Genomic DNA, 72,089 nt, shown 5'->3' with positions numbered 1-72,089 from the left:
AATAATAATAATAATAATAATAATAATAATAATAATAATAATAAGACTACAAGTGTGTGTATGTGCAGCGCAATAGCTGGCCACTTAATAATCATCATCATCACAAGTATAAAGCTACAGGTGTGTTCACATGGTGTGCAATAGCATCATAGTTGGCTGCTATAATAATAGTGAGCCTATATGTGTCCACATGTGGGGTGCAATAGCATCATAGACGGTTGCTTAATAATAATAATAATAATAATAATAATAATAATAATAATAATAATAATAATAATAATAAGACTACAAGTGTGTGTATGTGCAGCGCAATAGCTGGCCACTTAATAATCATCATCATCACAAGTATAAACCTACAGGTGTGTTCACATGGTGTGCAATAGCATCATAGTTGGCTGCTATAATAATAGTGACCTACATGTGTGTGCATAAGGTGCACAATATCACTGTAGTTGGCGGCTTAGTAATAATAATATAGTAAGCCTACAAGTATGTGTATGTGCCGCACAATAGCTGGCTGCTTAAAAATAATAATAAGCATAAAAATAAGCCTACCGGTGTGTACATGTGGAGCGCAATGATGTCATACCCGACAGCTTTAAAATAATAATAATAATAATAATAATAATAATAATAATAATAATAATAAGGATAATAATAAGGACCTGAAAAGTGGGTGAATGTGGTGTGAAATAGTGTCACACCCGGCAGCTTTAACATAATAATAAGTGAGCCTAGAGGTGTGTGCATGAGGTGTGCAATATTGTTGTAGTTAGCGGATTAATAATAATAATAATAATAATAATGAGCCTACAAGTGTGTGCATGTGCCTGCACAATAGCCGGATGTTTAAAAAATAATAGTAGTAGTAATAATAATAATAATAATAATAATAATAATAATAGCAAAAGAATAAGCCTACAGGTGCATGCATGCGGTGCGCAATAGTATCACACCGGGCAGCTTTAACATAATAATAATGATAATAATAATAAGCAAAAGAATAAGCCTACAGGTGTGTGCATGAGGTGTGCAATACCGATGTAGTTAGTGGCTTAATAATAATAATAATAATAATAATAATGAGTCTACAAGTCTGTGCATGTGCTGCGCAATAGTCAGCCACTTAAAAATAATAATAATCATACGAATAAGCCTACTGGTGTGTTCAATAGTGTCGTACCCGTCAGCTTGAACCTACTCGTAAGTGAGCCTAGAGGTGCGTGCATGAGATGTGCAATACTGTTGTAGTTAGTGGCTTAATAATAATAATAATAATAATAATAATGAGCCTACAAGTCTGTGCATCTGCTGCGCAATAGTCAGCCACTTAAAAATAATAAGAAGAAGAATAAGCCTACAGGTGTGTTCAATAGTGTCGTACCCGTCAGCTTGAACCTACTCGTAAGTGAGGCTACAGGTGCGTGCATGAGATGTGCAATACTGTTGTAGTTAGTGGCTTAATAATAATAATAATAATAATAATGAGCCTACAAGTCTGTGCATGTGCTGCGCAATAGTCAGCCACTTAAAAATAAGAAGAAGAAGAATAAGCCTACAGGTGTGTTCAATAGTGTCGTACCCGTCAGCTTGAACCTACTCGTAAGTGAGCCTAGAGGTGCGTGCATGAGATGTGCAATACTGTTGTAGTTAGTGGCTTAATAATAATAATAATAATAATAATGAGCCTACAAGTCTGTGCATCTGCTGCGCAATAGTCAGCCACTTAAAAATAATAAGAAGAAGAATAAGCCTACAGGTGTGTTCAATAGTGTCGTACCTGTCAGCTTGAACCTACTCGTAAGTGAGGCTACAGGTGCGTGCATGAGATGTGCAATACTGTTGTAGTTAGTGGCTTAATAATAATAATAATAATAATAATGAGCCTACAAGTCTGTGCATGTGCTGCGCAATAGTCAGCCACTTAAAAATAAGAAGAAGAAGAATAAGCCTACAGGTGTGTTCAATAGTGTCGTACCCGTCAGCTTGAACCTACTCGTAAGTGAGCCTAGAGGTGCGTGCATGAGATGTGCAATACTGTTGTAGTTAGTGGCTTAATAATAATAATAATAATAATAATAATAATAATAATGAGCCTACAAGTCTGTGCATGTGCTGCGCAATAGTCAGCCACTTAAAAATAAGAAGAAGAAGAATAAGCCTACAGGTGTGTTCAATAGTGTCGTATCCGTCAGCTTGAACCTACTCGTAAGTGAGGCTACAGGTGCGTGCATGAGATGTGCAATACTGTTGTAGTTAGTGGCTTAATAATAATAATAATAATAATAATAATAATAATAATGAGCCTACAAGTCTGTGCATGTGCTGCGCAATAGTCAGCCACTTAAAAATAATAATAAGAAGAATAAGCCTACTGGTGTGTTCAATAGTGTCGTACCCGTCAGCTTGAACCTACTCGTAAGTGAGGCTACAGGTGCGTGCATGAGATGTGCAATACTGTTGTAGTTAGTGGCTTAATAATAATAATAATAATAATAATAATAATAATAATAATAATAATAATGAGCCTACAAGTCTGTGCATCTGCTGCGCAATAGTCAGCCACTTAAAAATAATAATCATACGAATAAGCCTACTGGTGTGTTCAATAGTGTCGTACCCGTCAGCTTGAACCTACTCGTAAGTGAGCCTACAGGTGCGTGCATGAGATGTGCAATACTGTTGTAGTTAGTGGCTTAATAATAATAATAATAATAATAATGAGCCTACAAGTCTGTGCATCTGCTGCGCAATAGTCAGCCACTTAAAAATAATAAGAAGAAGAAGAAGCCTACAGGTGTGTTCAATAGTGTCGTACCCGTCAGCTTGAACCTACTCGTAAGTGAGGCTACAGGTGCGTGCATGAGATGTGCAATACTGTTGTAGTTAGTGGCTTAATAATAATAATAATAATAATAATAATAATAATAATAATGAGCCTACAAGTCTGTGCATCTGCTGCGCAATAGTCAGCCACTTAAAAATAATAATAAGAAGAATAAGCCTACTGGTGTGTTCAATAGTGTCGTACCCGTCAGCTTGAACCTACTCGTAAGTGAGCCTACAGGTGCGTGCATGAGATGTGCAATACTGTTGTAGTTAGTGGCTTAATAATAATAATAATAATAATAATGAGCCTACAAGTCTGTGCATCTGCTGCGCAATAGTCAGCCACTTAAAAATAATAAGAAGAAGAAGAAGCCTACAGGTGTGTTCAATAGTGTCGTACCCGTCAGCTTGAACCTACTCGTAAGTGAGGCTACAGGTGCGTGCATGAGATGTGCAATACTGTTGTAGTTAGTGGCTTAATAATAATAATAATAATAATAATGAGCCTACAAGTCTGTGCATCTGCTGCGCAATAGTCAGCCACTTAAAAATAATAATAATCATACGAATAAGCCTACTGGTGTGTTCAATAGTGTCGTACCCGTCAGCTTGAACCTACTCGTAAGTGAGCCTACAGGTGCGTGCATGAGATGTGCAATACTGTTGTAGTTAGTGGCTTAATAATAATAATAATAATGAGCCTACAAGTCTGTGCATCTGCTGCGCAATAGTCAGCCACTTAAAAATAATAATAAGAAGAATAAGCCTACAGGTGTGTTCAATAGTGTCGTACCCGTCAGCTTGAACCTACTCGTAAGTGAGCCTACAGGTGTGCGCATGGGGTGCGCAACAGCGTGGTAGCCGGCGGCTCCTGGCGCCTCACTTTCCAGCCGCGAGGAGGGCACCGGGGTCTCCTTCCGCAGCGCAGAGCGAGGCAGGTGAAGCGCAGGGCTCTGCTAATCCCGGCTGGCTCCAGGGACGGCTCTCAGGTTACGCGCCCGTGAATGGGAGCTATGTTCCCATGCGCCACCACCACGGCATTCCGGTCGGACTTAAGTCGCTCCTGGGAGGAGGAGGAGGAGGAAAGGAGAAAGAAGAAGGGCCCAAGGCGGCCTAAGCATGGCCTAGTCGTGGTCAGATCCCGGGCGGGGAAGGCTCAGGACACACCTGCACCAGGTGGTCCCAGGTCAAAGAGGTTCCTGGTCAAAGTAGTCCATGTTCAAGAGGTCCCTGGTCAAAGAGGTCCATGTTCAAGTGGTTCCTAGTCAAATAGTGCCTGGTCAAGTGGTCCATGTTCAAGTCATTCCTGGTGAAGTGGTCCCTAGTCAAGTGGTCCCTGGTCAAAGTGGTCCATGGTCAAATGGTCCCTGGAAGTGGTTCCTGGTCAAACTGGTCCATGATCAAGTAGTCCCTCGTCAAAGTGGTCCATGTTCAAGTGGTCTCTGGTCAAAGTGGTCCATGGTGAAGTGGTCCATGTTCAAGTGGTCTCTAGATAGATAGATAGATGGATGGATAGATAGATAGATATACAGATAGATGAGGTAGATCGAAACAGAGATAGATAGGTGGCAAAAAATTGTTGTATTTGGGGTAGGGGTACTCTGAGGAGTTCCATGCCATGGATGATGGGATCTGTTGATCGAAAAAGGCAACTTTACTACCAGTTGCATTTGGATGCCCTTCCTTGACTTGGATGGGTCCCTCCAAAGGTATGGGAACATGGAGGTGGATCCATGGAGATGGAGATGGAGATGGGTCCATGGAGATGGAGGTGGATCCATGGAGATGGAGATGGAGATGGGTCCATGGAGATGGAGGTGGATCCATGGAGATGGAGATGGAGATGGAGATAGAGATGGGTCCATGGAGATGGAGATGGAGATGGAAGTGGATCCATGGAGATGGAGATGGAGATGGAGATAGGTCCATGGAGATGGAGGTGGAGATGGGTCCATGGAGATGGAGGTGGATCCATGGAGATGGAGATGGAGATGGAGATAGAGATGGGTCCATGGAGATGGAGATGGAGATGGAAGTGGATCCATGGAGATGGAGATGGAGATGGAGATAGGTCCATGGAGATGGAGGTGGAGATGGGTCCATGGAGATGGAGGTGGATCCATGGAGATGGAGATGGAGATGGAGATAGAGATGGGTCCATGGAGATGGAGATGGAGATGGAAGTAGATCCATGGAGATGGAGATGGAGATGGAGATGGAGATGGAGATGGAGATAGGTCCATGGAGATGGAGATGGAGGTGGATCCATGGAGGTGGAGATGGAGATGGAGATGGATCCATGGAGATGGAGATGGATCCATGGAGATGGATCCATGGAGATGGAGATGGAGAAGGATCCATGGAGATGGAGATGGAGGTGGGTCCATGGAGATGGAGATGGTGGTGGATCCATGGAGATGGAGATGGGCCCATGGAGATGGAGATGGGTCCATGGAGATGGAGATGGAGGTGGATCCATGGAGATGGAGATGGAGAAGGATCCATGGAGATGGAGATGGAGGTGGGTCCATGGAGATGGAGATGGTGGTGGATCCATGGAGATGGAGATGGGCCCATGGAGATGGAGATGGGTCCATGGAGATGGAGATGGAGGTGGATCCATGGAGATGGAGATGGAGAAGGATCCATGGAGATGGAGGTGGGTCCATGGAGATGGAGATGGTGGTGGATCCATGGAGATGGAGATGGAGATGGGCCCATGGAGATGGAGATGGGTCCATGGAGATGGAGATGGATCCATGGAGATAGGCCTCTACGTCCATACGCATACACCGACCCTACAATGTTGTTTCCCGAGGTGCATGAGAGGGCAACATGGATCTGGTGATGACCTCTGGGTCCTTCAGCGCTTACTCGTATTTCTTTCTTTCCTCACAATGGCATTCCTTCTTCTCCTCCCTCGGCACGATTCGGAGGCCCGTCTTCCCTCCCCCATAGCGACGGCGGTGGTGGTGGTGGTGGTGGTGGCGTTGCACAAATATTTGAGGCCAGGAATGTTCCTCACCTGCAGCAATGCGCGCCCGCCTTCACCTGAACAAGTCGGAGCAAAGGAACGGAGGAACGAAGAAAGGAAGGATGGAAGGATGGAAGTCTCCAAAGACTCATAGGCTGCGTCTGCATCAGGCATAATCATATAGTAATACATAATAATAATAATAATAATAATAATAATAATAATAATATAGTAAAATAATACTAATATGATAATTATATAATAATATTATCATATAATAATGATATTATAATATATATACAATAATAATATAATACTAATATAATAATAATGATGTAATAATACCAGTAATATATAGTATAATAATATATTAATATATGATAATATAATACAAATAAATATTTAGTATAATAATAATAATCATATAGTAATATATAATAATAATAATATAGTAATATAATACTAATATGATAATGATATAATATTATCATATAATAATATAATGCAATAATGATATAATAATATATAGAATAATAATATAATATTAATATAATAATAATGATGTAATAATACCAGTAATATATAGTATAATAATATATTAATATATGATAATATAATACAAATAAATATTTAGTATAATAATAATAATCATATAGTAATATATAATAATACTAATATAGTAATATAATACTAATATGATAATGATATAATAATATTATCATATAATAATATAATGCAATAATGATATAATAATATATAGAATAATAATATAATATTAATATAATAATAATGATGTAATAATACCAGTAATATATAGTATAATAATATATTAATATATGATAATATAATACAAATAAATATTTAGTATAATAATAATAATCATATAGTAATATATAATAATAATAATATAGTAATATAATACTAATATGATAATGATATAATATTATCATATAATAATATAATGCAATAATGATATAATAATATATAGAATAATAATATAATATTAATATAATAATAATGATGTAATAATACCAGTAATATATAGTATAATAATATATTAATATATGATAATATAATACAAATAAATATATACAATAATAATAATAATAATAATAATAATAATAATAATAATAATAGTAATAATTTGACACTGATAACCCAGGGACAGAAATTGTGTCCGGCTCCGGGCTTCCGAAGTATTTGAGGCGAGGGGCGGGTCACGAAACACAAGATGATGTCCGAGGCAGAAGGGAGGCCACCACCACACCCACATACCGTGAACCAGATACCGGCCGGGTTGGAGGCAGCATCACCTTTTGAACCGAGCCGAGGAAAGAGAAGACATGGCCTGACACGGATCCTCTCGCCCAGCAAGGAACAGATGGGCCTGCCCCACGGCCCAGGGGGAGACCGGCAGGGACCGGCCCGTCAGGAATCAGCACGGAATCACGGAAACATCGAGTTGGAAGGGACCCCAAGGGCCATCCAGTCCAACCCTTGAGAGAGAGATAGATGGATAGATTCCAAGAGTTGGAAGAGACCTGTAGGACCATCAAGCCCAACCCTTGAGAGATAGATAGATATAGATAGATAGATAGATAGATAGATAGATAGATAGATAGATAGATGGATGGATAGATAGATAGATAGGTTCCAAGAGTTGGAAGAAACCCTAAGGACCATCAAGTCCAATCTTTGAGAGATAGATAGATGATAGATAGATAGATAGATAGATAGATAGATAGATAGATAGATAGATAGATAGATAGATTCCTAGAGTTGGGAGAGACCCTAAGGACCATCCAGTCCAACCATTAAGAGATAGATGGATGGATGGATGGATGGATGGATGGATGGATGGATGGATAGATAGATAGATAGATAGGTTCCAAGAGTTGGAAGAGACCCTAAGGACCATCAAGTCCAATCTTTGAGAGATAGATAGATGATAGATAGATAGATAGATAGATAGATAGATAGATAGATAGATTCCTAGAGTTGGGAGAGACCCTAAGGACCATCCAGTCCAACCATTAAGAGATAGATGGATGGATGGATGGATGGATGGATGGATGGATGGATGGATAGATAGATAGATAGATAGGTTCCAAGAGTTGGAAGAGACCCTAAGGACCATCAAGTCCAATCTTTGAGAGATAGATAGATGATAGATAGATAGATAGATAGATAGATAGATAGATAGATAGATAGATAGATAGATTCCTAGAGTTGGGAGAGACCCTAAGGACCATCCAGTCCAACCATTAAGAGATGGATGGATGGATGGATGGATGGATGGATAGATAGGTTCCAAGAGTTGGAAGAGACCCTAAGGACCATCAAAACAACCCTTGAGAGATAGATAGATGGATGGATGGATGGATAGATAGATAGATAGATAGATAGATAGATAGATAGATAGATAGATAGATAGATAGATAGATAGGTTCCAAGAGTTGGAAGAGACCCTAAGGACCATCCAGTCCAACCCTAGATAGATAGATGGATGGATGGATGGATGGATGGATGGATGGATGGATGGATGGATAGATAGATAGATTCCAAGAGTTGGAAGAGACCTTAAGGGCCATCCAGTCCATCCTATAAGCAATAGGTAGGTATGTAGGTAGATACCTAGTTGGAAGAGACCTCAAGAGCCATCCAGTCCAACCTTTGAGAGATAGGTAGGTAGGAATGTAGATTGGAAGAGGTCCCAAGGGCCATCCAGTCCATCCTATAAGAGATAGATAGATAGATAGATAGATAGATAGATAGATAGATAGATAGATAGATAGAGATTGATTGGTTTCAAGTTGGAAGAGAACCCAAGGAATTGGGAGGAATTGGGAGGTCCTCTCCTTGAAGTCCAACCCAACGGCCAACATCTTCTGGAAGGCGACCACACAATTCTGCTTCAGGATATCTACGAATGCCTAGAGAAGTGGAATTGGTAGGTCCTCGCTCAAAACGTTGACCGTGGAATAATGTTAGAGAACCTAGTGGTCCGACGTGGATGGATATAAATGCAACCACCAGAGTCGAGCCCGCCGGCTGCAAGTTGTTCCACAGGTGTCTCTGGCTCTGCAAACTTTGCGGAGGATGTTTGACAAGAAAGGAGTCGGCGGAGAGAGATAACAGGCGGGCGGGCAGGATTGGAGGAGAACACGCAGGGCTTTGATCCGCGTTTCCTGTGACAACAGAGCGGGACGGAATCCGTGCCAGACTCCACAGGCCGGTTTCAGAGCCGGGGAGGGGGGCAAGGCGGGGTTCTGTGTGGGAGGGAGCCGTTCCTCTCTTCTTGCTCCTCTCGTCTCCTCTTCTCTCTGGCAGCCACAACCATAACAGGATGCGCTTGGCTCCCCCATAAATCCAGAGGCGAAAGGGTCTGGTTCAGGGTCTCGCAGAGACGAGATCGGCATGTTCCAGATCCGGCAACGAACGAGGAGAAGAAGAAGACACCTAGAGCTTCCTAGGCCTTTGTAGGTCCTCCTGGGTGATTCTACGGCCAGAAGCAAAGGAAATCCGATCAGTAATTCGTTTCGGAGATTCGGGTGATTCGGAAGGGGTTCCGTTCCGTCTCGTAATCCGAATCGCTTCGTAATGGTTTCGTTAAGATTCGTTCCATTCGTGGCGGCGGGGAAAATTTCGAGGCTCGTTTCTCCGTCGTTTTTATGTCTACCAGGATGAAACTTGGCACACTTGTAGGCTACACTTATGACCTTAAAGCTGCCATGTTTCAGAACATTTTGGTCATCTACTGACTTTTAGGAATTTTTAAAAGTTTTTATAAATATATTTTTTAAATGTTGGACAGCGTTAGATACCACCAACCATGGTCTCCTTCTCATTGAGTTGGGCAGCTTTAGATACCACCAACCATGGTCTCCTTCTCACTTGGTTGGACACAATGCATCTCACCAACCATGGTCTTCTTCCCATTGAGTTGGACAGCATTAAAAGCCACTAACCATGGTTTCCTTCTAGCTAGGTTGGACAGCGTTAGATACCACCAACCATCGTCTCCTTCTCGTTGAATTGGACACTGTAAGATCTCACCAACTACCAGTATGATCTCCTTCTCATTAATTTGGATAGTATTGGATACCACCAACCATGGTCTTCTTCTCACTGGGTTGGACTCATTAGATACCACCAGCCATGGTTGAGTCTACTTGTGGAATATAAATAAACATAATAATAAGAATAGTGGTCTCCTCATTGGGTTGGACAGTGTTAGATGACACCAACCATAGTTGAATCTCCTTGTGGGAGGAAAAAGTGGGATAATAATAATAATAATAATAATAATAATAATAATAATAGTCCTCTTCTCCTTGGTTTGGACACATTAGATACCGCCAACCATGGTCTCCTTCTCATTGGGTTGGGCAGATTTAGATACCACTAACCATGATCTCCTTCTCATTGGGTTGGACACATGAGACCAACCATGGTCTTCTTCTCACTTGTACACATTAGATACCACCAACCATGGTCTCCTTCTCATTGGGTTGGGCAGATTTAGATACCACTAACCATGATCTCCTTCTCATTGGGTTGGACACATGAGACCAACCATGGTCTTCTTCTCACTTGTACACATTAGATACCACCAACCATGGTCTCCTTCTCATTGGGTTGGGCAGATTTAGATACCACTAACCATGATCTCCTTCTCATTGGGTTGGACACATGAGACCAACCATGGTCTTCTTCTCACTTGTACACATTAGATACCACCAACCATGGTCTCCTTTCATTGGGTTGGACAAATTAGATACTACTAACCATGGTCTCCTTCTCATTAAGTTGGGCAGCTTTAGATACAACCAACCATGGTCTGCTTCTCACTTGGATGGACAGCGTTAGATCTCACCAACCATGGTCTTCTTCTCATTGAGTTGGAGACATTAGATACCACCACAGGATTAGACAGCATACATGTAATAATAGTAATAATAATAGCGTTCTCCTTCTCCTTGGAGGCCCTATTTCGCAACGCTCCCTTAGGAACTCCCGCCAGAGATCTCATCCCGAGGTAGACCTTCATCTGACTCATCCCTTTTTCTTGGCCAGGAGATGCTTGTAAACATCTGATGGTAGATTTCGTGCCTTTGAAGTCTGCACGACATGGGGGTGGATGGCCGATGGGGCTCTCGGCGTTCAGTCAAATAGGGCAGACGCTTAATTAAAGGCCTTGTTTTATATTTATTACTCAGCAGACAATTAAATCTGCATGCAGACGATCTTCATCTAGGTGGCTTCCAGAATGACGAGGATGATGAGATGATGAAAATAAGGAGTCGGAGGCGCATGTTTTTGGCACTCAAAACGCTACTCGAACAGGTTATTATTACTATTTTACGACAGCTTGGAAGCGGCGTTTCTGTGGATCGAAATTCCCAGAATCCGCTCGTGTTTTTTAATGTCTTTCCAATCTCCAAACATAAATAGATGTTGGCAGAATTGATACAAAATCTCCGAAATAATCTGCGATGAACTTTTTTTCGCTCTCTCGCAATAGCTTATATTTGCTTCCTCTTTATCTTGCTTCTTCTCTCTCATTCCTGGACATCTGCTTTGCTTTCCCCCCTTTTCAGCCTTGATTCTCCCACTTCTCGGCTTCTCCAAATAATTGTTTTCTTCCTCCCACGGACCGCCTTGATCTCCTTGCCAAGAGAAGCAAAGGGAGCAGCTGCCGGACCCATGAAAAGAGCCAAACGCTCTTCTCCTGAGTCTTGCTTGCAAGGGCATCCGCACTGCCGAGTTAATGCAGTTCAACGCCAATATTATCCTGTGAATATTTTTGTGAATATTTCTGCACACATTTTTCATGAATATTTTTGACAAATATATTTTGAGAATATTTTTGTTCATATTTTTCCTGAATATTGCCCTCTTAATATTTTTGCATTTTTCTGCACACATTTTTGTGAATATTTTTACAAATATATTTTGTGAATATTTTTGTGAATATCTTTTCTGAATATTTTCCTCTTAAGATTTTTGCAAATATTTCTGCACACATTTTTCTGACCATTTCCCTGTGAATATTTCTGCACACCTTTTTCTGATTATTTTCCCGAAAAATGTGTGCAGAAATATTTGTGAAAATATTAAGAGGACAATATTCAGGAAAAATATTAACAAAGATTTTCGCAAAATATATTTGTCAAAAATATTCAGAAAAAATGTGTGCAGAAATATTTACAGGAAAATGTTTAGAAAAAATGTGTGCAGATATTTGTGAAAATATTGATGAAAAAAATTCACGTAAAAATACTCACAAAAATGTGTGCAGAAATATTCACAGGAAAATGTACAGAAAAATGTGTGCAGAAATATTTGCAAAAATATTGAGGAAAATATTGAGGAAAAATATTCATGTAAAAATACTCACAAAAATGTGTGCAGAAATATTCACAGGAAAATGTTCAGAAAAATGTGTGCAGAAATATTTGCAAAAATATTGAGGAAAAATATTCACGTAAAAATACTCACAAAAATGTGTGCAGAAATATTCACAGGAAAATGTTCAGGAAAATGTGTCCAGAAATATTTGCGAAAATATTGAGGAAAATATTGAGGAAAAATATTCACATAAAAATACTCACAAAAATGTGTGCAGAAATATTCACAGGAAAAATGTTCAGAAAAATGTGTGCAGAAATATTCACAGGAAAATATTCAGAAAATGTGTGCAGAAATATTCACAGGAAAATGTTCAGAAAAATGTGTGCAGAAATATTTGCGAAAATATTGAGGAAAAATATTCACGTGAAAATACTCACAAAAATGTGTGCAGAAATATTTGCGAAAATATTGAAGGAAAATATTCACGTAAAAATACTCACAAAAATGTGTGCAGAAATATTTGTGAAAATATTGAGGAAAAATATTCATGTAAAAATACTCACAAAAATGTGTGCAGAAATTTTCGCAAAAATATTCATAATCACACAGCCCGAAAAACTGACAGCAACGCAGTGATTCTGGCCGTGAAAGCCTTCGACAACACGACCACACGTATGTGTTAGTTGGGGTGCGTGTGGGTCCCCCCAAAGTCCGGCATCAAAGGCCGGGCACAGCTGGGGGCCCTGGGAGGCGGTGCCCGGTCCGGGTCCCCCCGTGGATTAGTCGGTGGGCAAAGCGTGAGCTCATGCCGGACTCAGACGGGCCACCTGTTTCCCATAAGCCGCCTAATCCCGCTCCATAATGACTCTTTATTAGCGGACGGACCCCGGTCTTCATTACATGCCTTAATTAGTGTTTGGCGAGGGGACACAAAAGGGAGACGCGCCTGTGTCACATTTTCCAAAGAGACCCCAAAATAGCCTTTCGGGTCGGCCGGGGAAGTCCGAGTTCCTGTGTCGCAGTTGACATTTGTTCGCGGAGATCCTTCGCAAAATCCCGCTGTTGTCATAGAGTCAGATAGAGAGCATGACGACCGCCCGATAGATCGCTTTTGTGACTGTAACATATATTCACGAAATGTCGAAACATCGCCATGAGAGCAGACACATAACGCTACAAAATGTCTTGTTTCGAGATAGGCATAACCGAATCGGGCGCTAAGCATTTAATCATTAACGGAGTGCGTTGCGTTAATTATTTTTTACGGCCTTTACTTCCTCGTACCGAGAAAGAACAGAACAACTCTCCGCCAACCCTTTCAATAACGGTTGTTTTCCATCGCTTTCTCTTCAGGAATCTCTCCTGAGTTTTGAACGATCTGGCCGAGTTTTGAATGCGTTACGTTATGTAATGATTGTTATGATTCGGTGATGTTGCAATTCTGCGATGTCGCAATTCTGTGATGTTGAAATTCAGTGATGTCGAGATTCTACGATATTCCGACTCTGCGATATCGAGATTCTACAATGTCACGATTCTGCAATATTGCAATTCTGTGATGTTGAGATTCTACGATATTCCGACTCTGCGATATCGAGATTCTACAATGTCACGATTCTACGATATTGCAATTCTGTGATGTTGAGATTCTACGATATTTCGACTCTGCAATATCGAGATTCTACAATGTCACGATTCTGCGATATTGCAATTCTGTGATGTTGAGATTCTACGATATTTCGACTCTGCGATATCGAGATTCTACAATGTCACGATTCTGTGACATTGTGATTCTACAATGTTGCGATTCTGCAACATTGTGATTCTACGATGTCATGATTCTACTATGCTCTGACTCTACAACATCTCGATTCAACAATGTCACAATTCTGTGATTCTACGGTGTCGCCATTCTACGATATTTCGATTCTGCGGTGTTTGGATTGTACGATGTCGCGATTATACAATTTCATAATTCTACGAAGTCACCATTCTACAATTTTGTAATTCTACAAAGTCGCCATTCTACGATGTTGAGACTCTACAATGTCGCCATTCTACAATCTCACTATTGTACGATGCCGCCATTCTCCAATTTTTCGATTCTACGATGTCACAAACTTACGATGTCGTGATTGTACGTCGTGATTGTACAATGTTGTGCTTCTATGATGTTTTGATTCTACAATGTTGCCATTCTATGATATTTTTATTCTATGATGACGCGATTCTACGATTTTACAATTCAACAATGTCGTGATTCTACAATGTCGCCATTATATGATGTCGTGATTCTACAATGTCACCATTCTACGATCTCACTATTCTACGATGCCGCCATTTTACAATATTTTGATTCCACGATGTTGCAATCCTGCAGCGCCGCAATTCTGCGAAGTCGTGATTATATGCTGTGATGTTTTGATTCTGCAATGTCACCATTCTACGATGTCGCCATTCTACAATGTTGTGATCCCACAACATCGCGATTCCACGATATTATCATTCTATGATGCTCTGATTCTAAGACCTTAGTATATCAGGATTTTATGCCTGTACGAGTCGTTCGTAAGTCAAATGTTTGCAACTCAGGGACAGCCTGTGATCGGAAGATCCGTCACCGATTCCTTCACCGCCTCCCGGTTAATCATCTCCGGCGGTTCCAGGCCACTGCCTGGTCAGCAAAGTCCGTTAATTCGAGATTTCGGATTCCGAAACTTGGGGGAGAAGTGGATTAAATATAAACTGGGGGGCAGGAATTCCTAAAAAATTCTGAGATGCGCCGTATCTGCAAAACTCTTTTCCCGCCTAACCGACCGACATTAGCTGCTATATCGGGATAAATCCGAATCCGCACCGAGTTCCGGTCTGAACTTGAGAAGTGGATTAAATATAAACTGGGGGGTGGGAACTCTCATTCCTAGAAATTTCTGAGATGCGCCGTATCCACAAAACTCTTTTTCCGCCCGCCCGACCAACATTAGCTGCTATATCGGGATAAATCCGAATCCGCACCGAGTTCCGGTCTGAACTTGAGAAGTGGATTAAATATAAACTGGGGGGTGGGAACTCTCATTCCTAGAAATTTCTGAGATGCGCAGTATCCGTAGAACTCTTTTCCCGCCCACCCGACCGACATTAGCTGCTATATCGGAATAAATCCGAATCCGCACCGAATTCCGGTCTGAACTTGAGAAGTGGATTAAATATAAACTGGGGGGTGGGAACTCTCATTCCTAGAAATTTCTGAGATGCACAGTATCCGTAGAACTCTTTTCCCGGCCACCCGACCGACATTAGCTGCTATATCGGAATAAATCCGAATCCGCACCGAGTTCCGGTCTGAACTTGAGAAGTGGATTAAATATAAACTGGGGGGTGGGAACTCTCATTCCTAGAAATTTCTGAGATGCGCAGTATCCGTAGAACTCTTTTCCCGCCCACCCGCCCAACATTAGCTGCTATATCGGAATAAATCCGAATCCGCACCGAGTTCCGGTCTGAACTTGAGAAGTGGATTAAATATAAACTGGGGGGTGGGAACTCTCATTCCTAGAAATTTCTGAGATGCGCAGTATCCGTAGAACTCTTTTCCCGGCCACCCGACCGACATTAGCTGCTATATCGGAATAAATCCGAATCCGCACCGAATTCCGGTCTGAACTTGAGACGTATTTCTGGGTGTTGAGCACCTTGGAGAGCGTTTCTAGACTTCTTAATAAGCGTTTCTCTATCTACCCTTCGGTTCTACCGCTCTTGGGAGTTGTAGTCTAGCCTTCCCAGCCCGAGGGATTTGCAGGGTTCAAGGCGAGCACAAAGCGGTCACAGAAGGAGCGCTGGTGCGCGTCCAATGGCGAGAGGCCAAGCTCCTGCCCGTCCGTCCGTCCGTCCGCCCGCTATTTGCCTTGGAACAGGAAGCCGCCTCCCCACCGACTCCCCCCAGATCCCCCGGTATTTACACAGCTTACCCCAGGAATAAACCAATTACTCTTGTTTAAAGGATGTCCTAAAAAATAACAGCCCTTCTTCTCGCACATCTGTAACCTCTGGGAAGGAAGAGCGGCATCCCCAGCTGTCCCGGACCACGTCCGTCTGTCCGTCCGTCCGTCCGTCCGTCCGCCTTTTCCGAGGCTGTTTACAGAGTCCGTAAACAACACAACGTGTCTCTCGATATACCTCCAAGTGGAAGGACGAGATCCAGCAACGGAGGAGATGCAAACGGGAAGGTTTGCGCCGTTGCGAGAAACACGTTGGCACCGGAAAAACACACAAAACACAATTGGGATAAACATTATCGCCAAGATTATTGTCACGATTATTGTCACGATTATCACAGTGGCCGCTATGATTGTCACGATTGTTGTCGCAATTATTGTCACTATATTTTTGGTGTTATTATTGTCACGATTATAGTCACGATTATCACAATTATTGTCACTATTGTTGCCACGATTATTGCCACGGTTATCACACTTCTTGTCACGATTATTGTCACGATTATCACAATGGCCACTATGATTGTCACAATTGTTGTCGCAATTATTGTCAGTGTTATTTTTGGTGTTATTGTTGTCATGATTATAGACACGATTATCACAATTATTGTCACTATTGTTGCCATGATTATTGCCACGATTATCACAATGGCCACTATGATTGTCACGATTGTTGTCGCAATTATTGTCACTATATTTTTGGTGTTATTATTGTCACGATTATAGTCACGATTATCACAATTATTGTCATTATTGTTGCCACGATTATTGCCACGGTTATCACACTTCTTGTCACGATTATTGTCACGATTATCACAATGGCCACTGTGATTGTCACGATTGTTGTCGCAATTATTGTCAGTGTTATTTTTGGTGTTATTGTTGTCACGATTATAGACACGATTATCACAATTATTGTCACTATTGTTGCCACGATTATTGCCACGGTTATCACACTTCTTGTCACGATTATTGTCACGATTATTACCACTATTATTGTCATGGTTATTGTCATGGTTATCACGATTATTGCCAAAATTATTGCCACAATTATCACACTTATGGTCATGATTATTACCACTATTATTATCACTATTATTGTCGCTATTATTGCCACGATTATTGTCACGATTATCACGATTATTGTCATTATTGTTGCCAGGATTATTGTCACGATTATCACGATTATTGTCACTATTATTGCCAGGATTATCACACTTGTTGTCACGATTATTGTCGTGATTATTGTCACTGTTATTGCCACTATTATTTCCACTCTTATTATCTTCCCTTCTCCTTTCTCTTCCCTTCCTCTTTCTCTTCCTTTTCTTTCCCTCTTTTCCTTCCTTCTTTTCTTTCTTTCTCTTTCTTCCCTTTCTCTTCCTTTCCAAGAAGAGCTTCACAAGGCAAGCCGGGACCTGTCCTTGTTACTATTATTTTAGCCACACCGGTTTCTCTTTCTACCTTCGGCAATTCGCTCTCTTTCTCTCTCTCTCTCTCTCTCTCTCTCTCTCTCTGGTGGATTGTGTTATTTTTCAGCTTGAGCGAGAGAGAGAAACTACAACTCCCAGGACCTCACGATATAGACCCAAAATTCTTCAAGTGATAGATCAAACAGCCTTCCTAGAACGATTGGATCCTGGGAGTTGTAGTTTCCCAAGGTCTGGAGCCTTTCCTAAGACCCCTACTTTGATGATATGGGATATGGGAGTTGTAGTTTCCCAAGGTCCGGAGCCTTATCCCCACCAGTGAGGCAAACTACAACTCCCAGGACCGCATAACATAGACCCATACAGTCCAAGTGACATATCGAATGCCATCCCTACATCCTGGGAGTTGTAGTTTCCCACGGTCTGGAGTCTTATCCCTGCCAAAACGGAAGGGGAGGGAAAACTACAACTCCCAGGATCCCATAACATAAACCCATACAGTCCAAGGGAAGTATCAAACAATGTCTCTAGAGCAATCAGATCCTGGGAGTTGTAGTTTCCCAAGATCTGGATCCTTATTCCTGGCAGTGGGGCAAACTACAACTCCCGGGACACCACGACATAGACCCATACAGTCCAAGTGACGTATCAAACAGCATTCCTCGAGCAATCGGATCCTGGGAGTTGTAGTTCTCCGAGCTCCAAAGGGGAGAGTTGCAAACTACAACTCCCGGGACACCATGACATAGACCCATACAGTCCAAGTGATGTATCAAACTGTCTCCCTAGAGCAACCAGATACTGGGAGTTGTAGTTTCCCATGCCTTACCCCTGCGAAAAGGGAAGGGGATGGATAAGGGTCTGGATCTTGGAGAACTACAACTCCCAGGATCCCATAACATAGACCCATACAGTCCAAGTGATGTATCAGGCTGCCCATAGAGCAACCAGGTCCTGGGAGTTATAGTTTCCCAAGATCTGGATCCTTATCCCTGGCAGTGGGGCAAGCTACAACTCCCGGGACACCACGACATAGACCCATACAGTCCAAGTGACATATCAAACGGTGTCCCTAGAGCGATCGGATCCTGGGAGTTATAGTTTCCCAAGGTCCGGGGCCTTATCCATGCCAAAAGGGCTGGGGTGGCAAACTACAACTCCCAGGCCCCATAGAGTAGACTCAGATAGTCTGAGTGATATGTCAAACTGAACCCCTAGAGTGTCCCTAGAGCGATCGGATCCTGGGAGTTGTAGTTTCGCATAGTCCGGAGCCTTATCCATGCCAAAAAGGGTTGGGGTGGCAAACTACAACTCCCAGGCCCCATAGAGTAGACTCAGATAGGCCGAGTGATATGTCAAACTGCTCCCCTGGGTGCAGAGAGTTGTTCTGTGCAGAAACTACAACTCCCATGGAAACTCTCAAAGAAATAGAGTAGACTCAAGATAGGCCGAGTGATATGTCAAACTGCTCCCCTGGGTGCAGAGAGTTGTTCTGTGCAGAAACTACAACTCCCATGGAAACTCCCAAAGAAATAGAGTAGACTCAAGATAGGCCAAGTGATATGTCAAACTGCTCCCCTGGGTGCAGAGAGGTGTTCTGTGCAGAAACTACAACTCCCATGGAAACTCCCAAAGAAATAGAGTAGACTCAAGATAGGCCAAGTGATATGTCAAACTGCTCCCCTGGGTGCAGAGAGTTGTTCTGTGCAGAAACTACAACTCCCATGGAAACTCCCAAAGAAATAGAGTAGACTCAAGATAGGCCAAGTGATATGTCAAACTGCTCCCCTGGGTGCAGAGAGGCGTTCTGTGCAGAAACTACAACTCCCATGGAAACTCCCAAAGAAATAGAGTAGACTCAAGATAGGCCAAGTGATATGTCAAACTGCTCCCCTGGGTGCAGAGAGTTGTTCTGTGCAGAAACTACAACTCCCATGGAAACTCCCAAAGAAATAGAGTAGACTCAAGATAGGCCAAGTGATATGTCAAACTGCTCCCCTGGGTGCAGAGAGGTGTTCTGTGCAGAAACTACAACTCCCATGGAAACTCCCAAAGAAATAGAGTAGACTCAAGATAGGCCAAGTGATATGTCAAACTGCTCCCCTGGGTGCAGAGAGTTGTTCTGTGCAGAAACTACAACTCCCATGGAAACTCCCAAAGAAATAGAGTAGACTCAAGATAGGCCAAGTGATATGTCAAACTGCTCCCCTGGGTGCAGAGAGGCGTTCTGTGCAGAAACTACAACTCCCATGGAAACTCCCGAAGAACTAGGGTAGACTCAGATAGTCCGAGTGATATGTCAAACTGCTCCCCTGGGTGCAGATAGTTGTTCTGTGCAGAAACTACAACTCCCATGGAAACTCCCGAAGAAATAGACTAAAGATAGTCCGAGTGATATGTCAAACTGCTCCCCTGGGTCCAGAGAGGCGTTCTGTGCAGAAACTACAACTCCCATGGAAACTCTTAAAGAAATAGAGTAGACTCAAGATAGGCTGAGTGATATGTCAAACTGCTCCCCTGGGTGCAGAGAGTTGTTCTGTGCAGAAACTACAACTCCCATGGAAACTCCCAAAGAAATAGACTAAAGATAGTCCGAGTGATATGTCAAACTGCTCCCCTGGGTCCAGAGAGGTGTTCTGTGCAGAAACTACAACTCCCATGGAAACTCCTAAAGAAATAGAGTAGACTCAAGATAGGCCGAGTGATATGTCAAACTGCTCCCCTGGGTGCAGAGAGTTGTTCTGTGCAGAAACTACAACTCCCATGGGCAAAGTCTGGGCATGAGAACCCAAAGAGAGAGTCAGCGGTGACAATCCCAAGGAAGGGGAGGGCTGGCCGGGCCCCTCCCCCTGCCCTCCCCGCCCCGCCCCCCGCCCGGCCCCCTCGCACTCCTCCACTCCTTCATTCCTTCATTCCCTCCTTCCCAGCTGACAGGCTGCTGCTCCTGCTCCTCCTGGGTCTCCTGATCCTCCTCCTCCTCCTCCTCCTGGGGGTCTCCTGGGGCAGGATGAGCCCCTGCCGGTACCTCCTCCGCTCCCTCCTCCTCCTCATCCTCGCCGCCTTCTCCGCCAACGCCAGCAACTGGCTGTGAGTGAGTCTCTCTCTCAATATATATATATATAGAAATCCATGCCACTCAGTGAGTGCCCAGGGAGGAGGTTTAGGGAGAGATCCAGGCAGGCTCTCTCCATAAGGATAGGCAGAGATAGACAACCCGTGCAATTGAATGCCTACAGAGAAGGTTGAGAGATAGATCATGGTGCTGAAGGTTGAGAGATAGATCATGGAGTTGAATGTCTATCAAGAAGGTATTGAGATAGCAACTGAACATCTATGGAGAAGGTTGAGAGATAGATTATGGAGTTGAATGTCTATCGAGAAGGTATTGAGATAGGTCATGGAGCTGGATGTCTATCGAGAAGGTATTGAGATAGCAACTGAACGTCTATGGAGAAGGTTGAGAGATAGATTATGGAGTTGAATGTCTATCAAGAAGGTGTTGAGATAGAGCATGGAGTTGAATGTCTATCGAGAAGGTTGAGAGATAGATCATGGAGTTGAATGTCTGTGGAGAAGTTAGAGAGATAGATCATGGGAGTTGAATGTCTATGGAGAGGGTTGAGAGATAGATCATGCAACTGAATGCCTACAGAGAAGGTTGAGAGATAGATCATGCAACTGACTGTCTATCAAGAAGGTATTGAGTCTATCAAGAAGGTTGAGAGATAGATCATGCAACTGAATGTCAATGGAGAAAGTATTGAGATAGATCATGGAGTTGAATGTCCATGGAGAAGGTTGAGAGATAGATCATGGAGTTGAATGTCTATCGAGAAGGTATTGAGATAGCAACTGAACGTCTATGGAGAAGGTAGAGAGAATGACAATGCAATTGAATGTCTATCAAGAAGGTATTGAGATAGATCATGGAGTTGAATATGGAGAAGGTATTGAGATAGCAACTGAACGTCTATGGAGAAGGTAGAGAGAATGACAATACAACTGAATGTCTATCAAGAAGTATTGAGATAGCAACTGAACATCTATGGAGAAGGTAGAGAATGACAATGCAATTGAATGTCTATCAAGAAGGTAGAGAGATAGGTCATGCAACTGTCTATCAAGAAGGTATTGAGATAGATCATGCAATTGAATGTCTATCAAGAAAATATTGAGATAGATCATGCAACTGAATGTCTATCAAGAAGGTTGAGAGATAGATCATGGAGTTGAATGTCTATCAAGAAGATATTGAGATAGATCATGCAACTGAATATCGAGAAGGTCGAGAGATAGATCATGGAGTTGAATGTCTATGGAGATGGTAGAGAGATACATAGAGACAGGGTCTCTTTGTAGAGATAGATAGACAGCCCATGCAATTGAATGTCTATGGAGAAAGTAGAGAGATCAATATAGACAGGCTGTCTCCATAGAGACAGACAGACAACTATAGATAGACAACTGGTGCAACTGAATGTCTATGGAGAAGGTAGAGAGATAGATATGTCTATGGAGCGGTATATAAATAAAGGTTTATTATTCGTTATAATTATGGAGAAGGTCGAGAGATAGCTACAGACAGGGCCTCTCTATAGAGATAGATAGACAACTATAGATAGACAACTCGGGCAACTGAATGTCTATGGAGAAGATAGAAAGATAGATCATGCCGTTGAGTGTCTACAGAGAAGGTAGACAACCCATGCAACTGAATGCCTATCGAGAAGCCAAGTCCATAAGTGAGTCTCCTTATAGAGTCAGATAAAAAAACAAATGCAATTGTTGATGGAGGGACATCTGTTGGGGGTGCTTTCATTGAGCTGCAGGAAGGCAGAAGGAGGTTGGACCGGATGCCCTTTGGGGGTCCCCTTCCAACACTAGGATTCTGTGATGATGATGATGATGATTAGCAGAGCTTGAATGGCCATCTGTTGGGAGGGATCAAATGGTTCCTGACCTTAATAGCAGAAAGAGGTTGGACTGGATACCCCTTGGGGGTCCTCTACCAACTCTAGGATTCGATGATGATGATGATGATGATGATTAGAAGAGCTTGCATGACCATCTGTGATGGTGACGACGACGACGACAACGACGACAACGATGATGATGATGATCAGCAGAGCTTGGATGGCCATCTGTGATGATGATGATGATGATCAGAAGAGCTTGGATGGCCATCTGTGATGATGCTGCTGCTGATGATTAGAAGGCTTGGATGGCCATCCATCTTCCTGTCTATCTTTCCATCTCTTATAGGATGGACTGGATGGCCTTTGTGGGCCATCTTCCAAATATCGGATTCTACCTATGGACCCATCTCCTCGTCTATCTATCTTCCTATCTATGTCTTATGGGTCTTGAGGTCTCTTCCAACTCTAGAATTCTATCTACCTATCTCTTATGGGTCAGACTGGATGGACTTTGAGGGCCCTTCCAACTTCCTTCATCCCATGGGTCCCAAGAAGCAAAGCCAACCCTTCCTGAGACTTTATTTATTTATCCTGATATATATTTTCTCCCCCAGATATTTACAACCAGTTGTCCAAGGCCTTGGCCTTGACGTGGTCTTCAAGGACCAGGCTGCTCTCTATCTCTCCATCCATCCCACCATCCAAGGTCTCTTTCATGATTCCCAGCACTTTGTGTGCATCTGTAATATGTAATATGCAATATATATGTATGTGTTTGTACCAGCAAGTCCCCTCGGGGAGATGGAAGCATTATTATTATTACTATTATTATTAGATACATTGTTATAGTTATTATTTGATACAGTATTATTGATACATTATTATTTGATACATTATTATATTATTACTTTTGATACATCATTATCTGATACATTATTATTTTTGATACATTATTATGATTGACACTTTATTATTTAATTATTATTATTTGATGCATTATTATTATTACTATTTGATACATCATTATCTGATACATTATTATTATTTGATACATTATTGACACTTATTATTATTATTAGATACATTATTATTACTATTTGATTATTATTATTAGATACATTATTATATTATTGATACATTATTGTTATTGATAAATTATTATTACTATTTGATACATTATTATCTGATACATTATTATGATACATGATTATGACTGACACTATTATTATTTGATACATTATGATTGACACTTTATTATTACTTATTATTATCAATTGATACATTATTTCACATTATTATTTCATACATCATTATTATTATATACATTATTATTACTATTTTATACATTATTATTATTACATGTATTATTACTATTTTATACATTATTATCTGATACATTATGATTGACATGTTATTATTTGATACATTATGACTGACACTTTATTATTTCATACATTATTATTTCATACATTATTATTATTATATACATTATTATCTGATACATTATTATGATTGACACTTTATTATTATTTGATTATTATTATTGATACATTATTATTTGACACATTATTATTATCACATACATTATTACATTATTGCTATTTGATACATTACTATTGTTAGATACATTATTATTACTGATACATTATTATTATATACATTTTATTTGATACATCGTTATTATTTTATATATTATTATTAGATACAGATTATTATTTTATATATATACTGTATTACTATTTGATACATTACTATTATTATCTGATACATTGTTATGATACATTATTATGATTGACACTTTATCATTATTTGATACATTATTATATTATTGATACATTATTATCATTATTATTGGATATATTATTATTATTATTATTACTAGCTGTGCCCGGCCATGCGTTGCTGTGGCATTGTCTGGTGGTGTTGGTGAGAAATTGTTGAGATAGTGGTGGTATTGAATGTCTGTTGTATGGTTGTCTTTATGTTTAGTATGCACATTGAAGTGGATTATATGGCAGTGTGGAGTCAAGATAATCCAGTTCAAAGCAGATAATATAAGATTCTAGATGTGGAAGGGCCTTGAGTCTACACTGCCATATAATCCAGTTAAAATCTGATAATCTGTGGAAGAGGCCTAAGTGAGGCCTAAGTCTGCCTGTCCCCTGGGCGGAGCTTAGCCTTCAAACTGGCAGCAATTGGATAAAAACTATTATTCCTCTCCCTCTAATTAGGACTTTATTTTTCTTTTCTTTTTGTTGTATCAACCTAGAGCCGTGAATGATGGGTTGTGTTGTCAAATTTCGAGGTTGGGGGGCCTGTAGTTTTGTGCGTCGCCGTGATGCCACCACCCTTTTATATATATAGATATAGATTATGACGGTGCCTCCAGGCAGACACCCCACATCTCCCTTGAGCGTGAATGAATGAACCCGTGAATCCAGTGTTGCCAAACCGGACGGACCCTCCGCTGTCACCAGAGAGAGAGGCGCATGGCGGCATTCCTCCCGCACATACCAGCGCCACGCTTCCAAAAAACGAGACGTTGGGAGACGTGGTTCGGGGCTGGAATGTGCCTGGTCCTGTCGCATTTTTTGGGTGCGCCCCGCATTGCCTTGCCTTGCGCATTCAGAGACACACATGCAGCGCTCTCGGCTTGGCTCGATGCCCGGCGATCGGGTGCCCAGGTGCGCAGGGCACCACATGCATGCGCCCTGGGAATTATTATTTTTTAGTAGCCCGACAGGTAGAACTCGGCATGGATTTTGTGGCTTTGGAAGAACACAAAAGTGTGGTTTCGGGTCGGCTTTCTCTCCTCCTTTCTTTCTTTCGTTCCTTCGTTCTTTCCTGTCGGGACATGCTCGTCCGCAGACGGGAATGTGCAAACTCGGAAGCATGTTCGGTGTGTGCACAACCAGACATGTTTTCTTCCCTTGACTAATTATATCTTTCCCATTAGATTCTTGATAAACTTATCAATAAGCTATCAATGATCAAACGGAGAAGACATCAATACGGTATCAATAATAGTATGGTGAGGTCATCAATAAGCTATCAATAATCAAATGGGAAAGATATCAATAAGGTATCAATAATCGAATGGAATAGATATCAATAATCGTATGGGAAAGAAATCAATAAGCTATCAATAATCGAATGGGAAAGATATCAATAAAGTATCAATAATCGAATGGAAAAGATATCAATAATCGAATGGGAAAGATATCAATAAGGTATCAATAATCGAATGGGAAAGATATCAATAATCGAATGGGAAAGATATCAATAAGCTATCAATAATCGAATGGGAAAGATATCAATAAGCTATCAATAATCAAATGGAAAAGATATCAATAATCAAATGGGAAAGAAATCAATAAGCTATCAATAATCGAATGGGAAAGATATCAATAAGGTATCAATAATCGAATGGAAAAGATATCAATAATCGAATGGGAAAGATATCAATAAGCTATCAATAATCAAATGGGAAAGATATCAATAATCAAATGGGGAAGTTATCCATACGCTATCAATAATCAAATGAGAAAGTTATCCATAAGCTATCAATAATCAAATGGGGAAGACATCGATAATCAAATGGGAAAGATGTCAATAAGATATCAATAATTGAATGGTGAAATCATCAATAAGCTATCAATAATCAAATGGGAAAGAAATCAGTATTCAAATGGGAAAGATATCAATAAGCTATCAATAATCAAATGGGAAAGATCTAGTCCGATCCCCTTCTTTGAATAATAATAATAATAATAGGACTGGAAGGGGACCCTAAAGGCCATCTAGTCCAATCCCCTTCTTTGAAGAATAATAATAATAATAATAATAATAATAATAGAACTGGAAGGGGACCCTAAAGGCCATCTAGTCCGATCCTCTTCTTTGAATAATAATAATAAGAAGAAGAAGAAGAAGAAGACTGGAAGGGGACCTCCAAAGGCCATCTAGTCCGATCCCCTTCTTTGAATAATTATAATAGCAATAATATGGTAATAATAATAATAATAATAGTAATAGGACTGGAAGGGGACCCCAAAGGGCATCTAGTCCGCTCCCCTTCTTTGAATAATAATAATAATAATAATAATAATAATAATAATAATAATAATAATAATGATAGGACTGGAAGGGGACCCCAAAGGCCATCTAGTCTGAACCCCTTATTATTATTATTATTATTATTATTATTATTATTATTATTATTATTATTAGGGGTTCAGACTAGATGGCCTTTGGGGTCCCCTTCCAGTCCTATCATTATTATTATTATTATTATTATTATTATTATTATTATTATTTGTCCAGACTGACAAAGTTCTGGAACACAACACACCAGACATCACAGTGGTGGAAAAGAAAAAGGTTTGGATCATTGATGTCGCCATCCCAGGTGAAAAACAACAAGAAAAACTCAGCCGCTCTCAGGACCTCAAGATTGAACTGCAAAGACTCTGGCAGAAACCAGTGCAGGTGGTCCCGGTGGTGATGGGCACACTGGGTGCCGTGCCAAAAGATCTCAGCCGGCATTTGGAAACAATAGACATTGACAAAATTACGATCTGCCAACTGCAAAAGGCCACCCTGCTGGGATCTGCACGCATCATCCGAAAATACATCACACAGTCCTAGACACTTGGGAAGTGTTCGACTTGTGGTTTTGTGAAACGAAATCCAGCATGTCTATCTTGTTTGCTGTGCCATACAACGTCGTTGTGTTGATAATAATAATAATAATAATAATAATAGTCCTCCTCCCTCCTGGAGCCCCAGCAAAGGACATCTGCTTTGGCTCTGCTTCCTTCTGGGAAGGGACCCCATTTATCTTCATTGTAAGAGCATAAAACCAAGCGGATTGTTGTCTTATCTGGAGGCTCATCATTGGCAGGAGCCTTGGAAGGGCTTGAAAGGGACGGATCCTCCTCCTCCTCCTCCTCCGCAATTCGGAGCTTTCCATCATCGGGAAAACATCTCCAGGGCTTTGAAGGTCCACCACGGCCGGCCGGCTCAGAGGGCATTCCATTCTCTTCTCTTCTATTATATCTGCCCGCGTGATTAGAAGAAGGCCTTGTTTATTTTGGGGTGTGAGGTCGTATCACTGAGGTCGGGTCCAGTGAGCGACAACTCCCAGATTCCCAGGGTCATCACCCCCAAACCAGGTGTGTCTACACAGTTGGCCAAGTTTGGTCCAGATCTGACCTCAGCTGGATTCTGGATGCAGGTGAACTACAATGTCTTGGGCGGGCAACGATGTCCGTATCTAGCCCGCTTTTCCCTCCGCTAAGAGACTCAAAGCCAGGGGTCCCCAAACTTTTTCAGCAGAGGGCCGGTCCACAATCTTTCAGACTGTTGAGGGGCCAAATTATCATTTGAAAAAAAAAATACAAACAAATTCCTATGCATACTGCACATATCTTATTTGTAGTGCAACAACAACGAAAGAACAATACAATATTTAAAAATGAAAACAATTTTAACCAACATAAACCTATTAGGATTTCAATGGAAAGTGTGGGCCTGCTACTGGCCAATGAGATAGTCAAGTTAATTAGGATTGTTGTTGTTGTTGTTGTTGTTGTTGTGTGCCTTCAAGTCATGTCAGACTCTGGCCGAGCCTAAGTCTAAAATTATTTATTTATTTACTGCATTTATTTACTACATTTATATCCCACCCTTCTCACCCCGATGGGGACTCAGAGCAGCTGTATGTACATACAATGTATTATATTATTAGCATAACACAATATTAGCATTATATATTACTATATTGAACTATACCACTATACTATTATATAATATGTAATATATAACATATAATTAATATTATTATATGGTATTACTATTAGTATTATATTGTATAACATAGGATTATTATCAATATTATATGTATATACAATATATTATATTATTAAAACTGATATAAAAATATTATATTATAAAACTGAGGGCGGGGGCCAGGTCAATGACCTTGGAGGGCCGCATCCGGCCCCCGGGCCTTAGTTTGGGGACCCCTGCTCAAAGCAGGTTTCGACTCAAATCCGAGCGTATCACTTCGGACCCCAAATCCCATGGTGTTTTTCCAAATCCCGCACTGGGTGGCGATGGGAGTTGTAGTCCAAAGGAAGGCAGAATCTCTGAGCCCTGCCCGGGTGCAGTGGCAACGATGTCCGTATCTAACCCGCTTTTCCCTCTGCTAAGAGACTTAAAGCAGATTTCGAGCAATGCCTTGAGTATCGATTTAGTTCTCGAATCCCGCTATGCTTTCCGAATCCCGCACTGGGTGGTGATGGGAGTTGTAGTCCAAAGGAAGGCAGAATCTCTGAGCAATGCCCGGGTGCAATGGCAACGATGTCCGTATTTACGCCGCTTTTCCCTCTGCTAAGAGACTCAAAGCAGGTTTCGATTCGTATCGGAGCAATGTCTTGCATGTCAATTCAGTCCCTGAATCGTGCTTTTCCGAATCCTGCACTGGGGTCAATGGGAGTTGTAGTCCAAAGGATTTCGCCTTGAATCCGAGCAATGCCTTGAGTATCGCTTCAGTCCCCGAATCCCGTTGTGCTTTTCCGACTCCCGCACTGGGGTCAATGGGAGTTGTAGTCCAAAGGAAGGCAGAATCTCTGAGCAATGCCCGGGTGCAATGGCAACGATGTCCGTATCTACGCCGCTTTTCCCTCTGCTAAGAGACTTAAAGCAGATTTCGAGCAATGCCTTGAGTATCGATTTAGTTCTCGAATCCCGCACTGGGTGGTGATGGGAGTTGTAGTCCAAAGGAAGGCAGAATCTCTGAGCAATGCCCGGGTGCAATGGCAACGATGTCCGTATTTACGCCGCTTTTCCCTCTGCTAAGAGACTCAAAGCAGGTTTCGATTCGTATCGGAGCAATGTCTTGCATGTCAATTCAGTCCCTGAATCGTGCTTTTCCGACTCCCGCACTGGGGCCAATGGGAGTTGTAGTCCAAAGGATTTCGCCTTGAATCCGAGCAATGCCTTGAGTATCGCTTCAGTCCCCGAATCCCGTTGTGCTTTTCCGACTCCCGCACTGGGGCCAATGGGAGTTGTAGTCCAAAGGATTTCGCCTTGAATCCGAGCAATGCCTTGAGTATCGCTTCAGTCCCCAAATCCCGTTGTGCTTTTCCGACTCCCGCACTGGGGCCAATGGGAGTTGTAGTCCAAAGGATTTTGCCTTGAATCCGAGCAATGCCTTGAGTATCGCTTCAGTCCCCGAATCCCGTTGTGCTTTTCCGACTCCCGCACTGGGGGCAATGGGAGTTGTAGTCCAAAGGATTTCGCCTTGAATCCGAGCAATGCCTTGAGTATCGCTTCAGTCCCCAAATCCCGTTGTGCTTTTCCGACTCCCGCACTGGGGTCAATGGGAGTTGTAGTCCAAAGGATTTCGCCTTGAATCCGAGCAATGCCTTGAGTATCGCTTCAGTCCCCAAATCCCGTTGTGCTTTTCCGACTCCCGCACTGGGGCCAATGGGAGTTGTAGTCCAAAGGATTTCGCCTTGAATCCGAGCAATGCCTTGAGTATCGCTTCAGTCCCCAAATCCCGTTGTGCTTTTCCGACTCCCGCACTGGGGGCAATGGGAGTTGTAGTCCAAAGGATTTCGCCTTGAATCCGAGCAATGCCTTGAGTATCGCTTCAGTCCCCAAATCCCGTTGTGCTTTTCCGACTCCCGCACTGGGGTCAATGGGAGTTGTAGTCCAAAGGATTTCGCCTTGAATCCGAGCAATGCCTTGAGTATCGCTTCAGTCCCCAAATCCCGTTGTGCTTTTCCGACTCCCGCACTGGGGTCAATGGGAGTTGTAGTCCAAAGGATTTCGCCTTGAATCCGAGCAATGCCTTGAGTATCGCTTCAGTCCCCAAATCCCGTTGTGCTTTTCCGAATCCTGCACTGGGGTCAATGGGAGTTGTAGTCCAAAGGATTTCGCCTTGAATCCGAGCAATGCCTTGAGTATCGCTTCAGTCCCCAAATCCCGTTGTGCTTTTCCGAATCCTGCACTGGGGTCAATGGGAGTTGTAGTCCAAAGGATTTCGCCTTGAATCCGAGCAATGCCTTGAGTATCGCTTCAGTCCCCAAATCCCGTTGTGCTTTTCCGACTCCCGCACTGGGGCCAATGGGAGTTGTAGTCCAAAGGATTTCGCCTTGAATCCGAGCAATGCCTTGAGTATCGCTTCAGTCCCCAAATCCCGTTGTGCTTTTCCGACTCCCGCACTGGGGTCAATGGGAGTTGTAGTCCAAAGGATTTCGCCTTGAATCCGAGCAATGCCTTGAGTATCGCTTCAGTCCCCAAATCCCGTTGTGCTTTTCCGACTCCCGCACTGGGGTCAATGGGAGTTGTAGTCCAAAGGATTTTGCCTTGAATCCGAGCAATGCCTTGAGTATCGCTTCAGTCCCCAAATCCCGTTGTGCTTTTCCGACTCCCGCACTGGGGTCAATGGGAGTTGTAGTCCAAAGGATTTCGCCTTGAATCCGAGCAATGCCTTGAGTATCGCTTCAGTCCCCAAATCCCGTTGTGCTTTTCCGACTCCCGCACTGGGGTCAATGGGAGTTGTAGTCCAAAGGATTTTGCCTTGAATCCGAGCAATGCCTTGAGTATCGCTTCAGTCCCCGAATCCCGTTGTGCTTTTCCGACTCCCGCACTGGGGCCAATGGGAGTTGTAGTCCAAAGGATTTCGCCTTGAATCCGGGAAAGAAGGCTTCTGTCTCCTGCGGAGCCAACGAGGCCTCTGCCAAGGCGGACCCGGGGCTGCTGATCTTGGCCGGCTTCGGGACGCTTTGGCTCCGGCGAGTACACTGGCAGACAAAGGGCGGCTGTTGAGCCCGGCCAGTGCATGCGTGTGCAAGCGTGTGCGTGTCAGCTCTTCCGCACCAAAGAGGAAGGAAGCAGGGAAGGCTTCAGGAGGCATGCAACCCAAGCCGTGTCGGGTGGAGGAAACACAGCTCTGAAATAATGGAGGGCAGGCTTTGGATTGTAGGACCTGAGGTCAGAAGAGACCCCAAGGACCATCTCTTGCTAGGGATCTATGGATCTACATGTATCTATGTATCTACCGATGTGTCTACCTATGAATCTGCCTACCTATCTACCTACGTCTCTAACTACGCATCTACCTATCTACCTATCTGCCTGCCTACCTACCTACGTATCTACCTATGTATCTCCTACCTATCTACGTATCTACATATCTATGTATTCACCTATGAATCTACGTATCTACCTACGTATCTATGAATCTACGTATCTATCTGTGTATCTATCTACATTTCTACCTATGCATCTACCTATGTACCTATCAATCTATCTACCTATCTACCTATGCATCTACCTACCTACGTATCTACCTATGTATCTACCTATATATCTACCTACATATCTATCTACATATCTACCTATGTATCTATCAATCTATTTACCTATCTACCTATGCAACTACGTATCTACGTATCTACCTATGTATCTACCTATATATCTACCTACCTACGTATCTACCTATGTATCTACCTATGTATCTATCTACGTATCTACCTATGTATCTATCTACGTATCTACCTATGTATCTACCTATGTATCTATCAATCTATCTACCTATCTACCTATGCATCTACCTACCTACGTATCTACCTATCTACGTATCTACCTATGTATCTATCTATCTACCTATGCATCTACCTATCTACGTATCTACCTATGTATCTATCTACGTATCTACCTATGTATCTACCTATGTATCTATCAATCTATCTACCTATCTACCTATGCATCTACCTACCTACGTATCTACCTATCTACGTATCTACCTATGTATCTATCTATCTACCTATGCATCTACCTATCTACGTATCTACCTATGTATCTACCTACGTATCTATCTACGTATCTCCCTATGTATCTACCTATGTATCTACCTAGCTATGTATCTACCTATGTATCTCCCTATGTATCTACCTATGAATTTACCTATGTATCTACCTATCATGCATCTACCTATCTATGTATCTACCTATCTATTTACGTTATGTATCTATCTATCTATCTATCTCTGAAGGGTTGGACTGGACCACCCTTGGGGTCTCTTCCAACTCAAGGAATCTATCTTGGTGTTTGTCCATCACCACATAGACTAAACCAGCCTCTTTGGCCCTTCCCCTCTCCTGCAGGTACCTGGCCAAGCTTTCGTCGGTGGGGAGCATCTCGGAGGAGGAGACCTGTGAGAAGCTGAAGGGCCTGATCCAGCGGCAGGTGCAGATGTGCAAGAGGAACCTGGAGGTCATGGACTCGGTCCGGCGGGGGGCACAGCTGGCCATCGAGGAGTGCCAGTTCCAGTTCCGCAACCGCCGGTGGAACTGCTCCACGCTGGACGGACTGCCCGTCTTCGGCAAGGTGGTCACGCAAGGTGAGGGTCTTTGTACTGGCTTCTCCTTGGGCTATTCGTCTCCTGGTTTCGTTAAGAGTCTCTCCAGGCCGCACGATTGGTCTCTCCCCAGCCCCAGCCTTGCCCCAATCATCCTGCGTAGGGTTGAGATACAAACTAGGTTGGTTGCCATCAGTTGCCCAGATCTCCCACCCAGTCTTAATAATAATAATATTATAACATATTTACAGCATTTTTTTACCCCGCCTTTCTCACCCAAGGGGACTTGAGCCGGCTTACATAGATTGGCAAAAATTCAATGCCCAAAACAATACACTAAAAACAGCAGTTCATACAAATAATTTCTTGCATAAATAAAACAGTGTAGACATTAAATTAACACATACTAAAGTGTTCTTACCGGACATCATACTATCATAATATAATTATTATATAAAACTATAATTATAAATATATTATAACAATATGGTAATATAAAAACAATATAATAATAATGTACTATAATAATATCATATGATAATATAATAACCTAATAATAATAATAATAATAATACAACTTGCCCCCAGCATGTGAGGTCCAAAGCTTTTGCTTTCACTTTCACTTTCGCTTTTCACTTCCGGATATAAAAGCTCTGCTTCTGCTTTTGCTTGCGAGATCCAAAGCCCGACTGCTTTTGGATATGGAAGCGCTGCTTTCACTTTCACTTTCACTTTTGCTCCTGCTCTTCCTCCTGCCCCTGCCCCTGACCCCAAACCCAGCTGTTTCTGGATATGGAAGCTCTGATTTTACTTTTGCTTTTTTCTTCTGCAAGTGAGATCCAAATCCCAACCGCTTTTGGATATGAAAGCTCTGCTTTCACTTTCACTTTTGCTCCTGCTCTTCCTCCTGCCCCTGCCCCAAAGCCTGACTGCTTCTGGATATGGAATCTCTGCTTTTGCTTTCCCTTTTTCTTCTGCAAGTGAGATCCAAAGCCCAACTGCTTTTGGATATGGAAGCTCTGCTTTTGCTTTCGCTTTCACTTTCGCTCTTGTCCCTGCCCCTGCCCTAAAGCCCAACTCCCTCTGGGTACGGAAGCTCTGGTTTTCCTTGTGCTTCTGCAAATAAGATCCAAAGGCCAACTTCCTCTGAGTATGGAAGCTCTGCTTTCGCTTTCACTTTTGCTCCAGCTCTTCCTCCTGCCCCAAAGCCCAACTGCTTCTGGATATGGAAGCTCTGCTTTCACTTTCACTTTCACTCCTGCTCTTCCTCCTGCCCCAAAACCCAACTGCTTCAGAATATGGAATTTCTGCTTTTCCTTTTGCTTCTGCTTTTGAGATCCAAAGCCCGGCTGCTTCTGGATATGGAAGCTCTGCTTTCACTTTCACTTTTGCTTCTGCTCCTGCCCCAAAACCCAACTGTTTCTGGATATGGAAGCTCTGATTTTACTTTTGCTTTTTTCTTCTGCAAGTGAGATCCAAAAGTCCAAATGCTTCTAGATATGGAAGCTCTACTTTTGCTTTCACTTTCACTTTCGCTCCTGTTCCTGCCCCTGCCCTAAAGCCCAACTCCCTCTGGGTATGGAAGCTGTGCTGTTACTTTTGCTTCTGCAAATAAGATCCAAAGGCTAACTGCCTCTGAGTATGAAAGCTCTACTTTTGCTTTCACTTTCGCTTTCACTTTCACTCCCGTTCCTGCCCTAAAGCCCAACTCCTTCTGGATATGGAAGCTCTGCTTTTCCTTTTGCTTCTGCTTTTGAGATCCAAAGGCCAACTGCTTCTGGATATGGAAGCTCTACTTTCACTTTTGCTTCTGCTCTTCCTCCTGCTCCTGCTCCTCCTGCTCTGCTTTCGCTTTCGCTTTCGCTTTCGCCCCTGTTCCTGACCCTATCCTTCTGGATATGGAAGCTCTGCTTTTCCTTTTGCTTCTGCTTTTGAGATCCGAAGCCCGACTGCTTCTGGCTGTGGAAGCTCTGCTTCTGCTCGGACGCTCCTCTCCTTCTTATTTGCCACCATCGTCCTGTCCTTGGCTTTGTGGCCTCCTCCGGATGCGGCTTCGTCCTCCGGCTCCTGCCCAAGAAAAACAACACCCAGGCAAAGGTCCTCTACTGCCGCCCGCCCAGAGAGTGTCCCCATTTGGGCCTTATTACGGTTTGTCCCTGGAAATGCCAGAAATACCAGCCACAGAGCTCAACCCTGCTATTAACCTTGAGGTCATCTTGTCTGCCAAACCCCGAACATCCCCGAGGTCCCTAACGTCCAAGCCTGTCTTCACTTTCCTTGGCCTTTCTCCTCGTGCCAAATCTCTCCCAGACAGAAGGCCCTGTGACTCTCTCTGACCCGCCAGAGTGTTGCGAGGAGAGTTAATGGGGAAACATCCGCGACACATAGACACAGGAGAGCTCTATCGCCACCGCCGTTCTCCTCCCTCCCTCCCTCCCTCCCTCCGTAGGAAAGCAAACACCAGGAGTGTCCCAGTGGAGCCGGCATCCAAAATGTCCCAGATTGGCTTGAGAGTGTGGTGGAATGTCCTTCTGCCTGAAGCAGGGGCTGGATGGCCACCCGTCGGGTGGGATTGGGTTGTGCCTTCCTGCCTTCAGAACAAGGTCGGCCTGAATGGCCTCTGGAGGTCTCCTTCCAGCTCTAGGAATCTAGGAATCATCTAACTTGCTATCCATCTATATCATACTAGCTAGATCGCTATTTCTTAGGAGACGATCCTTGAGGTTTCTCCCAACTCTGGAATTCTGTCTGTCTATTTATCTCTTTATGTGTCTATCTGTCCATCTATCTATGTCTTAAGGGTTGGACTGGACAACCCTTGGGGTCTCTTCCAACTAGGATTCTGTCTGTCTGTCTATTTATCTTGCTATCTCTCTGTCTATGTGTCTGTCTATCCATCTATCTATCTCTTAAGGGTTGGACTGGACGATCCTTGGGGTCTCTTCCAACTCTAGAATTCTGTCTATCATTATCTATCTGTCTCTTTAAGGTCGGACGGGATGGACTTTGGGGTCTCTTCCAACTCCAGGAATCTATCTATCTGTCTTGCCATTCATCTGTCATCTATCTATGTCTTATAGGTTGGACTGGATGACCCTTAAGGTCTCTTCCAACTCTAGGAATCTCTATCCATCCATCCATCTGTCCATCTATGTCTTATAAGTTGGACTGGATGACCCTTAAGGTCTCTTCCAACTCTAGGAATCTCTACCCATCTGTCCATCTGTCCATCTATCTCTTAAGGGTAGGACTGAATGGCCCTTGGGGCCTCTTCCAGCTCTAGGATTCTACATATAAGAGTCAACCTGTGCCTTGAACTCACTCACGGGCCCATTCCGCCTCCAAGCTCAGCTCTCTCTCCTCCTCGCTCTGCCAGGGACCCGGGAGGCGGCCTTTGTGTACGCCATTTCCTCCGCCGGCGTGGCCTTTGCCGTGACCAGGGCCTGCAGCAGCGGGGAGCTCGACAAGTGTGGATGCGACCGGACGGTGCACGGCGTCAGCCCGCAAGGTAAGGAAAGCCTGCCTAGAGCAAGTTGCCATCGACAAGATGCTTCTGATGAACCGACACAAACTCCCGGCTGTTTCCTAGGCTTCCAATGGTCCGGCTGCTCCGACAACATTGCCTACGGAGTGGCCTTTTCGCAGTCCTTCGTCGACGTCCGGGAAAGGAGCAAAGGGGCCTCCTCCAGCCGGGCGCTCATGAACCTTCACAACAATGAAGCCGGGAGGAAGGTAAGCCGTCCTATAATATGTTCCAGGAATGCTGTATTATAGAGGTAGGGTTTCCCAAAAAGATCCTTAGTGACATCTTTAACAGCTCTTCCCAGTTCTATGATCCTCTAAATTTGGTGCTTCTTCCAAAGGCAGAAGGGGTTGGACATGATGGCCCTTGGGGTCTTCTCCAAGATTGGACAGGATGAGACTTGGGGTTTTCTCTAGACAGGATGGCCCTTGGGGTCTTCTTCAAGGTTGGACAGGATGGCCCTTGGGGTCTTCTTCAAGGTTGGATAAGATTGGCCCTTGGGGTCCTCTCTGAGGTTGGACAGAATGACCCTTGGGGTCTTCTCAAGGTAGGACAGGATGAGCCTTGGGGTCTTCTCCAAAGTGTGACAGGATGAGCCTTGGGGTCTTCTCCAAGGTGGGACAGGATGGCTCTTGGAGTCTTCTCCAAAGTGTGACAGGATGGCTCTTGGAGTCTTCTCCAAGGTGGGACAGGGTGGCTTTTGGAGTCTTCTCCAAGGTGGGACAGGATGGCTTTTGGAGTCTTCTCCAAGGTTGGACAGGATGAGCCTTGGGGTCTTCTCCAAAGTGTGACAGGATGAGCCTTGGGTTCTTCTCCAAGGTGGGACAGGATGAGCCTTGGGGTCTTTTCTAAAGTTGGATAGGATGGCTTGTGGAGTCTTCTCTAAAGTTGGATAGGATGGCTTTTGGAGTATTCTCAAAGGTTGGACAGGATGAGCCTTGGGGTCTTCTCCAAGGTGGGACAGGATGGCCCTTGGGGTCCCTTCCGATTCCGTGTTCCTTCCAAAGGCAGAAGGGGTTGATTCTGTTCCATGATCCTGTGACTCACCTTCCCGCCTCTCTTCCATGCAGGCCATCCTGAGCCACATGCGAGTGGAGTGCAAGTGCCACGGCGTCTCGGGCTCCTGCGAGGTGAAGACCTGCTGGAAAGCGATGCCTCCCTTCCGGAAAGTGGGCAACGTGCTGAAGGAGAAGTTCGATGGGGCCACGGAGGTGGAGCAGCAGCAGCAGAGGAGGGGCGGCTCCTCGTCGGCCAAAGTGCTGGTGCCCAAGAACTCCCAGTTCAAGCCGCACACGGACGAGGACCTGGTCTACCTGGACTCCAGCCCGGACTTCTGCGACCACGACGCCCGCAGCGGGGTCCTGGGCACCGGCGGGCGCCACTGCAACAAGACCTCCAAGGCCATCGACGGCTGCGAGCTGATGTGCTGCGGGAGGGGCTTCCACACGGACGAGGTGGAGCTGGTGGAGCGCTGCAGCTGCAAGTTCCACTGGTGCTGCTTCGTCAAGTGCAAACAGTGCCACCGGGTGGTGGAGATGCACACGTGCCGGTGACACAAACGCATGCGCGTGACGGACACGGAACTCTCTCTTTTTACAAACTATATTTAAAGCCCCGAACGCACGGCTCCCTGGGCGATTCCTCCGTCGGTGGGATCGTCGGGCCACTTTGTCCATCGTTGAAGCCATCTCTTCCATCTCTTCACCGAAGTTCTCTCTTTTTTGTGGAGAACCAGAACTCTAATCTTTTTTTATATAAAGAGAAACAATATTTAAAGTTCTTTGGGTGATTCCTTCGTTGGTTTGGCCCTGTTGGCCTACGTTCCTTTCTCCTTATGAAGGAAAATGATATTTAAAGCCCCCAAACACACAGATCCTTGGGTGGTTGCTCCATTGGTTTGGTCCCGTTGACCTTGGTCAACGTTCCTCTCTATTTTTACAAGGAATAACAATATTTAAAGCCCCCAAACACATGGTTCCTTGGGTGATTCCTCCGTTGGTGAGACCCATGTCTACTTTGTTGACCATCAAAGCCACCCGTTCCCTCTCTTTGCTGAAGCTCTTTGGTAGTTCCTCCATTGGTTTGGTCCTGTTGACCTTGGTCAACGTTCCTCTCTATTTTTACAAGGAATAACAATATTTAAAGCCCCCAAATACACGGTTCCTTGGGTGATTCCTCCGTTGGTGAGGCCCATGTCTACTTTTTTGACTCGTTCCCTCTCTTTGCCGAAGCTCTTTGGGTAGTTCCTCCATTGGTTCAGTCCTGTTGACCTTGGTCAACGTTCTTTTCTATTTTTACAAGGAATAACAATATTTAAAGCCCCCAAACACATGGTTCCTTGGGTGATTCCTCCGTTGGTGAGGCCCATGCCTACTTTGTTGACCACCAAAGCCACCCGTTCCCTCTTTGCCAAAGCTCTTTGGTAGTTCCTCCATTGGTTTGGTCCCGTTGACCTTGGTCAACGTTCCTCTCTATTTTTACAAGGAATAACAATATTTAAAGCCCTCAAATACGTGGCTCCTTGGGCGATTCCTCCGTTGGTGAGGCCCATGTCTTCTTTGTTGACTTGTTCACTCTCTTTGTCGAAGCTCTTTGGGTGGTTCCTCCATTGGTTTGGTCCCATTGACCTCAGTCTATGTTCCTCTCTCTCTTTATAATATTTAAAGCCCCCAAACGCATATCTCCTTGGGCTATTCCTCAATTGGTTTGGCCCCGTTGACCTCGGTCAACGTTTCTCTCTTTTTATAATATTTAAAGCCCCCAAACGCATATCTCCTTGGGTGATTCCTCCATTTTTTCGGCCCCGTTGACCTCGGTCTACGTTCCTCTCTCTTTTTATAATATTTAAAGCCCCCAAATGCATATCTCCTTGGGTTATCCCTCCATTGGTTTGGCCCCATTGACCTCGGTCTACGTTCCTCTCTCTTTTTATAATATTTAAAGCCCGCAAATGCATATCTCCTTGGGTTATTCCTCCATTGGTTCAGCCCCGTTGACCTCGGTCTACGTTTCTCTCTTTTTATAATATTTAAAGCCCACAAACACATGTCTCCTTGGGTGATTCCTTTGTTGGTTACGTAGTGTGATATGAGTCTGTCCTGATCGTATAATGTCCTGCCCATACAATGCATTCTTACATGGTAGTGTAGATGGTGGCCTAAGTTTGGGTGCTGTTCTGGGGTTTGGTTTGTTTGTTGCAGAACGAGGTTCACTTACAAGGCCTTTTGAGGAATCAAAGTGAGGGAGACAAGAGGAAACTCCCCCAAAAAGCCCTTCTGATCCTTCTTTTCAATGCTCATGCAGCTCACCAGCACCCCCTGCTTTCCGAACAGGGAGGAATAGACACATTTGGAGAGAACGAAATGCATGGAGATATAGGATGGAGGACACCTTTCTTGAGAATAGTCCATGGGAAAGACATCTAGGTACCTCCACATGAGGTCCCACCAGGTTCTGCTGGTTTTACCATCAGGTAGTCCTTCCTAACGTTTAGGTGGAATCTCTCTACTCGTAATTGGAATCCATCAAGAAGTCCTTCCAACGTTTAGGTCCTTGTAATTGGAATCCATCAAGAAGTCCTTGATGGATTCCTTCTCCTCAATGTGATGTTGTTATCCTCGCAATCTGTTGTTGTTTCAGCCTTGGTCTGCAAAGCACCATCCATCACTTGAAGGTTGCTGCTAGCCGGCCTTGGAGACAAGTCAAGGCAGCTCCAACAAGGCCTGCTTTTTCAATGGAAGGCCGTTCCTAAAGGAGGATCTTCTCTAATGATAATGATGGTATAGTAACTCTATCTTCCTAGCTAGTAGAATGAGGTTGGAGTGGATGTCCTTAGAGGTCTCCTGGAACTTATTTTGTTGTTGTTATTGTCATACTATCTTCCTACCTAGCAGATGGAGGTTGGACTGGGTGGCCCTTGAAGACCCTTCCATCTCTAGGACCCAATAATAATAATAATAATAATAATAATAATAATAATAATAATAATAATAATAATGATGATGTAACTCCTATCTTCCTGCCTGGCAGAAGGAGGTTGGAATGGATATCCTTTGAGGTCTCCTGGAACTCTAGAATTATTTTGTCGTTGTCGTTGTCATTCTATCTTCCTGCCTAGCAGAAGGAGGTTGGACTGGATGTCTTCTGGGGTCTCCTCATCTCTAGGATAATAATTATTGTTGTTATTCTCGTTCAATCTTCCAACCTAGCAGGAGGAGGTTGGACTGGGTGGCCCTTGAAGATCCTTCCATTTCTAGGACCCAATAATAATAATAATAATAATAATAATAATAATAATAATAATAATATAGTAACTCTTATTTTCCTACCTAGTAGAACAAGGTTGGAATGGATGTCCTTTGAGGTCTCCTGGAACTCTAGAATTATTTTGTTGTTGTCGTTGTCATTGTCATTCTATCTTCCTGCCTAGCAGGAGGTTGGGCTGGATGTCCTCTGGGGTCTCCTCATCTCTAGGATACTAATAATTATTGTTGTTATTGCCATTCTATCTTCCTGCCTGGCAGAAGGAGGTTGGACTGGATGTCTTCTGGGGTCTCCTCATCTCTAGGATACTAATAATTATTGTTGTTATTGTCATTCTATCTTCCTGCCTAGAAGAAGGAGGTTGGACTGGATGGCCCTTGAAGACCCTTCCATCTCTAGGACTCAATAATAATAATAATAATAATAATAATAATAATAATAATAATAATAATAATAATAACTCCTATCTTCCTTCCTGGCAGGATGTTGGACTGGATGTCCTCTGGGGTCTCCTCATCTCTAGGATACTAATAATTATTGTTGTTATTGTCATTCTATCTTCCTGCCTAGCAGAAGGAGGTTGGACTGGATGGCCTTTGAAGACTCTTCCATCTCTAGGACTCAATAATAATATAGTAAATCTATCTTCCTGACTAGCACAAGGAGATTGGAGTGGATGTCCTTTGGGGTCTCCTGGAACTCTAGGATTATTATTGTTGTTGTTGTTATTGTCATTCTATCTTCCTGCCTAGAAGGAGGTTGGACTGGATGGCCCTTGAAGACCTTTCCAACTGCATTGTAGGAATCTACGCTGGCCAGCATGATTTACTACGCTGATCTACTAAAGCATCCAAAGCTTGGTCCAGGTCCGTCATTCGTGGTGGTCACAGTGGCCTGTGGAAGTGGCCGTCGACCCATTCCATGGTGGACTTTGTGTCGCAATTAATGGGGCCATTGAGAGCGCCTAATTCCCTTCTTCTCTTCGACGCCCCGTATTGCCTTCCAAATCCCACCTCTGATCCTTGGATAAGTCCCGCGCATTGCTTTGCTCTAAGAATGGGGTTCCTTGTCTCCCCTTCTTCACCTGCCGGAGTTTTCGAACAGACCCGGCGGAGGAGGAGGCCTCGGATCATTTTACGCGAGGGCCGCCTTAATCGTACGGGGCATTATAATCGCCCGGCTCAACGGCATGTAAAGCTATCTTAATCAGCGGCGCCCTGACAAGTTGCGCATTGTTCCTCTAAGTCTTCTTTATTTCCTGCTCCGAGATTATCCCTCGGGTTCCTGTGAGCGCAACCTACCAACAACGGTCCAGGGTGTTGCATCACCGTCAACGGGCGACAACAGACAAGAGGCCAGCGAGGAGTAGCCTTCCCGGGAGGACACAATCGTTCCAGAATGTCCTTGTTTTTCCAGGTTGCACAGCATGTTGCAGATAACGTTGCTCAGATCTGTTCCGACTTGGACGCTGTTACTTATAAAGTTCCAACAGGTGTAATTCTGGCTCCTGCTTATCCAGTGTTGGTGGACACCTTTCAATTTGTGCAACGTGAAGATGTGGACAGGATTCTTGGAGAGGCGAGAGCTACCACGTGTACTCTAGATCCTTGTCCTTCCTGAGGGCTATTACATACTGGTCTTCAAGGAGAAGCTCCTGAACATTTGGCATGAATTTGCAACGGCAGATCCTTGTCCTTCCTGAGGATTATTACATACTGGTCCTCAAGGAGAAGTCCCTGACCATTTGGAAGCTCTCAATGGTATTCTAGATCCTTGTCCTTCCTGAGGATTATTACATACTGGTCCTCAAGGAGAAGTCCCTGACCATTCGGAAGCTCTCTCTGATATTCTAGATCCTTGTCCTTCCAATTATTGCATACTGGTTCTCAAGGAGAAGTCCCTGACCATTTGGAAGCTCTCTCTGGTATTTTAGATCCTTGTCCTTCCAATTATTACATACTGGTCCTCAAGAAGTCCCTAACCATTCGGAAGCTCTCTCTGGTATTTTAGATCCTTGTCTTTCCGATTATTACATACTGGTCCTCAAGAAGTCCCTAACCATTCAGAAGCTCTCTCTGGTATTTTAGATCCTTGTCTTTCCGATTATTACATAGTGGTCTTCAAGAAGTCCCTGACCATTCGGAAGCTCTCTGTGGTATTTTAGATCCTTGTCCTTCCGATTTTTACATACTGGTCCTCAAGAAGTCCCTTACCATTTGGAAGCTCTTTCTGGTATTCTAGATCATTGTCCTTCAAGGCTGAACAAACAAGCCAGAGGACTGGCAGAGTGGGTGAAGGTGGTGGTCAATGCCTCCTTGGAACAAGGCATGCCTAAAAGAGGCAACTGTGAGACCTATATTTAAAATTCCATCCCTGAACCCTTCCATAATGGACAACTATCGGCCAGTGTCCAACCTTCCCTTTCTGAGGAAGATCTTGGAGCATGTGGTGGCCTCCCAACTTCAGGGATTTCTGGATGAAAGGGATTTTCTAGATCCATTTCAATCTGGTTTCAGGCCTGCTTATGGAACAGAGACAGCTTTGGTCTCCTTTGTGGATGACCTCCACCAAGGAGGAGACCAGGAGACCTTCTTGCTTCCTTGAACCTCGAGTCCTCCTTTGAGCTCGACTGGGCTCGAAGGAGGACTCGAGGTTCAAGGAAGCAAGTCGGCCTCCTGGCCTCCTCCCCGTGCAAGTTGGGCAGCTCTGTGTGTTTCCGAGCCCTGCACTTCGGGAGCAATTAGCAGCGGAGTTGAACTAATTCCCTCCACGGCGGCTCCAACACAAACAGCGCTCACTCACTCGGCAGGCACCGCGAAGCACACGCAGCACCTTGGCGTTGGAGCGAGGCGGTGCCAAGAACAGCACAAATCACCCCGGGCTTCTTCAGGTGAAAGGGCAGCACTGGGGAGAGAGAGGGAAAGAAAGCCGGGCTGGAGGTCACGACGGGCCTGGAGACACGGGGTGGGGACAGAACACGACCCCAAGTGACACACCAGGGTTTCAAAACTTGCTTTCGAAGAGCTCCATAGTCGGCGGCGTCGGTCGAGATGATATAAATACTCTGCAAACAGCACCTGCGCAGCGAGAGACCCAATGCGTGCTGGCCAAGGCTCCTCCAGCTGAAACAACAAGGGAGGAAGGAAGGAGCTCCAAGACGGGGCTCACGGCACGGAGAGGGCAGCAGAATCCACACCCGTCCTGGGAGGAGGCAAAGGAGGCAGCAGGTCTCCGCGCAAATCGTGCTTTCGGGTATATTCGGACCGCCGATTCCGACAACGGCACTCGTTTCCCCCATCAGTTCTAGTGTACGAGATACATGACATACACATCTGCTTGCCTGTAGAAAACCATGACGAAAATGTGTTGTCCAAGGCTACCACGGCCTACATCTAGGACTACTGTGGTCGACACACATTTCACTGCCTCCGACATGACACCGCCTTCGAGTAAATTCGGATCTCCGATTCTGACAATGGCACTCGTTTCCCTCATAAGTTCTAGTTTATGAGATACAGGACGTACGCATCAACTCGCCCGTGGAAAACCATGATGACAATGTGTTGTCCAAGGCTACCACGGCCAGAATCACTCCTGACATTCTGCCTGCATCTATGACTACTGTGGTCAACACACATTTCAGCACCTCCGACGTGAGCCCACTTCCGAGTAAATTCAGATCTCCGATTCCGACAATGGCACTTGTTTCTCCCTATCAATTCTAGTTTATGATATACAGGACGTACAGATCTGCTCACCTGTAGAAAAGCATAACAATGTATTGTCCAAGGTTACCACGGCCAGAATCACTCCTGACATTTTGTCTGCATCTATGACTACTGTGGTCAGCGCACATTTCAGTGCCTCCGATGCGAGACCGCTTTCGAGTAAATTCAGATCTTGGATTCCGACAATGACACTCGTTTCTCCCTATCAATTCTAGTTTATGAGATACAGGACGTACGAATCTGCTCACCCGTAGAAAAGCATGACAACAATGTGTTGTCCAAGGCTTCCATGGCCAGAATCCCTGGTAGATCTTAAAGCACATGCTGGTTCATAGGAGATGCGGTCTGGAAGGTAGGTTGGACCCAAAGCGTATAGGGCTTTGTAGGTGATAACCTAAACTTTGAATTGGGTCTCGATGTCATGAAATATATTATGTGTGGGTACAAACGAAATGTATGGAAGGAAAAAACAAAACCTAATGTTTTGAAGACACAACGTCTGAAGATCAAGGCCTGCAATGACTAACTACCTGCTTGCTGAATAGTAATTAATTACAATTCCTGCCTGGTAAACTTTGGTAAGAGAAATGTTTCCATCAAGAGGCAGGTTTGCTTGCCTTCCCTCGGATCCCTTTTCCTCGGGTCCGAAAGGGTGGGAAGAAAGGAAGGAAGGCCCGAGTCTCAAAACAGGAAGGATGAGGTGAAACTTGGAATGCCGGACTGTGGCGAGCGGCAACGGCAGTGGGCCAGGGCACGGCTCCAGAGACTCCGCTTTCGCAGGGAGAGAAGGAAAGGAAAATAATACGAGGCCCACACGGCGGCGGTGCCTTTGCCAACTCCGAGCCCGCGGCCAGAAGCCACCGGTCTGAAACCGCATCAAACTGGAACGAAGGTCCCATCTGGTCCCAGCTGCTCGGCCCCGACAAGCGGGGCTCTGTGTATCGTCTCTCCATCTGTAAACAGCGGAGGCCGGGCATGGGCATTACAATTCGGGACAAGACACGCCTCTTGTCCTGGAAAAGGCCTTCTTCTTCCCTGGAGATTTGGGAATGGAGAGGTCGGTCTCAAAGCTGGGCCACGTTCACCATCTAGTGGCCTTCTCCAGAAGTGCAAAATCAGGGAGTCATGTTTGCACTTTTCTGTCTCTCTCCTCTCCTTCATCACGGAGCGAAATGACCAATGAGGTCTCTTTCCTTATCTATGGTCTTATGAGAACGTCTAGTTGGCCTTCTAGTGTCTCTTTCCTTATCTATGGTCTTATGAGACCATCTGGATAGACTCTGGGGTTTCCTTGATTCACCTATGGCCTTCTAAGGTCTCTCTCCTTATCTATGATCTTATGAGACCAGCTGGATGGCCTTTGGGTGTTCCTTGACTTATCCATGGCCCTATTAGACCTTCTAGTTGGCCTTTGGGGGTTCCTTTCCTTACCTATGGTCTCATGAGACTACCTAGATGGCCTTTGGGGGTCCCTTGACTTACCTATAGTTTTATGATACCATCTAGTTGGCCCTTGGGGGTCTCTTTCATCATCTATGGCCTTATGAGACCACCTAGTTGGCCCTTGGGGGTCTCTTTCCTTATCTATTGACTTATAAAACCATCAGATATGTACATTACGATTCATAACAGTAGCAAAACAAATGATGAACAGAAATAATTTTACGGTTGAGGGTCACCACAACATGAGGAACCGTATAAAGGGGTCACAGTGTTAGGAAGGTTGAGAACCACCGCATCAATGTAAATCTCCAAATTACTAATTGGTCTCACCCAAGTATTTGATTCTACAATACACCACAAGGAAGGCTCGCTCAGGCAAAACAAATCAACTCCCAGCCAGGCTCTGTGAAGATACTTTATGTTTAATACATTTGAGAAAAAAATGCATATACAAAGAACTTAAGACATACGGGGTCGGGGAGAAGCATCAGTTTGATACTAACGAATCTACGAGAGTGAGAGAGAGAGTCAGGGAAGATTGGGAGAAAATATTAAGCCTATCATCCTGTTAAGATCCCTATGAAGAGGAGAGTCGGGGACGACTCTTCAGAGAGAACAACCCGGAACCGTTCTGTCTGCGTAACGTCGAAGTTCCGGAACAAGCGGATTGATCGGTTTTCAACTCTATCGCGGATCGATCAATCGGTTTTCAACTCTATTGCCTCTGTTGCGGATCGATCAATTGGTTTTCAACTCTATCGCCTCTACTGCGGATCGATCGATTGGTTTTCAACTCTATTGGAGATCAATTGATCTGTTTTCAATTCTGTTGCAGAGAGAGAACAACCCTGAACTGTTCTGTCTTTGTGACGTGGAAGTTCCGGAATGAGCGGATAGATCAGTTTTCAACTCTATCGCGGATCGATCCATCTTCAACTCTATTTCCTCTATTGCAGATCAATCGATCGGTTTTCAACTCTGTTTCAGAGAGAGAACAACCCTGAACCATTCTGTCTTTGTAACGTCGAAGCTCCGGTACAAGAGGATCGATGGGTTTTCAACTCTATCACCTCTATTGCGGATCGATCGATGGGTTTTCAACTCTATTGGAGATTGATCAATCGATTGGTTTTCAACTCTGTCGCAGAGAGAGTGGTTTCACTCCTAAGGTTGGGATATTTTTGGAAAACCCGGAGACCGAAAAAGGCTACGATTTGATTCGCGTAGGAGGCAACGTTGCGTGTCTCGCACGAAAACTTGACGAAAGCTCTGGTTTAGATCTCATCCCTTCCGTGCTTTTTGTTTGCTCCTTCAGAGGCACGTATTATTCCCCTTTCTCTTCAGAGAGAGCAACCCTGAACCGTCCTGTCTTCATAACGTCGAAGTTCCGGATCGATCAGTTTTGATTCGCGTAGGAGGCAAAATTGCGTGTCTCGCACAAAAGGCTTGACGAGAGGGGCCGGTTTAGATCTCAAAAGGGCCAAAAAAAGGGCGTTCTGGAGGGAAAGAAAGGGAAGCAGATCCAAGGCAACTTCAGAGGAGATGCAGACGAGAAGGATGGGAGGCATCCCTCTTCAAAGAAGCACCGCTTTGGGAGACTTTTTCGATGCCGGAATCCGCTCCGAGGACTAAAACCGGCTCAAAAAATCCGGACCCCAGAAGCCCAAAGAATCCAAAATAGCAATGATGGGTCAAGGCCTAAAAATTAGTCTGTTATAGAGAGAAATAAATCACCACAAAGCATGCCTGGATTTTTTTTTAAAAAACGAGAAAACAAAAAATTTAACAGTAAACGAAAAAAACCTAGTACGGATCAGTGTCGGTTGAAATACAATATTATTCCGAATGGAGAAGAGCGCTAACATCTGCATCTTGCACAAAAGGAGCGTATGGCAAGAGGGTGCACGGCGTTTTGTCGTTATTATTATAATTATTATTGCAAAAAAATAAACAAAAAATAAACAAATTGGAAACTCGGAATCTTTAGTTTGATTTCGACATTGCTCTCTTTTCTTAGCATGACTGACATCGACACCAGCTTTGCAGAAGGGACCGCGGATACGGGGCGCTCATAGCAGGACGCAGCGGCGGCTCTTCTTCGGCTCCGGGGGCTCCAGGGCGGCCAGAATCGCCTCGTCAAATACATTCTTGAGGCCTTTCTGGAAAGAAAAAGGGGCAAAGAGAAAGGGGCGGTCTCATTTTTCTGCGTTTTGGAAAGCAAATCTTGACACAACACGGAAGCGGAATGATCATAAGGAACAGGAATCCTGCCATAAAGCAATACTCCTCTGAAGAGAGCTCTAGGTATTGAGTTGGCTAGAACTATCGTAAAGTAATACTCCTCCTCTCTAAGAGAATTCTAGGTATCGAGTTGCCTAGAACTGTCGTAAAGCAATACTCCTCCTCTCTACGAGAGTTCTAGGTATTGAGTTGCCTGGAACTATCATAAAGTAATACTACTCCTTTCTAAGAAAATTCTAGGTATTGAGTGGCCTGGAACCGTCGTAAAGCAATACTCCTCCTAAGAGAGTTCTAGGTATCGAATTGTCTGGAACTATTGTAAAGCAATACTCCTCCTAAGAGAATTCTAGGTATCGAGTTTTCTGGAACTATCGTAAAGCAATACTCCTCTTAAGAGAATTCTAGGTATCGAGTTTTCTGGAACTGTCGTAAAGCAATACTCCTCCTCTCTAAGAGAGTTCTAGGTATCGAGTTGCCTGGAACTGTCGTAAAGAAATACTCCTCCTTTCTAAAAGAATTCTAGGTATTGAGTTGTGGAACTGTCATAAAACAATACTCCTCCTCCTAAGAGAATTCTAGGTATCAAGTTGTCTGGAACGATCGTAAAGCAATACTCCTCCTCTCTAAGAGAGTTCTAGGTATTGAGTTGTGGAACTGTCATAAAGCAATACTTCTTCTCAAAGAGAGTTCTAGGTATTGAGTTGCCTAGAACCCCGATTAGGTCACCAAACCTGACCTTCAGAGCCACAAAGCAGCCTGAGAACCCCGTCGACAAACCTGGCTATCAGGAAAGGCGGCGTTCTAGGTGACGATTCATTGTGTGTGGGGTGTGGTTTAGCATTGTGTTCAAAAAGCCAAGTAGTGACTCAGTCACTGAACTAGCACCAGAAGGTAGTAGAATACCTATCTCTCTCTCTCTACATATATATGTGTATGTGTATGTTTCTTGTTGCTTGGTTGTTTATACCACAAAGGCTCCTCCATAGCTTGATGGGACTTGGAAAACCTTGATCATCCCAACTTACAATAATTGAGGGGTTTGAACTAAAACAAAAACCCAGCATTTTTCAGAACCAGAGCAGAAACGGAGAAAGGGAAGAAAGTGGGTTGGGTGTTGCTGGGTGAAGTGGCCCTCTGTCATGTGACTGGGAAATAAAGGGTGTGGAGTGGAAGAATGCTGCTAGGTAACATGGGGGAAAGGGAACGGGGAAGAAAGGAACGGGAAAGGGGATGGGAACGGGGAAGACGGGGACGGGAACGGGGACGGGAACAGGGAAGACGGGGATGGGAACAGGGAAGAAGGGGACAGGAACAGGGAAGAAGGGGACGGCAATGGAGAAGAAGGGGACGGGAACGGAGAAGAAGGGGACAGGGACGGAGAAGAAGGGGACAGGGACGGAGAAGAAGGGGACGGGGACGGAGAAGAAAGGGATGGGGACAGAGAAGAAGGGGACGGGGACGGAGAAGAAAGGGACGGGGACGGAGAAGAAGGGGGATGGAGAAGAAGGGGACGGGGACGGAGAAGAAGGGGACGGGGACGGAGAAGAAGGGGACGGGGACGGAGAAGGGGACGGGGACGGAGAAGAAAGGGACGGGGACGGAGAAGGGGACGGGGACGGAGAAGAAAGGGACGGGGACGGAGAAGAAGGGGGATGGAGAAGAAGGGGACGGGGACGGAGAAGAAGGGGGACGGAGAAGAAGGGGACGGGGACGGAGAAGGGGACGGGGACGGAGAAGAAAGGGACGGGGACGGAGAAGGGGACGGGGACGGAGAAGGGGACGGGAACAGGAAAGAAGGGGACGGGGAAGAAGGGGACGGAATAGGGAAGACGGGGAAGAAAGAAGGAACCAAAGAAAGAAAGAAAGGAATAAAAATAAGAGAAGAGAAAGGCAAGAAAAAAGAAGGGAAGAGAAAGGAGTAAAAATGGGAAAGGGGAGAAAGGAAAGGAAAAAGAGCGGAAGGGAAATGGAAGAAGGAAGAGCCACAAGGAAACGCATTTCCCACGCAACTCCGGGAATATACAACGCTAGTAGGTGTATCAACGTTAAGACTGAAGCAAAAGAACGCAAACAGGAATAATGCTTCGCCAGGCATTTATACGAACAACTAATTTTAATTTTGAAATGTCAGATAATACTACAGTTGTTATGTCTTTTATCTTCCTTCAGACAGTCAATCCAAGTCAGAAAGAATGAAAAATGAGAAAGCTTTACATGTTACAGTTGCGAAAAAAAATAATATGGCCGTGAGAACGAATCCAAAGGCTCCATGGAAATGCAAGTGTCGGACGTACAGTATCGGGGACACCTAGCTTCCTTTTCCCAAAAAAGAGGACCAAATAGATACTCCACTAAAAAGCACAAACAGCCAAAGCAACAGCAAAGCCCCAATTCAGTGGCGCAGAGAGAGGGGAAACCAGAGAACCCTTCGCCGGTTTTTTAGCATCGCTTGCGGGTCACCATATCAAGTACAATCGTCATGCAAATACAGTTATAACAGAGCCACGAGAGAGAAGAGAAGGAGATAGAAAGAGAGATTGATAAGAGTGTATAGGAATTGCACGCAACTTCTTATTTGGCCATTTTTTTAAAAAAAATTTAAAAAAACATCGTCAATTCTTTAAAAAATCATTTTGAACGAGATCCTCCGTTCCTTTGTTAACCTCTATAACAACACTACTAAAAAAAAACTCAGCAAAAGAGGCCGTTGTGGATATACTTCTGTCTCACCGAAAACGGAATAAAAAGTATTCCCGACAGTGAAAACAGTAGCCGTAACAAATCATATAAGCAGTTTTGCAATCCATAATAATAATAATAATAATAATAATAATAATAATAATAATAATAATTGGGTTGTTGTGCATTTTCCAGGCTGTATGGCTATCCCATTCCGGCCATGAAAGCCTTCGACAACACAATAATAATAAAATCCATAATAATAATAATAATAATAATAATAATAATAATAATAATAATAATCGGGTTGTTGTGCATTTTCCGGGCTGTATGGCCATCCCATTCCGGCCATGAAAGCCTTCGACAACACAATAATAATAAAATCCATAATAATATTAATAATAATAATAATAATTGGGTTGTTGTGCATTTTCCGGGCTGTATGGCCATCCCATTCCGGCCATGAAAGCCTTTGACAACACAATAATAATAAAATCCATAATAATATTAATAATAATAATAATAATAATAATCGGGTTGTTGTGCATTTTCCGGGCTGTATGGCCATCCCATTCCAGCCATGAAAGCCTTCGACAACACAATAATAATAAAATCCATAATAATAATATTAATAATAATAATAATCGGGTTGTTGTGCATTTTCCGGGCTGTATGGCCATCCCATTCCGGCCATGAAAGCCTTCGACAACACAATAATAATAATAATAATAATAATAATTAATAGCTAATACAGAGTTTGCTCTAAGACGTTGGAAGTAAAAGACACAGCTTCGTTCAGTCGGGATGGTTTTATTTGTTTTGTTGTCAACCAACTTTCTACAGCGGTGGGAAAGAGGAGGCAGGCAGCAGCAACAAGAAAGGAGAAGGAGGAAGGGAAAAAAAGGAAGAGGAAACGGTTTTAGAATATACAGCATTTCCGTTTGGGTTGAGTTTCCGGAGGCTCGAGGGCCGCTAGGATGGCCTCGTCGAACACATTCTTCAGACCTCTCTATATAGGGAAAGACAGACAGAGGGGAGGAGGAAGAAAAAAAATAGGAGGCAGGTTAGTTATAGAGGGTTAGAGAGAGACACAAAGCGGACACAAAAAAGAGCATCGTTCAGGACAAAAAAAGCAGATTTACTTTTGCGGGAAAAGTAGATCTCGGAAGGAAGGGGGAGACGGGTAAGCCGCATGGAGGGTTAGCACGGGGTGTAATGTGCATAAATAGGACCGAGTTAACAACAAAACCACTGGGCCAAATCACACCAGTTTTGGCCACAATACTCATCACTTTCCAAGGAGCGACCATCAAAAAAAGAAAGAAAGAAAACAGAGACAAGGCCAGAAAAATCCTCCAAAATAAAAAAGAAAATACTCTGCGCATACGCAAGAAATCTCCACTTCATACCATTGTTGGCCAACTAGAATACCACTGAATACCCTTCCAGATTCAAAGCCTGGCTGCTTCATACCTAGGGGAATCCTTTCTAGGACACATTGAATGCATATATATATATACAGTAGAGTCTCACTTATCCAACACTCACTTATCCAATGTTCTGGATTATCCAACGCATTTTTGTAGTCAATATTTTCAATATATCATGATTTTTGGTGCTAAATTAGTAAATGCAGTAATTACTACATACCATTAATGTGTAATGAACTACTTTTTCTGTCAAATTTGTTGTATAACATGATGTTTTGGTGCTTAATTTGTAAAATCATAACCTATTTTGATGTTTAGTAGGCTTTTTCTTAATCTCTCCTTATTATCCAACATATTCGCTTATCCAACATTCTGCTGGCCCGTTTATGTTGGATAAGTGAGACTCTACTGTATATATATAGTGCATAATTAGGACCAAGTTAACAACAAAACCACTGGGCCAAATGGCACCAAATTTGGCCACAAAACAAATCACTTTCCAAATAGTGACTGTCAAAAAAGAAAATAAAACACCATTCCCGTATGTAGAAAGCGGTCAGGCTTTTAAGCTGCCAGACTATTCAGTGCAATTCAAGCTGGCCAAACAAGGATCTCCCTACAAAGGAAGTAGCCAGACTACTTTGATTGAACTCGCCAAAAACAAGGATTCCCCTAGCTATAACACAGCCAGGCACTGAAGCTGCAAGGCTATTCGGTGCAATTCAACCAGACCAACAAAGGATTAAACTTGGAAGGAGGTGGCCATCTCTTATTTCTACGGAAGGACACGCATCTCCAAGCAGACGGAGGGATCCGCTTTTACAACCAGAACTAAAATGACTGAAAGACACGGAGCCCGCAAGGATGCACCTGACCCGCACGAATACACGGATGTGGAAAACTTTGCTTCCAACACTGGCTCTAGATCACCCTTTCCAAGCAATATATACAGAAACTCTATACAAAACCAAAGAAAAGTAGACGAACGTGAAAGAAATTCATTACGCTGTTACGTAAGAGTCGAATAAGAGTATGTTTAGGACCGAGGAAACCACAACGCTGCAAGAGGTGAAATGGAATTCAATAGGTCTACAAGATATCCCAGAAACTCGCTCATTAGCTGATTATCCTTATTATCATGAATATTATTCTCTGGTGAGAAAGAGAATTGGGACTTGTATGACCAGGAAGTAAATCCTGGGATCCAATGGCACAAGAACCAAGCCCATGATTATATTATTATATAATATATTCATATAGATATTATATATAATATTATAAAAAATATGATAAAAAATTATTATATTATTATTATATTCCAAAATAAAAAGCTGTTGGAAAAATACTTGTTGCCTGGTGCAATGCATGTACTCCGTAATAATATAGTAATATTTATTATATGATTATGATTATTATTATATATTATTATATTATGGTAATGTAATATAATAATACAATGTATTACAATATAATATTTTGTAATATAATATAATCATGTAACAATATGATACAATACTATTCTATTATATAATATAACTAGCTGTGCCCGGCCACGCGTTGCTGTGGCGAAGTATGGTATGGTAAATAAAGTATTGAGGAATTGGTGGTAGTTAAGGTAAAGGGTAAAGGTGTGGAGTCCAGATAATCCAATTAAAGCAGATAATATAAGATTATAAATGGGTTATATAGCTGTGTGGAAGGGCCTTGAGTCTACACCGCCATCTAATCCAGTTAAAATCTAATAATCTGTATTTTATAGGCAGTGTGGAAGAGGCCTAAGTGAGGCCTAACTCTGCCTGTCCCCTGGGTGAGTGGGTTGCTAGGAGACCAAGTGGGCAGAGCTTAGCCTTCTAACTGGCAGCAATTGGATAAAAACAATTATTCATCTCCCTCTAATTAGGACTTTATTTTTCTTTTTGTTGTATCAACCTAGAAGCGTGGATGATGGGTTGTGTTGTCAATTTTCGAGGTTGTGGAGTGTTTAGTTTTGTTGTTTTGTCAGTCGCCAGAATTCCATCACTCTTATATATATATAGATAGATAGATATAGTATATTATTATTATTATTATATAAAACTGTAATATAATATAATATAATATTATTATACAGTTCATGTATTGCACCAGGGAACCAATTCCTTCCTCCCTTCTTCCCTTCCTTCGGCTGCCAATTTCCTCTCTTATTCCTAGTGCTAGTTTCCTGGGACGACACCTTCAAGGCCTCTCTACCTTCCGCAGCCCAGCCCTTGAAAGGCGACCCTTTAAACTCTCCCTAACTTTAACCCTAGGAGACCCTTCCTTCCTCTCCACTGCGCAGCCGCTTACCTGCGTGAGGGCGGAGCATTCCACGTACTTGACGGCCTTGAGGTCCCGGGCCAGCTTCTCGGCCGTCTCGGGGGTGATGGGCTTCTGCTTGTTCTTGGCCAGCTTCTCAATGGTCGAGGGGTCGTCCCGCAGGTCGATCTGCGTCCCCACCAGCAGGAAGGGCGTCTTGGGGCAATGGTGGGTGATCTCGGGGACCCACTGGAGGGAGGGGAGGAAAGAAAGAAGGCGGCATCACAACGGAGAAACACAGGCACCGTTTTGATGGCACTTTTACTGCATGGCAGAATAGAGGAGGTTGGACTAGATAGCCTCTTGGGGTACCTATTATTATTATTATTATCATTTACCCTCATGAAGGAGGTGGGACAGGATGGCCCCTGGGGTGTCTGATATTATTATTATTATTATTATTATTATTATTATTATTATTATTATTATTATTATTATTATATTATGACACAGCAAACAAGATAGACATGATGGATTTCATATCATAAAAGCACAAGTCGAACACTTCCCAAGCGTTTAGGACTGTGTGATTATTATTATTATTCCCACAAAGAGGACTGGACTGGATGCACCCAGGGGTGTCTATTATTATTATTATTATTATTCCCACAAAGAGGACTGGACTGGATGCACCCTGGGGTGTCTGCTATTATTATTATTATTATTATTATTATTATTATTATTATTATTATTATTATTATTATTATTCCCACAAAGAGGATTGGACTGGATGCACCCTGGGGTGTCTGCTATTATTATTATTATTATTCCCACAAAGAGGACTGGACTGGATGCACCCTGGGGTGTCTGCTATTATTGTTGTTGTTATTATTATTATTATTATTATTATTATTATTATTATTATTATTATTATTATTATATTATTTCTACAAGGAGGATTGGACTGGATGGACCCTGCAGTTTCAACTATTATTATTATGTATTATTCCCAGGAAGGGAGTGGGATTGGGTGGTCCCTGGGGTTTCTGATATTATCATCATCATCATCATCATCATCCCCACAAAGAGGATTGGACTGGATGGATCCTGGGGTGTCTGCTATTATTATCATTATTATTCCCACAAAGAGGACTGGACTGGATGGACCCTGGGGTGTCTGCTATTATTATTATTATTATTATTATTATTATTATTATTATTATTATTATTATTATTATTCCCACAAGGAGGATAGGACTGGATGGACCTTGCAGTTTCAGCTATTATTATTATGTATTATCCCCAGGAAGGGAGTGGGAGTGGGTGGTCCCTGGGGTTTCTGATATTATTATTATTGATCATTATCTTGGGGTTTTACCTTTTCTTTCACATTCTCAAAGGAGGAGGGCGAGACCACGGAGAAGCAGACCAGGAAGACGTCCGTCTGGGGGTAGCTGAGAGGCCGCAACCGGTCGTAGTCTTCCTGCCCTATATATACACACACACACACAAAGGGAAAAACAACACAGAGATTCAGGATGCTGTGTTCAGAATAATCCCCATTTCATTTCTGTTTTTACTTTCTCTTTTTCCCCTTCCTTTGTACTTTCCCTCCTTCCCTTGCCTCGTCCATCATCATCATTATTATTATTATTATTATTATTATTATTATTATTATTGGTTTTTCTTCTTCCTTTCCTTCCTTTCTTCCCTCCCTTCCATCTGCAAAGGTGACTTACCTGCCGTGTCAAAGAGGCCCAAGGTGTACGGCTCCCCACCAATCATCACAGTTACAGCATAGTTATCAAACACCTTGAGAGGGAGAAATTAAGATATAAAATTCAGATGTACAACAATACACAAGACCTACACAGAGCTAAACAACATTTTTTTAAATAATATGATTATAATATAATGATATAATAACACAATATAATATGCGGCATTTCCATGTTTCATGACAGAACCAATTAGGAAATAACATAGCGCAATATATTATTATTATTATTATTATTATTAATGTTATAATATAGAATATAATTATTTCAAGTATATAATTTTAATATAATGATGTCTTTATGATAGAATCACTTAGGAAATAGCATAGCGGATTATTATAATAATATATACAATATAACTGTATATATTATTTTATAATATATTGTAATATAATTATACAGTAATACAGTATAATATGCTACATTTCCATGTTTTATGACAGAACCAATTAGGAAATAACATAGCATAATATATTATTATTAATACTACTATAATATATTATATAATTATATTTATTATAATAAAACAGCATAATGTGCTGCATTTCCATGTTTTCATGCTATAACTAATTAGGAAATAACATAGCGTAATGCATTATTATTAATATTATATTATATAATGATATTTATAATTATATAATAAAACAGTATAATGTGCTGCATTTCCATGTTTTTATGCTAGAACCAATTAGGAAATAACATAGCATAATATATTATTATTAATATTATAATATATAATTTTAATAATTATATAATACAGTATAATGTGCTGCATTTCCATGTTTTTATGCTAGAACCAATTAGGAAATAACATAGTGTAATATATTATGAATAATATTATCATATATAATATAAATACATAATTATATTTATAATAATATAATAAAACAGTATAAACAGTGCTGCATTTCCATGTTTTTTTTATGACAGAACCAATTAGGAAATAATGGCATTGATACATTATTACACCCAGGATGAAAAATAGTGTTACATAGTGTTATGAAATGTAATATAATAGCCTAGTGATAAAAAGTTTCAACAGCTTTGTTTACTACAACTTCTCAGACACAATAACTTTATATTTTTTGCAAGCTTGCAGGAATTTAAGTGTCAATGAGAGAGAGAGTGACTCTAATAACAACAGCAGAGATGTGAATGCCATTGGGCATCTGGAGTAATAAGTACGTGCAGATCCCTTGCCTAAGCAAAATTTGGCCCGGAAGTTAGTCTTAATTATATATTTGTACCACTGTGAAAAAAAGAATTATTAAATACCGTAAGTCTCAAAAAAGTTCAATTAAAAATGCATTTTCAAAACAAAACAAAAAATATTTGTAGACTCTACCTAGCAATGGTCTCAATATTCTTGTATACATTGCACATTGCAACAACAGCAACATCAGCAGCAACAACAACCTCAACAAAGGCTAAAGCTAGACATTCCCTATTCTATTATATTTGCAAAATATCCAATATTGCAAAATATCCATGTCCGTACGCAAGCAAAAACAATGGGAGAAGCTGACTTAATACACGTATACAATGCTATACTGTAAAATAAACATGGTAAACAAAAAGTCAGGGTGAAATTGGCCCTTTTACTTACTGTTGGTACATATTCGGATGGGAATTTGTTTGTGGTGTAAGAAATCAAGAGGCACGTTTTACCGACGGCGCCATCGCCCACAACGACACACTTAATGGTCTGCATGGTGAAGGTGGCCAAGTCAAGGATCGATCTGGAAACAAAGGAAAAGACTTTGAGTTCCTTGAGAATAATCAAAATGCATTCTAATAATAACAGTAATAGATACATAGCTGCTTTGAGTCTCCATGTGAATTATATTATTATCAATAATAATATGTTAGAATACTAATAGTATATAGTCGAGTTTCCTTGTAGATATTATTAATAATAATCGTGATATTTTGATGCTAAATTCATAAATACAGTAATTACTACATAGCATTACTGTGTATTGAACTACTTTTTCTGTCAAATTTGTTGTCTAACATGATATTTTGGTGTTTAATTTGTAAAATCATAACTTAATTTGATGTTTAATAGGCTTTTCCTTAATCTCTCCTTATTATCCAACATATTCGCTTATCCAACGTTCTGCCGGCCCGTTTACGTTGGATAAGTGAGACTCTACTGTATTATTATTATTATTAATAATAATAATGCATTCTAACATTAATAATGAATACGTAGCCACTTTTGAGCCTGGGTCAGGGTGAGCTCCTGACCTTTAGCCCAGCTTCCGCCTACCTAGGGGTCGAAAAAAAGTGGGTAGATAAATAGGGACTGCTTAAAAGTGGGGAGGTATTAAGGCACCCATAAGGAAATGCCGGCGATTCGGTCAATAAGTAGGAAATCATGGCAGGGAGACGGATCGACAACATGCCCCTTGCAGAAAGAATGAAAGTAACTATGTACACTGTATTATCTTTATTATATGGCAGTTTTGTTCCGAGGAGGAGAGGTGCAAAATACAACACCTCCGCCCGATCAGAGAAACCAAAGTGTGTGACAAAGGCTGACACTTCTGATAGCGACAGAGCTTGGAAACGTCGGCCCGTTTCCTTCCTGTTTCGAAAGCAGGCGCCCTGAAGTGACAACCCTGCATTTTGACTTATGAGAGAACAATATTGGGATTGTTGGGCCCCAACGGGTTAACACATGACACATATGAGCCACTCCTTAACTGCAGATAAAGCGGGGAAGGAAAGGTGGCAGGGAAAGAGAGAAGGGAGCCTGGAAAGGAACAACACCAGACCGACCCCAAGAGGCTGTTCCTGAAGCCCCGGGATGAACAACAACACGCCTATAAACACGAATGGCCTGCCTTCCAAACCAGTCGGTCCGACATCCAGACACACAATTAGCTTCCTTAGAGGAGATGTGGGAAGGCGAAACTGCAGGTACCGGTCCCACAGGGACGGCGAGGGTGTTGCGCCCGCTGCTGCACCTTAGCATTATCCTCAACGTGCTTCACATGCCTTCCAATCTCAATCAAAAGGCCACCGTGACGGCCTTCTTCCTCTCTCTGCTCACACAGCTGGGATGGAAAACGCACCTCTTTATTCTGGGAACCGTTTCCTAGCTGCTGCTTCCCTTTGGTCAGTCCAGATGGCCTTTGGGGGTCCCTTGACGTACCCATGACCTCATGAGAACATCTAGGTGGCCTTTGGGGGACCCTGTCCTTACCTATGGTCCGATGAAACGGTCTAGATGCCCTTTGGGGTTCCCTTCCCTTATCTATAATACTAGCTGTGCCCGGCCACGCGTTGCTGTGGCAAAGTGGGGGTGGTATTGGTTAAAAATTGTTGTGTAATTTTTATTTGACTTTATTTGCAATTTTTTATTAATTTTATTGTAAGTTATATTTTTATTTATTATATTTTATTATTTTCTTGTATTATTTTTAGTTATTTTCTGTTATTATAGTATTTTATTGTATTAATTTTTAGTGGTTTTTTATTCTTTTTTATTGGGTTGCTAGGAGACCAAGTTGGAGGAGCTTAGCCTTCTAACTGGCAACAACTGGTTAAAAGCAATTATTCCTCTCTCTCTCTAATTAGGACTTTATTTTTCTTTTCTTTTTGTTGTATCAACCTAGAGGCGTGGATGATGGGTTGTGTTGTCAAATTTCGAGGTTGGGGGGCCTGTAGTTTTGTTGTTTTGTGGGTCACCGTGATGCCATCACTCTTTTATATATATAGATTAGGAGACCATCTAGATGGCCTTTGGGGTTCCCTTCCCTTATCTATAATATTAGGAGACCATCTCGTTGACTTTTGGGGGTCCCTTGATTTACCTATGGCCTTCTGAGACAGTCTAGATGGCCTTTGGGGTTCCCTTATCGATAATATTAGGAGAGTATCTAGATGGCCTTTGGGGGTCCCTTCCCTTATCTTCTATATATATAAAAGGGTAATGAAATTTCGGCCTAGGCAAAACAACAAAACTACACATCCCAGAAACACTAAACTTGGCAGCACAACCCCTCATCCATGCCTCTACGTTCATACAACAAAAAGAAAAGAAAAAGAAAAGTCCTAATTACAGGGAGAGGAATAATTGATTTTATCCAATTGCTGCCAGTTAGAAGGAGACCCACTTGGTCTCCTAGCAACCTACTCAGCCCAGGAGACAGACACAGTTAGGCCTCACTCCACACTGCCTATAAAATACAGATTATCTGATTTTAACTGGATTATATGGCAGTGTAGACTCAAGGCCTTTCCACATAGCTATATAACCCATTTATAATGGACTTAATGTAAGGTAAAACCTTTACCCTTGACCTTAACTACCGCCAATTCCTCAATACTTTATTTCCCATACCACCAGACTTCGCCACAGCAACGCGTGGCTGGGCACAGCTAGTCTATAATATTAGGAGACCATCTAGATACCCTTTAGGGTTCCCTTCCCTTATCTATAATATTAGGAGACCATCTCGTTGACTTTTGGGGGTCCCTTGACTTACCTATGGCCTTTTGAGACAGTCTAGATGCCCTTTGGGGCTCCCTTCCCTTATCTATAATATTAGGAGACCCTCTAGATCAGATCATTGTTATCAGACCATCTAGTCCAACCTCCTTCTTCCATGCAGGAAAAGCACAATCAAAGCACCCCTGGCAGATGGGCATCCAGCCTCAATAATATTTAAAATTTTCATAATAGTTATATTATTCATAATTCATAATTATTCATAATCTAGTCCAATTCTGTGCCATGCAGGAAAAGCACAATCAAAGTACCCCTGACAGATGGGCATCCAGCCTCTATATTATAATAATAATAATAATAATATAATTATTAATAATATTATCCACAAGGAGACTCAAAGTGACTATATAGCTATTACTACACATAATATTACTTATAGTATTGCAGTATTGTGGTATACTACAATAGAGTAATATACAATATTAATATTATGCTATGCAAACAATATAAAACATTGCATACACACATAATATTGATAATATTAATACTAATAATACCTTATAATTGCATATATTGTATTACATGTAATATTATTAATAATATTGCAGTATAGTGGCATAGTACAATAGAGTAATATATAATACGAATATTATGCTATGCGAACAATATAATACATTGCATATACATATAATATTGATTTTATACTGTAATATAATTATTACAATGTAATGCAGTAATATAACTTTATAATGTAATAATGCAATTGTAATAACGTACCAATACAATTGTAATAATACATTCATTATAACATATTATTAGCATTATATTGTAATACAATACACTAATAATAATACACTGTTATAACTGTATATTTATATTACATGTAATATTACTAATAACATTGCAGTATAGTGGTATAGTACAATATAGTAATGTATAATACTGATATTACACTATGCAACTAATATAATATATTGCATATACAAATAATATTGATAATACAATATAATACTAATTACAATACACTATAATAGTTTGATATTATATATTACATGCAATATTACTTATAATATTGCAGTATAGTGGTTTAGTACAACATAGTAATGTACAATACTGATATTACACTATACAAATAATATAATGTATTGCATATACATATAATATTGATAACACAATATACTACTAATAATAATACATTATAATAAGTGCATATATATTACACGTAATATTATTAATAATAATACCGCAGTCTAGTGGTACAGTACAATATAGTAATGCATAATACTAATGGATTGCTGTGAGTTTTCAGGGGTGTGTGGCTATGTTGAGGAAGCACTCTCTCCTGACGTTTCGCCCACATTTGTGGCTGAAGGCATCCCCAGAGGTTGGGACAATGTCAATATTGTACTAGGCTGATAAAATACTATATTGTAGCACTCTCTCCTGACACTTCGCCCACATCTGTGGCTAAAGGCATCCCCAGAGGTTGGGACAATGTTAATAGTGCTAGGCTGATAATATATTGTAGCACTCTCTCCTGGCGTTTCACCCATATCCCCAGAGGTTGGGACAATGTTAATATTGTGTTATGCTAATAATATAATATATTGTGTGTATATATAACTTATACTGTGAGATTTTCCAGGGGTGTATGGCCATGTTGTGGAAGCACTCTCTCCTGACGTTTCACCCACATCTGTGGCTGAAGGCATCCCCAGAGGTTGGGACAAGGCTAATATTGTGCTAGCATAATAATATAATATATTGTAGCACTCTCTCCTGACACTTCGCCCACATCTGTGGCTGAAGGCATCCCCAGAGGTTGGGACAAGGCTAATATTGTGCTAATATAATAATATAATATATTGTAGCACTCTCTCCTGACACTTCGCCCACATCTGTGGCTGAAGGCATCCCGAGGTTGGGACAAGGCTAATATTGTGCTAGCCTAATAATATAATATATTGTAGCACTCTCTCCTGACACTTCGCCCACATCTGTGGCTGAAGGCATCCCCAGAGGTTGGGGCAAGGCTCATATCGTGCTAGCCTAATAATATAATATATTGTAGCACTCTCTCCTGACGTTTCGCCCACATCTGTGGCTGAAGGCATCCCCAGAGGTTGGGACAAGGCTCATATCGTGCTAGCCTAATAATATAATATACTGTAGCACTCTCTCCTGACGTTTCGCCCACATCTGTGGCTGAAGGCATCATCAGAGGTTGGGGCAATGCTAATAGTATGCTAGGCTGATAATATAATAATAATGTAATATAATATATATATATCTCATGCTAATGTATGGCTTTGAGATTTTTCAGGGGTGTATGGCCATGTTGAGCAAGCACTCTCTCCTGACGTTTCGCCCACATCTGTGGCTGAAGGCATCCCCAGAGGTTGGGGCAAGGCTCATATCGTGCTACGCTAATAATACAATATATTATATGCCGCCTAGAGTGCCCTCCATAATATAATATATATAATATATATAAATAAATGTGGAAGGATGGCAGGGCCGGAGTGAGGCCTAGCCGACGCCCCGAAGCCTGCCTTGCGTGAGGAGGGAGGCCGGGCAAGGGCGGGCGGAGGCCCACAGGAGACGGGCGAGGGGGACGACAGGGTGGGGACCCCGAAGGGAAGCCACAGCAGCCCCTTCCTCACCTCTTTCCTTCCTTCTTTCTTTCCTTCCTTCCTTCCTTCCTTCCTCCTTCTCTTCTTCCCTCAGCGCCGGGCGTTGGCAGCTCGCTGCGGGGTCTCCGCGCCTCGGCAGCAAGGGCTCGCGTCGTGACGTCGGGGCGCGCCGTGACGTCACCGCGCCGCCCTTGCAGGAAACAGGAGGCGGGGCTTCGAGAGCGCGTGGTGACGTCACCGCGCCGCCCTCGCCGACGGAAAGGATGCGGAAGTGCCCCAGAAGCACTCTCTCCCGACCTTTCGCCCACATCTCAGAAACCAAAAACAAAACAGGGGACGTTCCTGTCAGGAAACAATCCAATCGTCATCTGGGAATTAATCCCAACAAAGGATTAATTAATTAATTCCTCCTCACCCACCCACCCACCCCCTCAAGGCAGGAAGCAGCCAGGCTTCGCAGCTGCAAGGCCTTTCAATGCCTGGGCCTTCACATACCTGGACATCATTCCACAGGTATGTAGACCCTAATAATAATAATAATAATAATAATATCAATGTCCTTTCTAATAATAATAATATCAATGTCTCTTGTAATAATAATAATATCAATGTATATTCTAATAAGAATAATAATAATAATATCAATGTCTTTTCTAATAATAATAATATCAATGTCTCTTGTAATAATAATAATATCAATGTATCTTCTCATAATAATAATAATAATAATAATATCAATGTCTTTTCTAATAATAATAATATCAATGTCCTTTCTAATAATAATAATATCAATGTCTCTTGTAATAATAATAATATCAATGTATATTCTAATAAGAATAATAATAATAATAATATCAATGTCTTTTCTAATAATAATAATATCAATGTCTCTTGTAATAATAATATCAATGTATCTTCTAATAATAATAATATCAATGTCTTGTAATAATAATAATATCAATGTATATTCTAATAAGAATAAGAATAATATCAATGTCTTTTCTAATAATAATAATATCAATGTCTCTTGTAATAATAATAATATCAATGTATATTCTAATAAGAATAAGAATAATAATATCAATGTCTTTTCTAATAATACAATATCAATGTCTCTTGTAATAATAATAATATCAATGTATATTCTAATAAGAATAATAATATCAATGTCTTTTCTAATAATAATAATATCAATGTCCTTTCTAATAATAATAATATCAATGTCCTTTCTAATAATAATAATATCAATGTCCTTTCTAATAATAATAATATCAATGTCCTTTCTAATAATAATAATATCAATGTCTCTTTCTAATAATAATAATATCAATGTCTCTTGTAATAATAATATCAATGTATCTTCTAATAAGAATAAGAATATCAATGTCTCTTTCTAATAATAATATCAATGTCTCTTGTAATAATAATAATATCAATGTATCTTCTAATAAGAATAAGAATATCAATGTCTCTTTCTAATAATAATATCAATGTCTCTTGTAATAATAATAATATCAATGTATCTTCTAATAATAATAATATCAATGTCTCTTCTAATAATAATATAAATGTCTCTTCTAATAATAATATTAATGTCTCTTATAATAATAATATCAATGTTTCTTGTAATAATATCAATGTTTCTTGTAATAATAAGAATAATATCAATGTTTCTTGTAATAATATCAATGTTTCTTGTATTAATAAGAATAATATCAATGTCTCTTGTAATAATAGTAATAATAATAATAATATCAATGACTCTTCTAATAATAATATCAATGTCTCTTCTAATAATGATAATATCAATGTCTCTTGTAATAATAATAATATCTATGTCTCTTCTAAGAATAATATCAATGCTTCTTATAATAATATCAGTGTTTCTTGTAATAATATCAATGCTTCTTATAATAATAGTATCAATGTTTCTTGTAATAATAAGAATAATATCAATGTATCTTGTAATAATAAAAATAATGCCATACAGTATAATACAATATTATACGAATAATGATACAGTATAGTATTATTATTATTATTATAAGCAGTAGTAGTAGTATATTATTATATTATTAGTATAATAAAATATTATAGTAATAATACAATATACTAATATCAATTATATATATTAAATGTATGTTTATCTTTATGTTTACAAACTGTGTGGGGTGTAGGTGTGTCGTGCAATCAATGCACAAAAATGTAACAAAACAATCCCGATCCGAACCCGTTTTTCTGTAAAAGTGAATATTTTATTAAAAAACCAAGGGAGTGGGGGCCGTTGGAAACAGTAGAAATTCTTCCTTCCGGGTCCGGAGGAAACAAACATCCCAAAAAAGAGATCGGGGAGGCGCAGCTCAGCTGCAAGACTCCCCGCCACCTGATGCGCCTGAGCCCAGCTCCGTCTTCCGGGGAGAAAACCCGCTCCTCCTGCCCTGCCAAGAGGGTGACGCTGCAGCAGAAAAGGCCAATGCGATCCTAGGCTGCATCCATAGGAATACACTGCCTGGGGAAGTGATTGATTATACTATATAGTCCACTGAAAGGGATGTAGGAGTCTTAATAGACCATGAATGTGAGCCAAGGGTGTGATGCTGCAGCAGAAAAGGCCAATGCGATCCTAGGCTGCATCCATAGGAATATAGGAACGTGAGCCAAGAGTGTGATGCTGCAGCGGAACAGGAGGAGCCGTGAGCGTCGAGTCCATCCCCAGTGGAGGCGGGCACCCAAACGCGGACCCTAAACTGGCTACGGACCCCTAAAAACGGGACACGGGGAGGGCACTAAGCGGCACCACACGCACACACGCACGCCTACACGATACAAAAAAAGAAGTTAAGGCAACGGTCCGGTTTGGCTTTCTGAGGTTTCAAGTAGGTTGTGTCCGATCCGGATGAAAAAGGAGGGAGGGGAGGACGAGCTGGCATCTCAAAAAAGGACGAGACACATGCAGCGCCCTCCCTGAGAGCTGGCATCTCAAAAAAGGAGGACGAGACGCACGCAGCGCCCTCCCTGAGAGCTGGCATCTCAAAAAAGGAGGACGAGACGCACGCAGCGCCCTCCCTGAGAGCTGGCATCTCAAAAAAGGAGGACGAGACGCACGCAGCGCCCTCCCTGAGAGCTGGCATCTCAAAAAGGCGGGAGAGAAGGACGAGTCGCACACAGCGCCCTCCCCGAGAGCTGGCATCTCAAAAAAGGAGGACGAGACGCACGCAGCGCCCTCCCTGAGAGCTGGCATCTCAAAAAGGCGGGAGGGGAGGACGAGATGCATGCAGCGCCCTCCCCGAGAGCTGGCATCTCAAAAAAGGAGGACGAGACACACACAGCGCCCTCCCTGAGAGCTGGCATCTCAAAAAAGGAGGACGAGACGCACGCAACGCCCTCCCTGAGAGCTGGCATCTCAAAAAAGGAGGACGAGACGCACGCAACGCCCTCCCTGAGAGCTGGCATCTCAAAAAAGGAGGACAAGACGCACGCAGCGCCCTCCCTGAGAGCTGGCATCTCTTGCACCTGAGGAGGAGGAGAAGGGGTTGTGTCTGCTTTACACCTCAGTGGAGGTGGATGTTGTGTCTGCTCTACGAGAGGAGAAAGGGGAGCTAAGGCTACCTATGTATTTACACCACCCTCGCCCTCAAGGGGGGATTGTGCTCAAGTCGGGGCTTCCGGCCACCGTCCAAAGGAAGGAAGGTGTCCGCCCGCCCGTCCGTCCGTCCTAGGAGTCCTTCAGCATGCAGATGCGGGCGTAGATCTTGAGGGCGGGGCCCAGCTTGATGTTCATGGCGCTCATGAGGTGGTCCTCCTTCAGCAGCAGCAGCGCCTGCCCGTCGATCTCCTGGGCGCGGAACTCCTCCGCAATCTCCTGGCAGCCTGCGAGAGAGGGAGCGAGGTCAGTCTCGGGCCCCAGTGGAGGTGGATGTCGTGTCTGCTCTACACCTCAGTGGAGGCGGATACTGTGTCTGCTTTACGCCTCAGTCAAAGTGGATATTGTGTCTGTTCTACGCCTCAGCAGAAGTGGATGTTGTGTTTGTTTTGGAGATGGATGTGTCTGCTCTACACCTCAGTGGAGGTAGATGTGTCTGCTCTACACCTCGGTGGAGGTAGATGTTGTGTCTAATCTACACCTCATTGGAAATTGATGTTGTGTCTGATCCACGCCTCGGTGGAGGTGGATGTTGTGCCTGCTCTACGCCTCAGTGGAGTGGGACGTTGAGTCCGCTTTACACCTCAGTGGAGGGGGATGTCGTGTCTACTCTATGCCTCAGTGGGGGTGGATGTTGTGTCTGCTCTACGACTCAGTGGAGGTGGATGTTGTGTCTGTTCTACGCTTTAATGGCAGTGGATGTCGTGTCTGCTCTTTGCCTCAGTGGAGATGGATGTTGTGTCTGCTCTACACCTCAGTGGAGGTGGATGTTGTGTCTGCTCTACACCTCAGTGGAGGTGGATGTTGTGTCTGCTCTACGACTCAGTGGAGATGCGATATTGTGTCTGCTTTACACCTCAGTAGAGTTGGATGTTGTGTCTGCTTTACGACTCATTGGAGGTGGATATTGTGTCTGCTTTACACCTCAGTGGAGGCGGATGTTTTGTCTGTTCTACGCTTTAATGGAAGTGGATGTTGTGTCTGCTTTACACCTCAACGGAGATAGATGTTGTGTCTGCTTTACACCTCAGTAGAAGTTGATGTTGTGTCTGCTCTACACCTCAGTGGCTGTTTTGTCTGTTCTACGCTTTAATGGAAGTGGATGTTGTGTCTGCTTTACACCTCAGTGGAGGTGGATGTCGTGTCTGTTCTACACTTTAATGGAAGTGGATGTCGTGCCTGCTCTACACCTCAGTGCACATGGATGTTGTGCCCACAGGGCCTCACCGGGGAGGGATCGTATGAACTGGTGGACGTCCTCCACGTTCCACTTGTGGGGCTCGCTGGGCAGGAAGTGGTGCCCGATGGCCACCAGGTCTCGCAGGCGGACGTCGGGCAGCTCCACCTCGCGCTCGGAGGGGCATCGGCGGCGGTGGCGGGAGGCCGAGGAGCTGGCCGAGAGCGGGGAGAGCGGCTCCTCGTAGCTGGAGTTGTCCGAGCCGCGGCTGGAGTCCTCCTGGCCCCCACGCGACGACAGGTGCTGCTGCTGCTGCAGAGACCCCGAACCCGAGATCGGTCCCGAGGTGGGGGCCAACGCGGGCGGTGCCTGCAAGAGAAAGTCTTATTAGTATGTATAATCGCTATTATTATTATTTGTGTTTATAATTGCTCTTCTTCGTGCATACCTGTTTCTTGCTCTCCTTGCCGAGCGCCGGTTTGCTGTTCCGGCGCCGGTTGTGCGGCGTGGCACTCTGCTTGGGAGGCTTGTTCCGGTCCGGGTGGAAGAGCCCCACACGCTTGGTGCAGCCCACGTTGTACCTGCCGCAAAACCGGGAGGAAAGGTAAGCGGTCAAGACGCACCAACACCATGTAATTAAGTTTGAAGACCACAGGAACTGAGGTTGATCACTTGGACGCCTGAAAGGATGTCGGATACAGAGTTTGCGTTCTCAAAAGATGCAACACAGCATGCACCAGAGTAAAACGCAAATATTATAATAATAACAGACAAAGAACCAGTACAAGAAAACCGCACTACAAACTAGAGCAGAATCAGTACAAGAAAACCGCACTACAAACTAGAGCTGACAGTTGGCACCACAAAATATTGCATGGAAAGTTCCTTGACAAAATTGAAGGAAAAGCTGAGAAGGAGAAGACCTGGCTATGGCTCACGTAGCCCAGGAGCAAGACATCAGGACAAAGGCAATTAATAATAATAATAATAATAATAATAGAAGACCTGGCTCTGGCTCACGATTGGGACCCTGAAGAAGGAAGGAGACAGAAGGCCTGATCCTTGCTCCTGATCCAGGAGCAAGCCATCAGGACAAAGGCAATTCAGGCCAAGATCCAAAAATCAGCCAATGACCCAAAATGCAGACTGTGCAAGGAAACCGACAAAACCATGGATCATATCCTCAGCTGCTGTAAGGAAATCGCACAGACAGACTACAAACAGAGGCACAACTATGTGGCCCAAAGGATTCATTGGAACTTATGCCTCAAGTACCACCTCCCAGCAGCAAAGAACTGGTGGGATTACAAACCTGCAAAAGTATTGGAAAATGAACACGCAAAAATACTGTGGGACTTCCGAATCCAGACTGACAAAGTTCTGGAACACAACACACCAGACATCACAGTTGTGGAAAAGAAAAAGGTTTGGATCATTGATGTCGCCATCCCAGGTGAAAAACAACAAGAAAAACTCAGCCGCTATCAGGACCTCAAGATTGAACTTCAAAGACTCTGGCAGAAACCAGTGCAGGTGGTCCCGGTGGTGATGGGCACACTGGGTGCTGTGCCAAAAGATCTCAGCCGGCATTTGGAAACAATAGACATTGACAAAATTACGATCTGCCAACTGCAAAAGGCCACCCTACTGGGATCTGCAGCATCATCCGAAAATACATCACACAGTCCTAGACACTTGGGAAGTGTTCGACTTGTGGTTTTGTGATATGAAATCCAGCATATCAATCTTGTTTGCTGTGTCATACAATAAAATAATAATAATAATAATAATAACAACTTCGATATTATTATTAGGGTTTGAAGACCACAGGAACTGAGGTTGCTCACTTGAAGGCCTGAAAGGATGTCAGCTACAGAGTTTGCGTTCTCAAAGGATGCAACATAACATGCACCAGAGTACAATGCAGATATAATAATAATAATAATAATAATAATAATAATAATAATAATAATAATATACATCACACAGTCCTAGACACTTGGGAAGTGTTCAACTTGTGATTTTGTGATACGAAATCCAGCATATCTATCTTGTTTGCTGTGCCATACAATAATAATAATAATAATAATAATAATAATAATAATAATAACTTTGAAATGACAATGCCTCGCTCCCAGAACCCGTGAAAACAATGGGATTGAATGTGTTCACGATAATAATTCACACTGTTGACGTCTTAGGAGTGATGTTACTATATTTACCGCTTGGCGCAGGCCATGGAGCAGAAGCGCTTCGAGCGCTTGAACTTGTAGGCGAAGTCGAGGCGGCCGCAGAGCTCGCACTTCAACTTGGGGGGAGACCCTTCGTCTTTGGATTCTGCAAGGAAGACAGAAAAAGGAAGGCCCCGACATTAAAGGGCTGACCATCTGTTGGGAGTGCTTGCGTGGTGCTTTCCCTGCACGGAAGGCGTAGGATCGACTAGATGGCCTCTTCCTACTCTATAATAAAAACTTTATTTGTATTCCGCTCTATCTCCCCGCTGTTTGTGAACCAAAGCAGTTTTACCTGCCTCAGGCGCCACAGGCGTGTTGTAGTAGGTATGTGGATACCTTAAAACACATTGTAGGTATGTGAATACCTTAAAACAGTAGGTATGTGAATACCTTAAAACACTCGCCTGTCCGAATGCTACGTCGTGTCCAAATTCCGAAGCAATCGGTGAAGGAGTTTGGGAGATACGAGGTCCCCACAAACGGACATTACATTTTTAATGTATATAAATGGGTTGGACTGGATGGCCCTCGGGGTCTCTTCCATCTCTGCCTTCCCATCTATCTATATATCTATAATATCAATTATCTATTGGGTTGGACTGGATGGCTCTTAAGGGTTGGACTGGATGGCTTTTGAGGGTCACTTCTATCTCTAGGACTCTATCTCTTAAGGGTTGGACTGGATGGCTCTTGGGGGTCACTTCCATCTCTAGGACTCTATCTCTTAAGGGTTGGACTGGATGGCTCTTGAGGGTCACTTCTATCTCTAGGACTCTATCTCTTAAGGGTTGGACTGGATGGCTCTTGAGGGTCACTTCTATCTCTAGGACTCTATCTCTTAAGGGTTGGACTGGATGGCTCTTGGGGGTCACTTCCATCTCTAGGACTCTTATAGGATGGACTGGATGGCTCTTGAGGGTCACTTCCATCTCTAGGACTCTATCTCTTAAGGGTTGGACTGGATGGCTCTTGGGGGTCACTTCCATCTCTAGGACTCTTATAGGATGGACTGGATGGCTCTTGAGGGTCACTTCCATCTCTAGGACTCTATCTCTTAAGGGTTGGACTGGATGGCTCTTGGGGGTCACTTCCATCTCTAGGACTCTTATAGGATGGACTGGATGGCTCTTGAGGGTCACTTCCATCTCTAGGACTCTATCTCTTAAGGGTTGGACTGGATGGCTCTTGGGGGTCACTTCCATCTCTAGGACTCTTATAGGATGGACTGGATGGCTCTTGAGGGTCACTTCCATCTCTAGGACTCTATCTCTTAAGGGTTGGACTGGATGGCTCTTGGGGGTCACTTCCATCTCTAGGACTCTTATAGGATGGACTGGATGGCTCTTGAGGGTCACTTCCATCTCTAGGACTCTATCTCTTAAGGGTTGGACTGGATGGCTCTTGGGGGTCACTTCCATCTCTAGGACTCTTATAGGATGGACTGGATGGCTCTTGAGGGTCACTTCCATCTCTAGGACTCTATCTCTTAAGGGTTGGACTGGATGGCTCTTGGGGGTCACTTCTATCTCTAGGACTCTTATAGGATGGACTGGGTGGCTCTTGAGGGTCACTTCCATCTCTAGGACTCTATCTCTTAAGGGTTGGACTGGATGGCTCTTGGGGGTCACTTCTATCTCTAGGACTCTTATAGGATGGACTGGGTGGCTCTTGAGGGTCACTTCCATCTCTAGGACTCTATCTCTTAAGGGTTGGA

General features: G+C 42.8%; 3 protein-coding genes across 9 annotated transcripts in view; 1 reads left to right on the top strand and 2 right to left on the bottom strand.

Annotated features, from left to right (window-relative positions):
• The first annotated feature begins 20,481 nt into the window (after positions 1-20,481).
• Positions 20,482-38,169, top strand: wnt4 (Wnt family member 4). 3 transcript variants are annotated; one of them, XM_062966075.1, is made up of 5 exons: positions 20,482-20,669; positions 32,677-32,912; positions 36,247-36,378; positions 36,460-36,602; positions 37,464-38,169. In XM_062966075.1, exons 1-5 carry the CDS (start codon positions 20,590-20,592, stop codon positions 37,944-37,946), a joined length of 1,074 nt encoding a protein of 357 aa, XP_062822145.1. In that variant the 5' UTR covers positions 20,482-20,589; the 3' UTR covers positions 37,947-38,169. The 3 variants fall into 3 exon arrangements, with proteins under 3 accessions (XP_062822145.1, XP_062822144.1, XP_062822147.1); XM_062966074.1 differs by having other exon boundaries at positions 36,247-36,602; XM_062966077.1 differs by having other exon boundaries at positions 20,545-20,673; positions 36,247-36,602.
• Positions 38,170-46,229: 8,060 nt separating this feature from the next.
• On the bottom strand, positions 46,230-63,484 carry cdc42 (cell division cycle 42). 3 transcript variants are annotated; one of them, XM_062966072.1, is made up of 6 exons: positions 63,352-63,484; positions 57,836-57,968; positions 56,191-56,263; positions 55,830-55,939; positions 54,503-54,700; positions 46,230-47,986 (listed from the first exon to the last, which is right to left on the bottom strand). In XM_062966072.1, the coding sequence occupies exons 2-6, from the start codon at positions 57,938-57,940 to the stop codon at positions 47,897-47,899; spliced, it is 576 nt and encodes a 191-aa protein (XP_062822142.1). In that variant the 5' UTR covers positions 57,941-57,968; positions 63,352-63,484; the 3' UTR covers positions 46,230-47,896. The 3 variants fall into 3 exon arrangements, with proteins under 3 accessions (XP_062822142.1, XP_062822141.1, XP_062822143.1); XM_062966071.1 differs by lacking the exon at positions 46,230-47,986 and adding an exon at positions 50,163-51,756 and having other exon boundaries at positions 63,352-63,482; XM_062966073.1 differs by lacking the exon at positions 46,230-47,986 and adding an exon at positions 50,163-51,756 and having other exon boundaries at positions 57,836-57,970; positions 63,370-63,456.
• A 2,070-nt stretch (positions 63,485-65,554) lies between these two features.
• phc2 (polyhomeotic homolog 2) overlaps positions 65,555-72,089 on the bottom strand; it is a 34,618-nt gene continuing 28,083 nt past the window's right edge. For all 3 annotated transcript variants that reach the window (XM_062966068.1, XM_062966069.1, XM_062966070.1), the window contains 4 exons: positions 70,364-70,478; positions 68,590-68,722; positions 68,192-68,510; positions 65,555-67,191 (listed from right to left, as the gene is read on the bottom strand). In XM_062966068.1, coding sequence (XP_062822138.1) covers positions 67,037-67,191; positions 68,192-68,510; positions 68,590-68,722; positions 70,364-70,478 — 722 coding nt within the window. In that variant the 3' untranslated portion in view covers positions 65,555-67,036. The remainder of the gene's footprint in view (positions 67,192-68,191; positions 68,511-68,589; positions 68,723-70,363; positions 70,479-72,089) is intronic.

Source organism: Anolis carolinensis, unplaced genomic scaffold (genome assembly GCF_035594765.1).
Source record: "Anolis carolinensis isolate JA03-04 unplaced genomic scaffold, rAnoCar3.1.pri scaffold_15, whole genome shotgun sequence".
NCBI lineage: Eukaryota > Metazoa > Chordata > Lepidosauria > Squamata > Dactyloidae > Anolis > Anolis carolinensis.
The sequence above is the reverse complement of the archived record's forward strand: the minus strand, read 5'-3'. Positions and strand labels throughout refer to the sequence as shown.

Coding starts and splice junctions, on each gene's coding strand:
- wnt4 (XM_062966074.1), top strand. CDS start 20,590: ATGAGCCCCTGCCGGTACCTCCTCCGCTCCCTCCTCCTCCTCATCCTC. Junction 32,913..36,246: donor CGGCAAGGTGGTCACGCAAG/GTGAGGGTCTTT, acceptor TCGCTCTGCCAG/GGACCCGGGAGGCGGCCTTT. Junction 36,603..37,463: donor ACAATGAAGCCGGGAGGAAG/GTAAGCCGTCCT, acceptor TCTTCCATGCAG/GCCATCCTGAGCCACATGCG.
- cdc42 (XM_062966072.1), bottom strand. CDS start 57,940: ATGCAGACCATTAAGTGTGTCGTTGTGGGCGATGGCGCCGTCGGTAAA. Junction 55,940..56,190: donor GGGCCTCTTTGACACGGCAG/GTAAGTCACCTT, acceptor GTGTATATATAG/GGCAGGAAGACTACGACCGG. Junction 47,987..54,502: donor AATGCTCCGCCCTCACGCAG/GTAAGCGGCTGC, acceptor TTTTCTTTCCAG/AAAGGCCTCAAGAATGTATT.